This window comes from Cucurbita pepo, chromosome 8, assembly GCF_057944985.1.
Source record: "Cucurbita pepo subsp. pepo isolate OVF chromosome 8, ASM5794498v1, whole genome shotgun sequence".
NCBI classification, from domain to species: domain Eukaryota; kingdom Viridiplantae; phylum Streptophyta; class Magnoliopsida; order Cucurbitales; family Cucurbitaceae; genus Cucurbita; species Cucurbita pepo.
In genome coordinates, this window is record NC_141805.1 from 6,883,579 (window position 1) to 6,955,667 (window position 72,089).

Below are 72,089 nucleotides of genomic sequence, written 5' to 3' on the forward strand. Positions count from 1 at the left end.
TTAAATAAATAAATAAAGATAAGAAAAAGAAAAATGTAGCAATTATCTCTACAATTTGCTTTTTATTGACCAAGAGTATTGACACGGACCATTGTATTTTTTTTTCATTAGTATGTCGATATCTAATATTGTCAACCAAATCCACTTTTTAATCATATCGTATAAAATTGACCTTATATTTTATAAAAATATCAACACATAATATTAATAATAACCCTCTTCCTCGTTTAAAATAGTAAATTCTTATGCGACGGTTTAAATATTTTCATAAATTTTTCAAAAGTTCCCATGGACTATGAGATCTCAACTCGGTTGAAAAAGAGAATGAAACATTTCATAAAATAATGTGGAAACATCTCTCACAGACACATTTTAAAACCGTGAGACTGACGGCGATACGTAACGGGCCAAAGTAGATAATCCCTGCTAACGGTGAGCTTAAGCTATTACAAATGGCATTAGAGCCAGACACTAAGCGGTGTGCCAACAAAGACGCTGGCCCCCAAGGGGGTGGATTGTGAGATCCCACGTTAGTTGGAGAGGAGAACGAACCATTCTTTATAATTCTTTATAGGAATGTGAAAACCTCTCCCTAACAAACATGTTTCAGAACACTTGAAACTAATAGAACACATTGTCGGTCTTACTTTTTTCAAAATATAACGTTGGAATTTAAAATTAAAACAAAACAATTACAAATGGAATAATCTAAATAATGAAATAAAAGCGTCCTATACTCCTATGACTAAGAATTTAAACATGCAACTACCTTATGCACGGGCCACAGTATATATTTCTGATGTCGTCGTCGTCCGTACATGGGCGTCTTGTCTTTACCTGAAAAATGATATTTGGCACATGGCTTGAGTATTTCGAAAAATACTCAGTAAGTGACCCACTATAGAGGTCATGCTGATGCAAACACATGCAACATGCTCTTGGGATCGAGCTCTAGCTCATCTAGGAGTGACCTCCAATCTCGAACAAATTGGATGTGTAGTACTTCTTTACACATGACCCGCACGTGCGAGCGTGAATCCTCCAGGCGCTCGCCTAGACCCTCTAATCAAGCTAATCTGTAACAACGTCTGGAAGTCAGCGGAACCCCATAGTGTCATGAACTATTCAAACTTCATAGTTTGTCTTATTATCATAGGTTTAATGTATGGAGCACAATTGCGAGTATGAACTATTTATTGGGCTGCTTTTCTTGAGGCTTCATGTAGCGCTCGAGTATTTTTTTTTAAAAAAAAAAGGAAAAAAAGAAAAATAAATTAGGTCACAATAGAGGCAAACCAGTCATTTTGCCCTTATTACTTGAGGGGTCTCTTTTGGCTGAGGCATAATTTGGAAAAGAGAAAAAAGAGAAAAAAGAGAAAAAAGAGGGGAGAGGAAGAAGAAAGAAGAGGGAAGAAGATTAAGGTTTTGAGGAAGGAGGAGGAGATCGGATCTGAATGGACGCCGAGATTCGAGTCCCCAATCTAAACCGTCAATAGTCCGAGGCAAGGTGCTCTAACGAATCGCACCTTCCTATTTCGTCAAAACGTCCAAGAACTTCTGGTTAGTCCATGAGTGTCTAGATCGAGAAATCATTAAGATTTTCGTGTGTTAGTGACGTTTTGTGTTGATCCTTGGACTCTTACCCTCAACAGCGCTATCTGGTTAAATTCTGGAGTGAAGGCGGCCAAGATTGACGTTCGAATCGGAGTTTCAAGAAAACGTGATTTTTGGTAAGAACTCGTATTTTTTTCTCCGAATTCGAACTCAAATAATAAGATCTGTGATTATCAGAAAATTTTAAGAAAATTGTTTCGAAGGAGTAGAATATGAGATCTACAAGGTTCGTGAAGAAAATTTGTCCAATCGGACTACAAATTGGAAGATAAAAAAGTCGAAAGAAAATAGATCGAAACGTGAAAAGACCTGGAAAATGAAAAAAAAAAACGTAGGAGAGAGGGTGGAGGCCGGCACGCGTCGGTCGGCAACGGAGGAGAGCGGCGGAACCGGTGATCGACACGTGTCGATCATCGGCTGGTGAGGCACGACCTCACCCGGCAGGACACGCGTCAGGCGTGCAGACTTGGCCAGCCCGACCCGCGCCGCACGTGAAGCGCCCGACCAGGTGCCTCTGACCTGCGCCTACGCGAGGAGGAGCGCGTGGGGCACGCGCGCGTGTCGCGCGTGGGGGCGTGTGAGGCACCGATTTTCTTCCCGTTCGGTCTCTGTTTGCTTGTTTTCCGATCCGATTTGGATGCTGACCCTATTATTATGTGAATTAGGACTTGTGAAGGAAATTTCAGATTTGTTGGAATCCATTCCGTCAAGAAAACTCGAACTCGGGAAGGCACGCGTCAACCAAGTAAGTAGCCATTTGGATTCCCACGAGCAGTACTTGTAGGAACCGCTAGGAACAAGCATGCATGCTACCACCTATGAAATTAGCTAGCCGGACTTAGCATAATAGTATAGAAACTGCGAATATGAGATGATTATGGAAAGCTAGATACGAAATGTGTATGAAATCTGTTTTGATTGAGACTCTGATAATGTATGTATGCATGAGGAGGTTGGGAAACTTGTGAAATCTGCGCTCCGAGTAAAGATGGACGTTATCTTCCCTTGAGCATGTTTGTTAATATTGCATGAACTGCTGCGTGTTAACTCTTATGCATGATGATTGCTTGTGTATCTTTCTTGATGAATAGGAAGAAATTATGAGCTTAGATTAGGGTGCTTGTGACTAAGTAGGCTAGACGAGACCCTTGATTGGGGAATCTAGAATACCGTACAATTAGACCCGCAAAATGATTACAGGCAGATCCAGAGCCCAGAATTCCAAACCAGATAGGTTTGTGAGACCAGGCACGAGAATCCTAGAGATACACGAATCCATGTCTAAGCCACCAGGTTCCACCCTAGAAAGAATAATAGGTCACCACGGTAACTATAGGTAGCCCGCTAGAGTTGAGCAGTGTAGGTAGTGTCATCAGAACCTCACTTCCCTCTCTCCTCCGATATCGTACCATCGAGACAGAGCTCCGGTACGGTGATCGTTGAGCTTAGCAGATCCGGATACGGAAGTGTGACAGGTGCCCAGACCTAGTGGTGATAGCTAAGGGGTCTTCTGAACAGGACTCCTGGGCCGTAGAAACCCGTCCCTAAGCGGGGGACGTGGAGCCACATAGGATGACTCAGTAGCTGACCGGCACACAGGGGGTCGCACCCCGTTTAGTGGATGTATGGTCCCGTGTGAGGGTCGTCAGTTAACCTCCATGGATGATGTTCAGAGAGAGTCACATTTTCAGATCCAGCCATACAATCCCCTCAGATTTACTTATGAGGTCGCACCTCACCTCAGGACACTGATCATTTCACTGCTTAAGATGGGCAAGCCTCCTAAGATACAAAAAAGAGAGTTGCAGCTTAGATCACTCTCCTTAGAAACTCGAGAAAGACCATGGTTACCCACCAAGATAAGGATGCGAAAAGAGCCTACAAGTAGCCTGCTTAATGAGTATTTTTATACTCATTCCTTTCTACTCTTTTTTTTTTTTTTTTCAGGTGAGTGATGCCATGGATCGAGGCGGGAATGCATGCTGAATCTTAATGCCACAAAGGAGTGTCCTTGGGCATCTAGGAGTCTGTGCATAATTTTGTTAGATTTGTCATGCATTGCTTGTAAACCATTTCCATACTTTTCTTACTTGAACACCTTGTTTTGGATTTTAAACCTTTTACGTAATTGCAAAAGTTTTTTTTTTTTTTTTTAAATCTCGTCTTCTCTATTTGTTATTACACGATTTCATTGCATAGTCTGTTGGTCCAGCCCTTGATTTCGAGCATCAAATTTTGGGCTGTGACACTTCAACTCTACCGGAGAAAGGAGAGACTTAAAATATAAATATATCTAAGAATAGCTCAACAATCCTCACATTTGTGCCGATCAAGGTAGGTCTTAAACAAAGATACTCTAATTTTCCATAAAAATAACTTCGCCTACAAAATGGCTTTAATGTTGGCTTGGTTGTATGATGCATGAACCTCCATATATTACACTACATAAACTACGATATCATGTACGTCGTGGTCTTATGCACGCTCCTTTCCCTCCATAGCTTCTGCCAACGTGAGTTTAAGCTAGCCCAACAAGTAGACTTAGAGGATACGTATACGAGTCTGCTAGGTGGATCTATGTGTGCATGTGTAGAGAAATATTACACATTCAACTCTATCAAGACTGAAAAGTAGAGATCGTTGCATGTATTTGCATTTTCCGACCGCAACAGTGTGATTATTTACTCAGTATTTTTTTTTAAATTATCAAACCAAGTGCTATTTTTTTTACATGAAGGTAAGACAACCATGTAGGGTCACTATATAGGCTATGAGAATGAAGGTATGATAGTTGCATTTTCTATTCAAGTTATAGCCCTTAGGTTAGATATCAAAATTAGTTACTTAACAATAATGTTTAAAATGTGGAAGTCTCGATTTTATGGAAATGTCAATATCAATAGATAATTTTGAAAACAAAAATATATACAACAAAAATACTAATAAATTAAATTAATAATAAAAAAAAAAAAACCAATTTTACTATTTTAAATATATTAAAATACTTATCATTGAATCGAGATAAAAGAGGCATATGATGATGTAATTAATATGAAGTATCATGGATAACAATTCAAAAATTATGAAAAGGTTGTAATAAATAATTATTAGAAAAAAAAAATTAATTATCGAGCTTAGTGAACCACGAATTATGCATAGTCTTCTTCGAAATTAAAATTAAAGTTGTTTCTATTAATAATTAAATAAATAAATAAATAAAAGAAAAAGAAAAATGTAGCAATTATCTCTACAATTTGCTTTTCATTGACCGTGACCGAGAGTATTGACACGGACCATTGTATTCTTTTTTCATTAATATGTCGATATCTAATATTGTCCACCAAATCCACTTTTTAATCATATTGTATAAAAATTGACCTTATATTTAATAAAAATATCAACACATAATATTAATAATAACCCTCTTCCTCGTTTAGAATAGTAAATTCTTATACGACGGTTTAAATATTCTCATAAATTTTTCAAAAGTTCCCATGGACTATAAGATCTCACGTCGGTTGAAAAAGAGAACCAAACATTTCTTCAAGTAATGTGGAAACATCTCTCACATACACATTTTAAAACCGTGAGACTAACGACGATACGTAACGGGCCAAAGTAGATAATCCCTGCTAACGGTGAGCTTAGGCTATTACAAATGGCATCAGAGCCAGACACCGAGCGGTGTGCCAACAAAGACGCTGGCCCCCAAGGGGGTGGATTGTGAGATCCCACGTCAGTTGGAGAGGAGAACGAAGCGTTCTTTATAGGAATGTGAAAACCTCTCCCTAACAAACATGTTTTAAAACCGTAAGGCTGACGGCGATACATAACGATTCCAAATGGATAATATCTACTAGCGGCGTACTTGGGCTGTTACACTGACATCCATATTTTCATTAAATTGAGGTCTCTACATTTTTCATCAACATTGTCATTTAAAACTTGAGTGTTAATATTACTCTCTTTAATTTTTCGTCATTAAAATTTTGAAGTTAAGGGTTTATTCTGATTTCATGCAAGTGACACAGGTGAAACAAGATTTGAGGTTTCAAACATATGGATCGTCCAATTTGTAAAAAGACACAAGAATAGACGAACAACGTTGTTCATTTGAAAAAAAAAATACGTACCATTATGTTACATTGCATTGTAATGAAACGATAAAAAGATGGTGGAATTCTGAGAAGATTTCCTAACCCATCATAACACGACGTACGACCAAACTGATTATTTAAACACGACATTGAAATGGAAAATTGAAGAAGAAACAAGAAACGAAAATGAAAGGATTTGGTTTCAAACAGGGCATTGGAAGCCGGACGGAACCTTCTTTCCACAGTAGTTCAAAAGCAAGCTGAGGGAAACTGAGAGGTCAATGTTGAGACCCAAGGCTCTGGCCTTCACCGCAGTGCAAAGGCACACAGCAGCTTCCAGGTCAACAAGGCCTTGGATTAGGGTGCAGCATGGGGATTTTGGTGGTGAGCCGATCACTAAGTGCACTATATCTTCCAGCAAGTCGGCGCAGACGCCAAGCTTAAGGGTGTCCCTGGGGCACTTGGGGAGTGATGGTTTCTGCCTTGACGGGGTGGGCTTGTGGGAATTGGGTGGCGGCGGTGGGCAAGGGACATAGGTGGAGCTGACCATAGTGAAGAAGAGGAGGTTGAGGAGGAGGAGGAGCAATGGGCGAAGAGAGCTTAGAAGCCATTGGTGGAGAGATATTGAAGGGTTTGTAGGTTTGTGAGATGGCTTGTGAAGAACTATGAGAAGAGTTAGGGCTTTTATTAATGAGGTTTGGGAATTTGTTGTATTTTAAAACAAAAATTCCTTATAAACTGGATATACACCTAACTCTTTCAGTTACTTTATTAAGTTTTAAGGAATTGATTTGAGAGATGGGTTTTTAATTAGGTTGTCTTTTTTAAAGTATTATAAAAATGTCAAATGGCCTACAAACTAGACGAAGTGATGTTCGATAATAAGATATCAACTACTTTTTAAAATAAATTATTGTGGTTTGTATGGTTGAAAAATAATATTTGATAGAACCATTCCAGACAAGTGGGTAATAGATGATAATCTAGAGATTATTTTTAGCACAAATAATTTTTACAAATATAATATGGTTTTTTTTTTAAATATAACTATGAGATTCCACGTCATTTTGAAGGAGTAACGAAACATTTTTTTTTATAAGGGTGTGGAAACCTCTCCCTAGTAAATTGTAAAATTGGCGGCGATATATAATGAGTCAAAGCGGATAAATATATGTTAACAATGAGTTTTGATATATATTGATGTTAGTATGACATAATAGTACAACTTCTAAAACATGACAAGACTAAGATTGTTATTACATGCATGCTTTGAAAATCTTTTAAAGTTTACTTAAGATGAAAATGGTTATAAGATAAAAGATCTCTTAAAAAAAAAAAAAAAAAAAAAAAAAAAGCTTTGATATAGACTATAAAGTGTTGTTTGTGAATAAGCAGTGATTGATTAGAGATGTAGTGGCAAAGACTTGTACAATGTCAAAATGAAAGGAAAAAGCTTTGCTCAAAATCCGATGGAGAGAGAGCAGATGACCTTTATATCAAGAGCTAGTGCCACTGAAATTTGGCACAAAAGACTTGGGCACTTTCATCATTGAGGTTTGCTTTAGATGCAGTCAAAGAAGCTGGTAAAAAGATTCGCTGACATTAATGATTACATTCCTCTTTGCCATGCTTGTAATTTTGGGGAGCGACATAGGCAACCATTTCCTAAACATTAATGGAGAGCCTCGAAAAAACTGCAGCTGGTTCGTACTGATCTTTGTGATCGTCAACGAACAACATCATTAAATGGTAATCTTTATTACATTGTTTTTATTTATGATCTAACGAGAATGTGTTGGATCTTCTTGCTGAAGCAAAAGCCAGAAGTAGCAGGCGTATTTTGAAATTCAAAGCCAAAGTTGAGAATGAAAGTGCATGTTTGATTCAGACTATAAGATCAGATAATGGCAAGGAGTACACTTCAGAAACTTTTAACAGGTTTTGTGAAGAGGCTGGAATTGAACATCAATTGACAGCACTATACACTCCTCAACAGAATGACGTCAGTGAAAGGAGGAATAGATTCACAATGGAGATGATATTTCATCTATTGAAGAGTTTAGATGACCATAAAGTATCTTGTGCATCGTTCATGTTGTAGGATGTTGCACAAATATGTTTCTCAATCCTAATGGTGGTTTAATCACACGACATTATGAGAAGAGTATTACTTAAGCATGGTCACATGTATAAAACAATAGGAATATACCAAGAATTCAGGAGGAGAATGAGCTTAGCCTAGCCTCAAAATTGGTCTACATGAAGACAAAGAAGGTAGAGAGATTCATCATAGACTTGGATGAAGGTGTTTGCCTTGACATAGGCTTACTCAGTAAAGCTATTCATCAAGATTTTCTCAACCTGACCAAGGTGGCCTCAACCTAAGTGACTTATTTCTAGCCTCGATGGCTTAGGCCTCGACTTTGACTCTAAGATCATCCCTTTGTCATGGCTTTCTAATACTGCATGGGTAACAAATTTTGATTTGTTAACTTATTTGATTCGGTTTGGCATTCCTCGTATTTTATTTTTTATTCACTCATTCCCATTTAGGTTTAACTTCTTCTTTAGTCTCAAGTTAATGTTTTATGTAACGATCCTAAATTTTTACATACTCAGAGTCGCTACCAAGTCTCATGCTTATCTCTTAAATGCGGAATATAACTCTTAGATACTCATCATAAATAACGAAAAATTTAAAACACATTCAGAACACTTCAAACTACTAGAACACATTGTCGGTCTTACGTGTTTCAAAATATAACGTTGGAATTTAAAATTAACACAAATAATTACAAATGGAATAATCTAAATAATGAAATAAAAGCGTCCTATACTCCTATGACTAAGAATTTAAACATGCAACTACCTTATGCACGTACCACAGTATCTATTTCCGATGTCGTCGTCGTCCGTACATGGGCGTTTTTTCTTTACCTGAAAAATGATATGTGGCATACGGCTTGAGTATTTCAAAGAATACTCAGTAAGTGAACCAACTGTAGGGGTCATGCTGATGCAAACACATGCAACGTGCTCTTGGGATCGAGCTCTAACTCATCTACGAGTGACCTCCAATCTCGAACAAATTGGATGTGTAGTACTTCCTTTACACATGACCAACACATGCGAGCGTGAATCGTCCGGGCGCTCGCCTGGACCCTTTAATCAAGCTAATCTGTAACGACGTTTGGAAGTCAGCGGAACCCCATAGTGTCATGAACTATTCAAACTTGATAGTTTGGCTAATTATCATAGGTTTAATGTATGGAGCACAATTACGAGTATGAACTATTTATTGGGCTGTTTTTCTTGAGGCTTCAACTCTACCGGAGAAAGGAGAGACTTAAAATATAAATATATCTAAGAATAGTTGATCGCTTGTGGATGTATAGAATAAAATGATGTAAAATTCACAAGAATAAGTGCAATTATACACTATCACAAGTACCAAGTAATAAGTAAATTATCGATTCCACAGGGAACCTATCTTTTTTATTAATTTTATCGGTGGAAATTGAGTTTTTGGGTAACATTCAAATGGGTGTTGGAGATTTTAACTATTTAAACAAAACTAAAACAGAGTGCTACTGCTGTCGAAAAACAGAAAATTATGAGACAGTCAACTATAATGAGGAAGGTTCGGCTAAGAGAGATTAAATACATAAGTTGTTGAGTTTTGTGGTTGATTTTAGTTCCTTTTAATAGATTCTCAAGCCCACTTCCAAGGGTCATGAATGGTGATTATTTCCATAATCGTTGTAATTTCTATTAACAAGGCTATAGGAGAAGTAACCCTTCTATTACCCTTCAAGTCTCCTTGATATCAAACTAGAGTATTAAAGAATTATTCCTAACCCTTCTATAACCCTTCTATTACCCGTCAACATTGTCATTTAAAACTTGAGTGTTAATATTACTCTCTTTAATTTTTCGTCATGAAAATTTTGAAGTTAAGGGTTTATTCTGATTTCATGCAAGTGACACAGGTGAAACAAGATTTGAGGTTTCAAACATATGCATCGTCAAATTTGTAATAAGACACAAGAATAGACGAACAACGTTGTTCATTTGAAAAAAAAACTACGTACCATTATGTTACATTGCATTGTAACACGACGTACGACCAAACCGATTATTTAAACACGATATTGAAATGGAAAATTGAAGAAGAAACAAGAAACGGAAATGAAAGGATTTGGTTTCAAGCAGGGCATTGGAAGCCGGACGGAACCTTCTTTCCACAGTAGTTCAAAAGCAAGCTGAGGGAAACTGAGAGGTCAATCTTGAGACCCAAGGCTCTGGCCTTCACCGCAGTGCAAAGGCACACAGCAGCTTCCAGGTCAACAAGGCCTTGGATTAGAGTGCAGCATGGGGATTTTGGTGGTGAGCCGATCACTAAGTGCACTAGATCGTCCAGCAAGTCGGCGCAGTCGCCAAGCTTGAGGGTGTCCCTGGGGCACTTGGGGAGTGATGGTTGCTGCCTTGACGGGGTGGGCTTGTGGGGCTTGGGTGGCGGCGATGGGCAAGGGACATAGGTGGAGCTGACCATAGTGAAGAAGAGGAGGTTGAGGAGGAGGAGGAGGGCAATGGGTGAAGAGAGCTTGGAAGCCATTGGTGGAGAGATATTGAAGGGTTTGTAGGTTTGTGCCATGGCTTGTGAAGAATTATTAGAAGGGTTGGGGTTTTTATAAATGGGGTTTGAGAATTTGTTGTATTTTAAAACAAAAATTCCTTATAAATTGCTGGATATGAAACACCCAACTTTTTCAGTTACTTTATTAACTTTTGAGGAATTGACTTGAGAGATGAGTTTTTAATTAGTTTGTCTTTTTTTAAAATATAATAAAAATGTCAAATGGCCTACAAAATAGACCAAGTGATGTTTGATAATAAGATATCAAATACTTTTTAAAACAAATTATTGTTGGAAAATAATATTTGATAGAATTAAATTTTGTACCAAGCAGGAACTAAAACATGTTATATACCTAATGTCATGTCATGTCATGTAAAGTAAAGGCATGTTATAGATTATATTATACTAATGATTATGCATGATGAAAGCCATGATGAATACTATGCATACATGTCTCGTATGTGTACTATGACATGAATAAAAGGATAAATGAAATGATTCTTACTGATTTTAAGTCATTGGGACCTCACCCATTTATGTATGTTGTGCATCATGATACATCTCCGTTATGTTAGTACATATGTGTACTTTTGATATTTATGTTCGTCATGATATCATGTGGTGTGGTGTTCGGCGCGTCAGCACATTTAACCCAACGAGTCAAGCCTTAGGGGTATGTAAACGAGCCCATCCTTAACGGTCCATGTGCGCATGTGAGCTGTAATGACCCAAAATTTTCTACTTAATTTAAGGTCGCTACTGTATACGTACCATAAACATTGAATGCGGAAGACTTTATTTGAATTCCATAAAACATAACCTTTATTTTAAAACCAAAGTCATGGACTTACATGTTTTGAAAACATCTTTAAAACGACACAACAAAAGACTAAATAAAATGAATAGTTTAAGTTAAAAACATCCTATTCTAGCCCATGTCTAACAAAATAAATACCATTACCCTCTGCATGCGCCTTGGTCTCGAGTTGCGATATCGTCGTCCACCGTACCGGAATGCCTTACCTTAACCTGAAAAATGTAGTAGCATATGGCTTAGTATTTAAAGAAATACTCAGCAAGTGACACCACTATTGGGGTTAAATGCAACAATCACATGCAATGAAATGATGAGACCTATCTTTCGTTTCGTTTTTCCTACGATGCTGTCGTAACGGATAATTTTGGACGTGTACCATATACTCTACACACAACCCATACATGCGAGTATGGGCTCACCAGCTAATTCACACACTACTGGGCCACCTTCCTTATCCGGTGGGCATACTCTGGGAGCCCCTTAGGCCAGACACTCGGTAGAACTAGTAACCATCACGGCAGCGCTATGCAGAGCATAACGATCGTTGTCCTGCCATTGGATGTACGCGTCCGTACCCTCGTGATGGGATAGGGGTATCCCTCCCAAATGCATGAGCACACATAATGCATGAGGTCCCAAAACTTTTCCATTTTCATTATCCTTTAATACAACCCTGCTAGCATTATGTACGTATCATATCATTTTTCATATCGTTTCAGATATCGTTCATCATTCATGTCATATCGTTTCTCATCCTTCAATTCTCAAATCATACATAATTCTAACGGGGTTATACTTCATGTCATTTATCGTAATTTCATGTCATTCATATCGTGCTGTATACACACAATTTAGGAGACCTAACATAACGTTCTATGCTTTTAACATAACATTTCATCATATACACATCATACCATAACATATTGCATCACAATGTCTCATATCATAAACGAGTCATAACATAAACACTTCATAGTCATATCGTTCTCTAACTTATCATAGCCTTAACGTTCTTTACTTATCACAGACATATCATTACGTTAACGTACCTTAGTCATCTCATCACAAGAACTTAACCTAACGCTATCGTTCTATCAATCTATCACAAACATATCCCTTTCTACCCGTAGCCTAACTATATTCTTCCATCAATCTGTCTTATCCATATAACTCCGGTATGTAACCTAACCTTAACGTTTCATGAACGTATTTTACTCCTATCGTTACATTTCGTTTTGTGCATCCTTCTCGTATCCTATCTGAAACATATCATTGAACACATCGTACCGTAATTATTATTAAACAATTCACATATTATAACATATACATAACAAATAAGAAGCATATCGATCCACAAACAATTCACACATATCAATATATATGACACGTGCAGAATCACAGGGCACGTGTCAACAGCAAATATAACCATACCAAAAGTAAGTTCACTTACTTGGCTAGCTTAAATTGTTGCCACGAATATATCTTTAATGAATGTTCGATTCCGTCCTTTGAAATCCGAGTCAACCTATGTGAGCCCAGAAAATCAGTTTCAAGTTTGAAATCTATAAAATTATTTCTCTCATTTACATGGGTCCATTGTTAAAAGTCTTGAAATATAATCAATAATTATTTTTTTAATAAAAATCTTATTTTCCATGGTTACTGGTGTAGAAAGAAAAGTATATACAACTATTTAAGTTATTTTGAGCTTTACTACTCTCTGTATTTACCATCTGTATTTACCATCTGCATTTACCTTTCCCTCTATATTTAGTTTGTGGTTTTTAATTCCCTAATTTTTTTTTTTTTTTTTTTTGTTCCCTATGCCCTTTTCATTCGGTTCTCATGTATTCTAAATTTACAGTGGATCTCTGTTTCCAAATCTTTCCTTTCCTCGATGTTTACTGTTCACAAATCTTCATGGTCATTCTATTTTTAATCTATTCATTTGGCTACTGATATAAATTTAATCTAATATTACTAATGATTTGCTAGAATTCATATGAATGATGGACATTTAGTTTCTAACTCAAAGCTAAACCATTGTAATAATTCAACGAAGATCTAACTATAATTGACCTGTGATTTCTAAAAAACAATAGGATAAAAGAAAATGAAGATTTAATATATATCTTATTGATCAGATCTATCTTCACATAAATCTCACATGAATCACAGTTGAGTAAAAAGGCCATTCTCATTTTTTTTTTCCTCAAGTAAATCTGAAGTTGTTTTTCTGTTTGCAAGGAACTGTTGCTCTGTGGCATGAGGATGAGTTGAGGAGAGATAATTGTGGGGAGGGATGAAAGGTTAGTGGAGAGGGGGAAAGGTTGTTTTTTTTGTTTATTTATTTATTTATTTTTATTATTATTATTTTTTTATAATTATTTTATTTGTTTCTTTCTTTCTTTATTGTTGGGCTATTACATGAGGGGTGTCTGAAAAAGTATCACACATCTAACCTTACCCAGACTAGAAAGAGCTCAATGTCATGTTCTATTGTTTTAAAGCTTAGGTCCTATCATGTATATGTTTGTTTAGATTATCTGACCCCAACAGTACGGTTACTTATTCAGTATTTCTTCAAATACTAGCCACATACTACCCTTATATTTTAGGTAAAGGTAAAGCATCCCTACACATACGACCGTGATTCTAGAATGGTCATAGAAGCTAAGTTATGAGAGTAGTATGCATTGTTTTTCTTCATGGGTAGTTCAGGGTTCTCATCTTCGTACTGGAATCATGTTAATGTTTCTTTTCTAACGTTGATGGTACTTGTTATTTCTTATTTTTAAATTGAATGTGTAAATTCATAGCTTCATAAGAAAGATTCTAATGAGTATTTCGTTGAAGAATCATACGTGTAGTGACACCTCTCATCCAGGGTAGTGAATATAAGGCATTACCCTAATTTAAAAATAGAGACTATTGTCAACTAATCAAAATTTATTTGTTTATCCTAATAGAAGTTAGGATAATTCATCAAAATTAAAATGATTAATTGAGAGTGACGCACAAATAATCTACTAGTATGATTTGATTGTTCAAAAACTATTTATTGTCTCGCCGACATAATATTTTAATAGATCGAAAATAGAAAGTTTATAATTAAAATATATCAAAAAAAGAAAAAAGATGACTTGAAAAATTGGAAGGCATCACTCCAAGACAATTTACTTAAAAGAAAGTCAAAGTAATGAACAAGCAAAGAGAGGTGTGTGACACATCCCAGAACTCCACCAATCAATACATTGCATAATCAAATATAAAAACATTAATTAGTCAATTTAATGACTTTTATTTCTTCCTTTTTTTTTTTACTCTTAATTTAAACTTTATTCTCGACTTGCAAACCATAAAAAGTCAAACCTTCAAGATTTGATCCATTAAAAAACATTATATTTCCTTTGTTGTTCATTCTTAATCAATCCCAAAAAAATCATATCAACTCTACCAATAGTTTCTCTTTAACTATTCAAATATTGTAATTTTGCATGTCAATAACTAAACTTAAATTTCTACTATTCATAATTTAGAAATAATGTTTAGGTTAAATATTTATCTTTGTATAAGTTTTTTTTTAATTATATTTTTCTTTATGATCGAAACAGTAAACGCAAGTTAAATAAATTGTTGAACAATGAATGTATATGTCAACTATCGATGAAAATGTCATAACGGTTCGTATCAGTTATTTACGTGAGGGACCATTACGACTAATAAATTAAAGTAAAAAAAAAAAAAAAAACGGAATGAAATTGACCTACAAGAAATTAATATCCATATATTTATTTATTTATTTTTAAATTCAAATCCAACATTATAGTCAATGATATAATCCAATCCAATGATATATGTTCATTTTGGTTAATATTCTACATTTTATTAAAAAGATAGGTTTCATATTTATAATTTTAATTTCATGTGAAATAAATTTAATTCTTTTAATTAAAGTAGATTTTAAAAATTAAGAGGTGGAATTTATAATTATTTTAAATTAAGTCATTACTACATATAAGGATCTTGAAACAAATACAAATTTAATGTTTACCCTACTTCATGTGTTCCACGTGTTTATGCTCGGTAAGTACATGATCGACAAAACTCTAGTGATATATTATGAGCATTTGCAGTTAGACAAAAGCTTGAGTAAAGAAAAAAAATATCTCTATAGATTTTAGCTCGATAAGTGATGAAATTGCACATTAGAGAGATAACATTTATCACATGAAAATGATGATGGAGAAGTTCCTAGAGTTATTCCAAGCTTAAGATGTGTGTGTTATTTCTCAATATTCATACTATCATTTCTTTTATTTCTAGCCAACGCCAATTTGGAGAACATGATGAAGAAAAAAGAAAATGGAGGAAGTCGATTTGGAGTTAGTTTTGGAACTATTCCTCGACGAGTAGGATAAAACGAACATCAACTCAAGAAATTTAGTGAACCCTGCACATGTCATTATTATGACTGTTTGCATGTATTATGTGATGTTATGCTATGTTATAAATTACGCTATGTCGTATTATGTATTGTTATAAGCTATGCTATAATACGACTATACCATGTTACCATCTTGTGGAATTATATTTATGATATTGATGATATGATGCATAAAACTTCATACACCAAGCTATGTAAATTATGTTAATTAGGGAAGATATGACAATTATTACGGATGCATGACTCACAAACTTTGTATGTCATGAATGAATGAAGGTATGACTTGAATCATAAACTTATTTCATGGTTTTAAGCTATGGGGACCTCATGCATTTATGTGCGTCATTTTCACCAGGATACTTTCCCATTGTGATTAATACGAATGCGTACATTACGATATCTATTTTTGTCGTGATATTACGTGGGTCCTTTCTCCATGTGGTTTCTGGTAGCATGAGCGTGCATTAACCCGATGAATGAGGCCTAGGGAATATATACATGAGTCTATCTGGTGAGACTATGTGCACGTGCGTGGGCCGTGGGTATAAAAGTACTACACATTCAACCCTGCTCGGACTGAGTTTAAAGTCATGGCATGATGGTTTTATGAAATGATAGGTCCCACCATATTGCATTTGATTGCATTTTTCTTACTTCAACAGTGGGGTTACTTATGGATTATTTCTTAAAATACTAAGTCGCATGTCACTCTTCTTTCTTAGGTACAGGTAAGGTACTCTCGTATGGATGTGATGGCATCGCGGTGAAGGCCATGAGATCAAAGCTAGGGTATTGTGTTCATGTTTGTTTTAGTAGTCCTTAGGTTATATCACGCCATCGTGTCACGCACTGCCTCTTCAAAGGTGATATTTTCAGCATCTGCCATAAGACATACAAGGTGTACCTCATTAGTTGAGTCATACAAAACTCGCAAACTCCGCATTTTGGGTTGTCGTGGTTCATCTTCATCATTGAAAATTTCTGAGTCTGTTGGTGTAGCAACTGATGACTCTCCTACTTCGATGTTGACATCCGTCAAATTGTTCCAATCCCATTCGCTTGCTTCATTTACTCGCACATTGTGACTCACTATCATCATCTTACTAATCGGGTCAAGTAGCTTGTATCCTTTTGTCTTCCCATCATATCAAATAAAGATATACCTTTTGCTTTTGTCTTCGAGCTTCGTTCTTCGTTGGTCCGGTACGTGAGCATAAGCCACACTACCGAACACTTTAAGGGTGAGAAATTGTAGGCTTTTGTTCGTTCCAAGCCTCTTGTGGTCTTTGATCATCTAACTTTGCATGTGGACATCGATTTTGTACGTAGATGGTGCATTGCACGGCTTCTGCCCAAAATTCCTTCGACATCCTTTTTCTCTTAAGCATTGAGTATCCATGTCGAGAATGGCCCGGTTCTTTCTCTCGACCACACCATTTTATTGAGGGGTGTACGGTGCGATTAAAAATCACCTTATGCCTTGCTCCTCGCAGTACTCCATGAAAGCCGTCGAAGTATACTAGCCACATCTATCGGATCGTACAGCTTTGATGTGTCTACCAGTTTCCTTCTCCACCATTACTTTGAAATTTTTTAACACCTCGAATGCCTTGGATTTTCCTTTCAGATAGTAAGCCTAAGTTTTCCGTGAGTGATCATCGATAAAGGAAATGAAATACCTATTTTCGCTGAAGGACTCGGGGTTAATTGGTCCACATATATCTGTATTGATCAACTAGAGACGTTAGTTGGAAGGAGGAACGAAACATTTTTTTTCGATGTTAAGCACTTTCTTACTGCTTTATACACTCCGTTTCTTTGACATTCTATTCTTAATCATCATGCCTAATCATTCCCCAAAAAAGTTTCTTAAAACATGGATAGTTACTCGGATTTTTTTAGCACGTGTTTCAAACGACTCGATTTAGGGTTTCGGTTTTAAGCACTTTTTACTGCTTTATACACTCCGTTTCTTCGACATTCTATTCTTGATCATCATGCCTAATCATTCCCCACAAAAGTTTCAAAAAACATGGACAGTTACTCGGTTATTTTAGCACGTGTTTCAAACGTCTAGGTTTGGGGTTTCCAAATTAGGGGTTCGATTTTAAGCACTTTTTTTACTGCTTTATACACTCTGTTTCTTCGACAATCTATTCTAAATCATCATGCCTAATCATTCCTCACAAAAGTTCTTAAAACATGAAAAGTTACTCAGTTTCTTTAGCACGTGTTTCAAACGTCTTGGTTTGAGGTTTCCGAATTAGGGTTTCGATTTTAAACACTTTTTTATTGCTTTATACACTCCGTTTCTTCAAAATTCTATTCTAAATCATCATGCCTCATCATTCCCTACAAAAGTTTTGAAAAACATGAACAGTTATTTGGTTTTTTAGCACGTGTTTCAAACGTCCCGATTTGGGGTTTCTGAATTAGGGTTTCAATTTTAAGCCCTTTTTTATTGCTTTATACACTTTGTTTCTTCGACATTCTATTCTTCATCATCATGGCTAATCATTCCCCACAAAAGTTTCGAAAAACATGGAAAGTTTATCGGTTATTTAGAACGTGTTTGAAACGTCCCAGTTTGTAGTTTCCGAAATAGGGTTCGATTTTAAGCACTTTTTTACTGCTTTATACACTCTTTTTATTCAACATTCTATTCTAAATCATCATGCCTAATCCTTCCCCAAAAAAGTTTCTTAAAACATGGAAAGTTACTCGGTTTCTTTAGCACGTGTTTCAACGTCCCGATTTGGGTTTTCCGAATTAGGGTTTCGATTTGAAGCACTTTTTTGCTGCTTTATACACTCCATTTCATCAACATTCTATTCTAAATCATCATGCCTAATAATTCCCCACAAAAGTTTTGAAAAACATGTACGGTTGCTCGGTTTTTTTAGCACGAGTTTCAAACGTCTCGGTTTGGGGTTTCTGAATTAGGGTTTCGATTTTAAGCACTTTTTTACTGCTTTATACACTCCGTTTCTTCGAAATTCTATTATAAATCATCATGCCTCGTCATTCCCTAAAAAAGTTTCGAAAAACATGGACAGTTACTTGTTTGAGAATAAGGAGTGATTGATTAGAGATGTAGTGCAAAGACTTGTTCAATGTCAAAATGAAAGGAAAAAGCTTTGCTCTAAATCCGATGGAGAAAGAGCAGATGACCTTTATATCCATAGCTAGTGCCACTAAGATTTGGCACAAAAGACTTGGGCTCTTTCATCATCGAGGTTTGCTTTAGATGCAGTCAAAGCAGGTGGTAGAAAGACTCGCTGACATTAATGATTACATTCCTCTTTGCCGTGCTTGTAATTTTGGGGAACAACATAGGCAACCCTTTCCTAAACATTCATGGAGAGCCTCGAAAAAACTGCAGCTGGTTCATACTGATCTTTGTGGTCGTCAACGAACACCATCATTAAATGGTAATCTTTATTACATTGTTTTTATTGATGATCTAATGAGAATGTGTTGGATCTTCTTGCTCAAGCAAAAGCCAGAAGTTGCGGATGTATTTTGAAATTCAAAGCCAGAATTGAGAATGAAAGTGCATGCTTGATTCAGACTATAAGATCAGATAATTGCAAGGAGTACATTTAACAGTTTTTGTAAAGAGGCTGGAATTGAACATAAATTGACAGCAGTATACACTCCTCAACAGAATGACGTCAGTGAAAGGAGGAATAGGTTCATAATGGAGATGATATTTCATCTATTGAAGAGTTTAGATGACCATAAAGTATCTTGTGCATCGTTCATGTTGTAGGATGATGCACAAATATGTTTCTCAGTCCTAATGGTGGTTTAATCACACGACATTATGAGAAGAGTATTACTTGAGCATGGTCACATGTATAAAACAATAGGAATATACCAAGAATTCATGAGGCGTATGAGCTTAGCCTAGCCTCGAAATTGGTCTACATGAAGACAAAGAAGGTAGAGAGATTCTTCATAGACTTGGATGAAGGTGTTTGCCTCGACCTAGGCTTACTCAGTAAAGCTATTCATCAAGATTTTCTCAACTCGACCAAGGTGGCCTCAACCTAAGTGATTTATTTCTAGCCTCGATGGCTTAGGCCTCGACCTTGACTCTAAGATCATCCCTTTGTCATGGCTTTCTAATACTGCATGGGTAACAAATTTTGATTTGTTAACTTATTTGATTCGGTTTGGCGTTTTTATTCACTCATTCCCATTTAGGTTTTAACTTCTTCTTTAGTCTCAAGTTAATGTTTTATGTAACGATCCTAAATTTTTACATACTCAGAGTCGCTACCAAGTCTCATGCTTATCTCTTAAATGCGGAATATAACTCTTAGATACTCATCATAAATAACGAAAAATTTAAAACACATTCAGAACACTTCAAACTACTAGAACACATTGTCGGTCTTACGTGTTTCAAAATATAACGTTGGAATTTAAAATTAACACAAAACAATTACAAATGGAATAATCTAAATAATGAAATAAAAGCGTCCTATACTCCTATGACTAAGAATTTAAACATGCAACTACCTTATGCACGTACCACAGTATCTATTTTCGATGTCGTCGTCGTCCGTACATGGGCATTTTGTCTTTACCTGAAAAATGATATGTGGCATACGGCTTGAGTATTTCAAAGAATACTCAGTAAGTGACCCACTGTAGGGGTCATGCTGATGCAAACACATGCAACATGCTCTTGGGATCGAGCTCTAACTCATCTACGAGTGACCTCCAATCTCGAACAAATTGGATGTGTAGTACTTCCTTTACACATGACCAACACATACGAGCGTGAATCGTCCGGGCGCTCGCCTGGACCCTTTAATCAAGCTAATCTGTAACGACGTCTGGAAGTCAGCGGAACCCCATAGTGTCATGAACTATTCAAACTTGATAGTTTGGCTAATTATCATAGGTTTAATGTATGGAGCACAATTACGAGTATGAACTATTTATGTGGCTGTTTTTCTTGAGGCTTCAACTCTACCGGAGAAAGGAGAGACTTAAAATATAAATATATCTAAGAATAGCTGATCGCTTGTGGATGTATAGAATAAAATGATGTAAAATTCACAAGAATAAGTGCAAGTATACACTATCACAAGTACCAAGTAATAAGTAAATTATCGATTCTACAGGGAACCTATCTTTTTTTATTAATTTTTTCGCTGGAAATTGAGTTTTTGGGTAACATTCAAATGGGTGTTGGAGATTTTAACTATTTAAACAAAACTAAAACAGAGTGCTATTGCTGTCGAAAACAGAAAATTATGAGACAATCAACTATAATTAGTGACGTTTTGTGTTGATCCTTGGACTCTTACCCTCAACAGCGCTATCTGGTTAAGTTCTGGAGTGAAGGCGGCCAAGATTGGCGTTCGAATCGGAGTTTCAAGAAAACGTGATTTTTGGTAAGAACTCTTATTTTTTTCTCCGAATTCGAACTCAAATAATAAGATATGTGATTATCAGAAAATTTTAAGAAAATTGTTTCGAAGGAGTAGAATATGAGATCTACAAGGTTCGTGAAGAAAATTTGTCGAATCGGATTACAAATTGGAAGATAAAAAAGTCGAAAGAAAATAGATCGAAACGTGAAGAGACCTGGAAAATGAAAAAAAAACGTAGGAGAGAGGGTGGAGGCCGCCACGCGTCGGTCGGCAATGGAGGAGAGCGGCGGAACTGGTGAAGCACGACCTCACCCGGCATGACATGCATCAGGCGCGCAGACTTGGCCGGCCCGACCCGCGCCGCACGTGAAGCGCCTGACCAGGTGCCTCTGACCTGCGCCTACGCGGGGAGCAGCGCGTGGGGCACGCGCGCGTAGTGACCCTCCACGGCGCGCGTGTCGCGAGTGGGGGCGCGTGAGGCACAAATTTCTTCCCGTTCGGTCTCTGTTTGCTTGTTTTCTGATCCGATTTTGATGCTGACCCTATTATTATGTGAATTAGGACTTGTGAAGGAAATTTCAGATTTGTTGGAATCCATTCCGTCAAGAAAACTCGAACTCGGGAAGGCACGCGTCAACCAAGTAAGTAGCCATTTGGATTCCCACGAGCAGTACTTGTAGGAACCACTAGGAACAAGCATGCATGCTACCACCTATGAAATTAGCTAGCCGGACTTAGCATAATAGTATAAAAACTGCGAATATGAGATGATTATGGAAAGCTAGATACGAAATGTATATTAAATCTGTTTTGATTGAGACTCTGATAATGTATGTATGCATGAAGAGGTTGGGAAACTTGTGAAATCTGCGCTCCGGGAAAAGATGGACGTTATCTTCCCGTTGAGCATGTTTGTTAACATTGCATGAACTGCGGCGTGTTAACTCTTATGCATGATGATTGCTTGTGTATCTTTCTTGATGAATAGGAATAAATTATGAGCTTAGATTAGGCTGCTTGTGACTAAGTAGGCTAGACGAGACCCTTGATTGGGGGACCTCTAGAATACCGTGCAATTAGACCCGCAAAATGATTACTGGCAGATCTAGAGCCTAGAATTCCAAACCCAATAGGTTTGTGAGACCAGGCACGAGAATCCTAGAGATACACGAATCCATGTCTAAGCCACCAGGTGCCACCCTAGAAAGAATAATAGGTCACCATGGTAACTATTGGTAGCCCGCTAGAGTTGAGCAGTGTAGGTAGTGTCATCAGAACCTCACTTTCCTCTCTCCTCCGATATCGTACCGTCGAGACAGAGCTCTGGTACGGTGATCGTTGAGCTTAGCAGATCTGGATACAGAAGTGTGATAGGTGCCCAGGACTCCTGGGCCATAGAAACCCGTCCCTGAGCGGGGGACGTGGAGCCACATAGGATGACTCAGTAGCTGACCGGCACACAGGGGGTCGCACCCCGTTTAGTGGATGTATGGTCCCGTGTGAGGGTCGTCAGTTAACCTCCATGGATGATGTTCAGAGAGAGTCACATTTTCAGATCCAGCCATACAATCCCCTCAGATTTACTTATGAGGTCGCACCTCACCTCAGGACACTGATCATTTCACTGCTTAAGATGGGCAAGCCTCCTAAGATACAAAAAAGAGAGTTGCAGCTTAGATCACTCTCCTTAGAAACTCGAGAAAGACCATGGTTACCCACCAAGATAAGGATGCGAAAAGAGCCTACAAGTAGCCTGCTTAATGAGTATTTTTATACTCATTCCTTTCTACTCTTTTTTTTTTTTTTTTTCAGGTGAGTGATGCCATGGATCGAGGCGGGAATGCATGCTGAATCTTAATGCCACAAAGGAGTGTCCTTGGGCATCTAGGAGTCTGTGCATAATTTTGTTAGATTTGTCATGCATTGCTTGTAAACCATTTCCATACTTTTCTTACTTGAACACCTTGTTTTGGATTTTAAACCTTTTACGTAATTGCAAAAGTTTTTTTTTTTTTTTTAAATCTCGTCTTCTCTATTTGTTATTACACGATTTCATTGCATAGTCTGTTGGTCCAGCCCTTGATTTCGAGCATCAAATTTTGGGCTGTGACACTTCAACTCTACCGGAGAAAGGAGAGACTTAAAATATAAATATATCTAAGAATAGCTCAACAATCCTCACATTTGTGCCGATCAAGGTAGGTCTTAAACAAAGATACTCTAATTTTCCATAAAAATAACTTCGCCTACAAAATGGCTTTAATGTTGGCTTGGTTGTATGATGCATGAACCTCCATATATTACACTACATAAACTACGATATCATGTACGTCGTGGTCTTATGCACGCTCCTTTCCCTCCATAGCTTCTGCCAACGTGAGTTTAAGCTAGCCCAACAAGTAGACTTAGAGGATACGTATACGAGTCTGCTAGGTGGATCTATGTGTGCATGTGTAGAGAAATATTACACATTCAACTCTATCAAGACTGAAAAGTAGAGATCGTTGCATGTATTTGCATTTTCCGACCGCAACAGTGTGATTATTTACTCAGTATTTTTTTTAAATTATCAAACCAAGTGCTATTTTTTTTACATGAAGGTAAGACAACCATGTAGGGTCACTATATAGGCTATGAGAATGAAGGTATGATAGCTGCATTTTCTATTCAAGTTATAGCCCTTAGGTTAGATATCAAAATTAGTTACTTAACAATAATGTTTAAAATGTGGAAGTCTCGATTTTATGGAAATGTCAATATCAATAGATAATTTTGAAAAAAAAAAATATATACAACAAAAATACTAATAAATTAAATTAATAATAAAAAAAAACCCATTTTACTATTTTAAATATATTAAAATACTTATCATTGAATCGAGATAAAAGAGGCATATGATGATGTAATTAATATGAAGTATCATGGATAACAATTCAAAAATTATGAAAAGGTTGTAATAAATAATTATTAGAAAAAAAAAATTAATTATCGAGCTTAGTGAACCACGAATTATGCATAGTCTTCTTCGAAATTAAAATTAAAGTTGTTTCTATTAATAATTAAATAAATAAATAAATAAAAGAAAAAGAAAAATGTAGCAATTATCTCTACAATTTGCTTTTCATTGACCGTGACCGAGAGTATTGACACGGACCATTGTATTCTTTTTTCATTAATATGTCGATATCTAATATTGTCCACCAAATCCACTTTTTAATCATATTGTATAAAAATTGACCTTATATTTAATAAAAATATCAACACATAATATTAATAATAACCCTCTTCCTCGTTTAGAATAGTAAATTCTTATACGACGGTTTAAATATTCTCATAAATTTTTCAAAAGTTCCCATGGACTATAAGATCTCACGTCGGTTGAAAAAGAGAACCAAACATTTCTTCAAGTAATGTGGAAACATCTCTCACATACACATTTTAAAACCGTGAGACTAACGACGATACGTAACGGGCCAAAGTAGATAATCCCTGCTAACGGTGAGCTTAGGCTATTACAAATGGCATCAGAGCCAGACACCGAGTGGTGTGCCAACAAAGACGTTGGCCCCCAAGGGGGTGGATTGTGAGATCCCACGTCAGTTGGAGAGGAGAACGAAGCGTTCTTTATAGGAATGTGAAAACCTCTCCCTAACAAACATGTTTTAAAACCGTAAGGCTGACGGCGATACATAACGATTCCAAACGGATAATATCTACTAGCGGCGTACTTGGGCTGTTATAGTGACATCCATATTTTCATTAAATTGAGGTCTCTACATTTTTCATCAACATTGTCATTTAAAACTTGAGTGTTAATATTACTCTCTTTAATTTTTCGTCATTAAAATTTTGAAGTTAAGGGTTTATTATGATTTCATGCAAGTGACACAGGTGAAACAAGATTTGAGGTTTCAAACATATGGATCGTCCAATTTGTAAAAAGACACAAGAATAGACGAACAACGTTGTTCATTTGAAAAAAAAAAATACGTACCATTATGTTACATTGCATTGTAATGAAACGATAAAAAGATGGTGGAATTCTGAGAAGATTTCCTAACCCATCATAACACGACGTACGACCAAACTGATTATTTAAACACGACATTGAAATGGAAAATTGAAGAAGAAACAAGAAACGAAAATGAAAGGATTTGGTTTCAAACAGGGCATTGGAAGCCGGACGGAACCTTCTTTCCACAGTAGTTCAAAAGCAAGCTGAGGGAAACTGAGAGGTCAATGTTGAGACCCAAGGCTCTGGCCTTCACCGCAGTGCAAAGGCACACAGCAGCTTCCAGGTCAACAAGGCCTTGGATTAGGGTGCAGCATGGGGATTTTGGTGGTGAGCCGATCACTAAGTGCACTATATCTTCCAGCAAGTCAGCGCAGACGCCAAGCTTAAGGGTGTCCCTGGGGCACTTGGGGAGTGATGGTTTCTGCCTTGACGGGGTGGGCTTGTGGGAATTGGGTGGCGGCGGTGGGCAAGGGACATAGGTGGAGCTGACCATAGTGAAGAAGAGGAGGTTGAGGAGGAGGAGGAGGGCAATGGGCGAAGAGAGCTTAGAAGCCATTGGTGGAGAGATATTGAAGGGTTTGTAGGTTTGTGAGATGGCTTGTGAAGAACTATGAGAAGAGTTAGGGCTTTTATTAATGGGGTTTGGGAATTTGTTGTATTTTAAAACAAAAATTCCTTATAAATTGCTGGATATGAAACACCTAACTCTTTCAGTTACTTTATTAAGTTTTAAGGAATTGATTTGAGAGATGGGTTTTTAATTAGTTTGTCTTTTTTAAAGTATTATAAAAATGTCAAATGGCCTACAAACTAGACGAAGTGATGTTCGATAATAAGATATCAAATACTTTTTAAAATAAATTATTGTGGTTTGTATGGTTGAAAAATAATATTTGATAGAACCATTCCAGACAAGTGGGTAATAGATGATAATCTAGAGATTATTTTTAGCACAAATAATTTTTACAAATATAATATGGTTTTTTTTTTTAAATATAACTATGAGATTCCACGTCATTTTGAAGGAGTAACGAAACATTTTTTTTTATAAGGGTGTGGAAACCTCTCCCTAGTAAATTGTAAAATTGGCGGCGATATATAATGAGTCAAAGCAGATAAATATATGTTAACAATGAGTTTTGATATATATTGATGTTAGTATGACATAACAGTACAACTTCTAAAACATGACAAGACTAAGATTGTTATTACATGCATGCTTTGAAAATCTTTTAAAGTTTACTTAAGATGAAAATGGCTATAAGATAAAAGATCTCTAAGAAAAAAAAAAAAAAAATAGACTTTTATTTAGGATCCCAAGAGTGAATTTTAAAACATAAATTGGACCGTTAAACTTGCTATAAAGTGTTGTTTGCGAATAAGCAATGATTGATTAGAGATGTAGTGGCAAAGATGATAAGCACCTACAATGTTGATTTTTGCAAAGCTAGAGGTCCTTCTAGAATCCTTGCAAAACGCTCACAAAGAAAGCTAACTTAACGAATTGATTCCAACCAAGAGCTGGTTAGAAGATGAATGACTCTTAGATCGAACTTGGAATCTATGATGGTCACTCTTAGATACCAAGACAATTCACTCCAGAATTAGCTTGATCAAAACTAATTCAATGAATCGGTTTAAACATCAAACCTAAAGCAAGGTATGAAAAAGAATAACACCAAGAGGGTATCAAGAAAACACAAAGGTTTTTTCTGTATTCAACAAAATCCTCCAAACATAAATATTACATGCCTTTAAATAGGCCTAGAAGATAACCCTAACAAAATAAATTTCAGCCACAACCACTAATAAATGCTAATAAATGCTATTAAATACAAATTGAAGAATATAAGGCAATTCATACAGACTATTAATAAATGCTTTTAAATATAAAATGAAGTAAATAAGGCATTAATAATTTCCTTAATTGGTAATTCAACTACGAAAGGCAAGTCTTCTAATTACTTTCCAATATCAGCCACTCCATTATCTTCTTGATTTGATATGTTAATGCTATAAAGATTTTTGGGCTCAAAATTCTTTGTTTCAACCGGTACACTAGCTAGCTTTTGAAGATGCAATGTGTAGGCCTCTTGAATCTTCTTAACCTTGCTTCTTGTAATCGGTCCTTCGGGTAGATGCACGTGATCAGTTGTTAGATTCATATCATCCCCCCTTTCTTTAAAAGGATTTGTCCTCAAATCAAATTCTTCGTTCTTTCCGGACAAGAACTGAATATTGTTTTTTTTTTCCACTTTTTTTTTTTTTTCTCACCTTTACCTTAGTTTCTTCTCTCCACTGTTGTTCTTCAAATTCTTTTCTTTTCTTCTCTAATTTCAGTTGGTCACAATGTACTTCATATGGAGACAATGGAAGTAAAGTAAATTTCTTCCCACACAAAGTAAAAGTATACTTGTTCATCAAACCATCAAATGTTACCTTTCTATCATATTGCCAAGGTCGGCCGAATAAGATGTCCCCCGCATGTATTGGTACGACATCACAAAGAACTTCATCTTTATATCTTCCAAGAGTAAAAGAAATAAGAGCTTGGGAGTTCACCTTAATTTCTTATTTGTTTGTTAACCAATGAAGTTTGTATGGTTTTGGATGGGGATGGACAGAAAGTTGAAGTCTTTTTACAAGGAAGCTGCTTACCACATTTGTGCAACTTCCACTATCAATCACTAAGCTGCATGGGTTTCCTTTGATCAAACATCTTGTGTGGAACAAGTTTTCCCTTTGATCTTCAAATTTCTCTTCCTTGATTTAAAAATTGAGTACCCTTCTTGTGATCAAAGATATGGAATTACCTTCTTCAACATACTCATCATCATATGCTGCGATTTCTTCAACAAGCTGTGAATCATGATCCTCACATTCATCATCTGAATTAAGTATACCATTCCTTATCACCATAACATTTTTATTAACACACTCTTTGCTCATGTGTCCAAACCCTTTACACTTCCAACATTGAATAGAACTAGACTTCTCCTTTACCGTCTTTGAAGCTTCATTCTTTTTACCATTGGAACTCTCAGCTTCCACTCTTTTAGCAGCTACAAACTTTTCTTTTGGTGACATTGATTCATTTCTATTCACAAAACTATCCTTGTTCCAAGTGTTAGAATTTGAAAAGGTGTTAGTTCGTGATGTGTACCTTTTTTAATGCTCTTTTTCTTCCTTCAATTGGCCTTCAATTTTGAGAGCATAATGATACATGTCTTCCAGATATGGTGGTGGATTTCTGTCAACAAGATGAGCAATTTCTCGATTCAAACCTCCAAGGAATCTAGACATGGTATCTTCTTCTTCTTCTCTAACATTTGCTCTTTCCATCATAGTTTCCCTCTCTTGATAATATTCCGCCACACTTTTTGTTCCTTGCCTCAAACCTTGCAATTTAGTTTTCAAATTTCTTTCATAATGTTTTGGAACATACCTTTTTCTCATGGCTTCTTTAAGTTCTTCCCATGTCTCTATTGGATCCTCCTCTTTTCTTCTTCTCTCGGATTTGAGATGTTGGTACTAATCACCAGCATGATTGGTAAATTCGGCAATAGCAAGTCTCATCTTCTTATTTTCACTATAGGTGTTGCAATCAAACACATGCTCTATCTTTCTTTCCCATTGCAAGTATGCCTCAGAATCTGCTGTTCCACAAAATGGTGGGATTTTGAGTTTAACTCCTCCATCTCTATCTTCATGTACTCTTTCCATCCTTCTAGGTTGCATAATAGTTGCATGGTTATTTCTTCCTCTCCATCTTCCTTCAACAACTTGTCTTTCTTGTACTACTATATCTTCATCTTCTTCTCATGTTCGTTCTTGTCTTTGTTGTTGCGCCCTTCTTTCTTGTCTATCTTCCATCATCATTTGCATCATAACTTGAATTGCTTGAAGAATAGTTGTATTAAGATCTGGTATTGGTGGTACTCCTTCTCCATTATGTGACATTTTGTTATTAAGGGGCCTCTCCACACTTCTCACAAAAATTTCACTCAGGGACACTCGTGTTTAATACTCAAAGGTAGGCTTTTGGTTATAGGTCAAGAATGTAAAGGCTGGTTTTTTTTTTTTTTTTTTTTTTCGATCATCTAAGAGAGACAAAAAAATTGATTCAAAAAAATAACAATAAAAATATTTCACCTCTAGAGCGGCCAAAGAACGTCGACAAAATGCTCTGATACCAAATGATAAGCGCCTACAATGCTGATTTTTGCAAAGCTAGAGGTCCTTCCAGAATCCTTGCAAAACGCTCACAGACAAAGCTAACTTAACGGATTGATTCCAACCAAGAGCTGGTTAGAAGCTGAATGACTCTTAGATCGAACTTGGAATCTATGATGGACACTCTTAGATATCAAGACAATTCACTCCAGAATTAGCTTGATCAAAACTAATTCAATGAATCGGTTTAAACATCAAACCTAAAGCAAGGTATGAAAAAGAATAACACCAAAAGGGTATCAACAAAACACAAAGGTTTTTTCTGTATTCAACAAAATCCCCCAAACATGAATATTACGTGCCTTTAAATAGGCCTAGAAGATAACCCTAACAAAATAAAGTTCAGCCACCAACCACTAATAAATGCTAATAAATGCTATTAAATAAAAATCGAAGAATATAAGGCAATTCATACAAACTATTAATAAATGCTATTAAATATAAAAGGAAGAAAATAAGACATTAATAATTTCCTTAATTGGTAATTCAACTACGAAAGGCAAGTCTTCTAATTACTTTCCAATATCAGTCACTCAATTATCTTCTTGATTTGATATACTAATGCTATAAAGATTTTTGGGCTCAAAAGTTTTTGTTTCAACCGGTACACTAGCTAGCTTTTGAAGATGCAATGTATAGGCCTCTTGAATCTTCTTAACCTTGCTTCTTGTAATCGGTCTTTCGGGTACATGCACGTGATCAGTTGTTGGATTCATATCAAAAGACTTGTTCAATGTCAAAATGAAAGGAAAAAGCTTTGCTCTAAATCCGATGGAGAGAGAGCAGATGACCTTTATATCAAGAGCTAGTGCCACTGAGTTTTGGCACAAAAGACTTGGGCACTTTCATCATTGAGGTTTGCTTTAGATGCAGTCAAAGAAGCTGGTAAAAAGACTCGCTGACATTAATGATTACATTCCTCTTTGCCGTGCTTGTAATTTTGGGGAGCAACATAGGCAACCCTTTCCTAAACATTCATGGAGAGCCTCGAAAAAACTGCAGCTGGTTCATACTGATCTTTGTGGTCGTCAACGAACAACATCATTAAATGGTAATCTTTATTACATTGTTTTTATTTATGATCTAACGAGAATGTGTTGGATCTTCTTGCTGAAGCAACAGCCAGAACTTGCGGGCGTATTTTGAAATTCAAAGCCAGAGTTGAGAATGAAAGTGCATGCTTGATTCAGACTATAAGATCAGAGAATGGCAAGGAGTACACTTCAGAAACTTTTAACAGGTTTTGTGAAGAGGCTGGAATTGAACATCAATTGACAGCACTATACACACCTCAACAGAATGACGTCAGTGAAAGGAGGAATAGATTCATAATGGAGATGATATTTCATCTATTGAAGAGTTTAGATGACCATAAAGTATCTTGTGCATCGTTCATGTTCAAGGATGATGCACAAATGTGTTTCTCAGTCCTAATGGTGGTGTAATCACACGACATTATGAGAAGAGTATTACTTGAGCATGACCACATGTATAAAACAATAGGAATTCACCAAGAATTCATGAGGCGAATGAGCTTAGCCTAGCCTCGAAATTGGTCTACATTAAGACAAAGAAGGCAGAGAGATTCATCGTAGACTTGGATGAAGGTGTTTGCCTCGGCCTAGGCTTACTCAGTAAAGCTATTCATTAAGATTTTCTCAACTCGACCAAGGTGGCCTCAACCTAAGTGACTTATTTCTAGCCTCGATGGCTTAGGCCTCGACCTTGACTCTAAGATCATCCCTTTGTCCTGAATTTCTAATACTGCATGGGTAACAAATTTTGATTTGTTAACTTATTTGATTCGGCTTGGCGTTTTTATTCACTCATTCCCATTAAGGTTTAGCTTCTCCTTTAGTCTCAAGTTAATGTTTTATGTAACGATCCTAAATTTTTACATACTCAGAGTCGCTACCAAGTCTCATGCTTATCTCTTAAATGCGGAATATAGCTCTTAGATACTCGTCATAAATAACGGAAAATTTAAAACACATTCAGAACACTTCAAACTACTAGAACACATTGTCGGTCTTACGTGTTTCAAATATAACGTCGGAATTTAAAATTAAAACAAGACAATTACAAATGGAATAATCTAAATAATGAAATAAAAGCGTCCTATACTCCTATGACTAAGAATTTAAACATGCAACTACCTTATGCACGTGCTACAGTATCTATTTCCGATGTCGTCGTCGTCCGTACATGGGCGTCTTCTCTTTACCTGAAAAATGATATTTGGCACACGACTTGAGTATTTCGAAGAATACTCAGTAAGTGACCCACTGTAGGGGTCATGCTGATGCAAACACGTGCAACATGATCTTGGGATCGAGCTCTAACTCATCTAGGACTGACCTCCAAAATCGAACAAATTGGATGTGTAGTACTTCTTTACACATGACCCACACGTGCGAGCGTGAATCCTACGGGCGCTCGCCTGGACCATCTAATCAAGCTTATCTGTAAGGACGTCTGGAAGTTAGCGGAACCCCATAGTGTCATGAACTATTCAAACTTGATAGTATGGGTAATTATCATAGGTTTAATGTATGGAGCACAATTGCGAGTATGAACTATTTATTGGGCTGTTTTTCTTGAGGCTTCAACTCTACCATAGAAAGGAGAGACTTAAAATATAAATACATAATATTAATAATAACCCTCTTCCTCGTTTAGAATTGTAAATTCTTATACGACGGTTTAAATATTCTCATAAATTTTTCAAAAGTTCCCATGGACTATGATATCTCACGTCGGTTGAAAAAGAGAACGAAACATTTCTTAAAGTAATGTGGAAACATCTCTCACAGACACATTTTAAAACCGTGAGACTAACGGCGATACGTAACGGGACAAAGTAGATAATCCCTGCTAACGGTGAGCTTAGGCTATTACAAATGGCATCAGAGCGAACGAAACATTTCTTAAAGTAATGTGGAAACATCTCTCACAGACACATTTTAAAACCGTGAGACTAACGGCGATACGTAACGGGACAAAGTAGATAATCCCTGCTAACGGTGAGCTTAGGCTATTACAAATGGCATCAGAGCGAACGAAACATTTCTTAAAGTAATGTGGAAACATCTCTCACATACACATTTTAAAACCGTGAGACTAACGGCGATACGTAACGGGCCAAAGTAGATAATCCCTGCTAACGGTGAGCTTAATTTATTACAAATGGCATCAGAGCCAGACACCGAGCGGTGTGCCAACAAAGACGCTGGCCCCCAAGGGGGTGGATTGTGAGATCCCACGTCAGTTGGAGAGGAGAACGAAGCGTTCTTTATAGGAATGTGAAAACCTCTCCCTAACAAACATGTTTTAAAACCGTAAGGCTGACGGCGATACATAACGATTCCAAACGGATAATATCTACTAGCGGCGTACTTGGGCTGTTACACTGACATCCATATTTTCAATAAATTTAGGTCTCGACATTTTTCAACAACATTGTCCTTTCAAACTTGAGTGTTAATATTACTCTCTTTAATTTTTCGTCATGAAAATTTTGAAGTTGGTTTATTATGATTTCATGCAAGTGAAACAAGTGAAACAAGATTTGAGGTTTCAAACATATGCATCGTCAAATTTATAATAAGACACAAGAATAGACGAATAACGTTGTTCATTTGAAAAAAAAAAAAACTACGTACCATTATGTTACATTGCATTGTAATGAAACTCTAAAAAGATGGTGAAATTCTGAGAAGATTTTCAAACCCATCATAACACGAAGTACGACCAAACTGATTATTTAAACACGACATTGAAATGGAAAATTGAAGAAGAAACAAGAAACGAAAATGAAAGGATTTGGTTTCAAGCGGGGCATTGGAAGCCGGACGGAACCTTCTTTCCACAGTAGTTCAAAAGCAAGCTGAGGGAAACTGAGAGGTCAATCTTGAGACCCAAGGCTCTGGCCTTCACCGCAGTGCAAAGGCACACAGCAGCTTCCAGGTCAACAAGGCCTTGGATTAGGGTGCAGCATGAGGATTTTGGTGGTGAGCCGATCACTAAGTGCACTAGATCGTCCAGCAAGTCGGCGCAGACGCCAAGCTTGAGTGTGTCCCTGGGGCACTTGGGGTGTGATGGTTGCTGTCTTGACGGGGTGGGCTTGTGGGGCTTGGGTGGCGGCGGTGGGCAAGGGACATAGGTGGAGCTGACCATAGTGAAGAAGAGGAGGTTGAGGAGGAGGAGGGCAATGGGTGAAGAGAGCTTGGAAGCCATTGGTGGAGAGATATTGAAGGGTTTGTAGGTTTGTGGGATGGCTTGTGAAGAATTATGAGAAGGGTTAGGGTTTTTATAAATGGGGTTTGGGAATTTGTTGTATTTTAGAACAAAAATTCCTTCAATTACTTTATTAAGTTTTGAGTAATTGATTTGAGAGATGGGATTTTAATTAGTTTGTCTTTTTTTAGAGTATTATAAAAATGTCAAATGGCCTACAAACTAGACAAACTATGTTCGATAATAAGATATCAAATACTTTTGAAAATAAATTATTGTGGTTAGTATGGTTGGAAAATAATATTTGATAGAACCCTTCCAGAAAAGTGAGATTATTTTTAGAACAAATAATTTTTACTAATATAATATGGTTTTTTTATAAATATAACTACGAGATTCCACGTCATTTTGAAGGAGTAACGAAACATCTTTTTTTTTATAAGGGTGTGGAAACCTCTCCCTAGTAAATTATAAATTGGCGGCGATATATAATGAGTCAAAGCGGATAAATATATGTTAACAATGAGTTTTAATATATATTGATGTTAGTATGACATAACAGTACAACTTCTAAAACATGACAAAACATGACAAGACTAAGATTGTTATTACATGCATGCTTTGAAAATCTTTTAAAGTTTACTTAAGATTAAAATGGTTATAAGATAAAAGATCTCTAAAAAAAGAAAAAAAAAAGGCTTTTATTTAGATCCCAAAAATGAATTTTAAAACATAAATTGGACCGTTAAACTTCGATATATTCTATTTAAAGTGTTGTTTGCGAACAAGCAGTGATTGATTTGAGATGTAGTGGCAAAGATTTGTTTAATGTCACAATGAAAGGAAAAAGCTTTGCTCTAAATCCGATGGAGAGAGAGCAGATGACCTTTATATCAAGAGCTAGTGCCACTGAGATTTGGCACAAAACATTTTGGCACTTTCATCATTGAGGTTTGCTTTAGATGTAGTCAAAGAAGCTGTAAAAAGACTTGCTGACATTAATGATTACATTCCTCTTTGCCGTGCTTGTAATTTTGGGGAGCAACATAGGCAACCCTTTCCTAAACATTCATGGAGAGCCTCGAAAAAACTGCAGCTGGTTCATACTGATCTTTGTGATCGTCAACGAACAACCTCATTAAATGGTAATCTTTATTACATTGTTTTTATTTATGATCTAACGAGAATGTGTTGGATCTTCTTGCTGAAGCAAAAGCCAGAAGTAGCGGGCGTATTTTGAAATTCAAAGCCAAATTTGAGAATGAAAGTGCATGCTTGATTCAGACTATAAGATCAGATAATGGCAAGGAGTACACTTCAGAAACTTTTAACAGGTTTTGTGAAGAGGCTGGAATTGAACATCAATTGATAGCACTATACACTCCTCAACAGAATGACGTCAGTGAAAGGAGAAAAAGATTCATAATGGAGATGATATTTTATCAATTGAAGAGTTTAGATGACCATAAACTATCTTGTGCATCGTTCATGTTCTAGGATGATGCACAAATGTGTTTCTCAGTCATAATGGTGGTGTAATCACACGACATTATGAGAGGAGTATTACTTGAGCATGGCTACATGTATAAAACAATAGGAATTCACCAAGAATTCATGAGGCGAATGAGCTTAGCCTAGCCTCGAAATTGGTCTACATTAAGACAGAGAAGGTAGAGAGATTCATCGTAGACTTGGATGAAGGTGTTTGCCTCGACCTAGGCTTACTCAGTAAAGCTATTCATTAAGATTTTCTCAACTCGACCAAGGTGGCCTCAACCTACGTGACTTATTTCTAGCCTCGATGGCTTAGGCCTTGACCTTGACTCTAAGGTCATCCCTTTGTCATGGCTTTCTAATACTGCATGGGTAATAAATTTTTATTTGTTAACTTATTTGATTCGGTTTGAAGTTTTTATCCACTCATTCCCAGTAAGGTTTAGCTTCTCCTTTAGTCTCAAGTTAATGTTTTATGTAACGATCCTAAATTTTTACATACTCAGAGTCGCTACCAAGTCTCATGCTTATCTCTTAAATGCGGAATATAGCTCTTAGATACTCATCGTAAATAACGGAAAATTGAAAACACATTCAGAACACTTCAAACTACTAGAACACATTGTCGGTCTTACGTGTTTCAAAATATAACGTAGGAATTTAAAATTAAAACAAAACAATTACAAATGGAATAATCTAAATAATGAAATAAAAGCGTCCTATACTCCTATTACTAAGAATTTAAACATGCAACTACCTTATGCACGTGCCACTGTATCTATTTTCGATGTCGTCGTCGTCCGTACATGGGCGTCTTCTCTTTACCTGAAAAATGATATTTGTCACACAGCTTGAGTATTTCGAAGAATACTCAGTAAGTGACCCACTGTAGGGGTCATGCTGATGCAAACACGTGCAACATACTCTTGGGATCGAGCTCTAACTCATCTAGGAGTGACCTCCAATCTCGAACAAATTGGATGTGTAGTACTTCTTTACACATGACCCACACGTGCGAGCGTAAATCCTCCGGGCGCTCGCCTGGACCATCTAATCAAGCTTATCTGTAACGACGTCTGGAAGTTAGCGGAACCCCATAGTGTCATGAACTATTCAAACTTGATAGTATGGGTAATTATCATAGGTTTAATGTATGGAGCACAATTGCGAGTATGAACTATTTATTGGGCTGTTTTTCTTGAGGCTTCAACTCTACCGTAGAAAGGAGAGACTTAAAATATAAATATATCTAAGAATAGCTTAACAATCCTCACATTTGTGCCGATCAAGGTAGGTCTTAAACAAAGATACTCTAATTTTCCATACGTTAATAACTTCGCCTACGAAATGGCTTTAATGTTGGCTTGGTTGAATCACTACAACAAATATTGGATTAGATAGCTTCCGAAAAATGCTATCATAGACCTTTTATAGGTTTTTTCGTACGTCGTGACAGCCCATGTTATTAAAAGTCTGGAACTTTTTATAGCGTTTTTGTATAGCTATAATAAATGTTATTATATAGTACCTAAATATAGCTTATATGCAATGCTATGAAAACATTTTATAGCATTTTTGTTAAAGTTATAAATATGTAAACATAACTAAAATATTATGCTATCATTCATTTTTAATAAGCTATATTTATACTATATTTTATGCTATCATTCATTTTTAATAAGCTATATTTATACATTTAATCTTATGCTATAACAAAAATATAATTGAAATTTAATAATCTACTAACACATTACAAAATAATGTATTCAACTCGATCTATATAAGAATATCAGACTCGTTACACTAGCACAATTTTCAAATAAGTTCTTCCCCACCCAATACACAATAAATAGAACAAAAACTCACTATCCACAGTATGTGACATCTTTGATTTTGATGAAATCAAGTACACCAATCCTAAAGGTATTCGAACCGACATCAATGTCTTCTATGTTCCACCCTTTTAGCAATGTCAATTGATAAATTGTTCGTTGTTGCTTGCCAATTAGTGCTTCCTTGCTCCAACAAAAACTTGATCGTTGGGTTGAGGATTATGGTTGCCTTATCAATTTGGTATCAGAGCCTAAGTTGCATCTTTGTGGCCGACTCTAGGCAATGTCAATTGATAAATTGGTCATTGTTTCTTGCCAATTAGTGCTTTCAAGGAATCCTGCAACATTATCAAAGCATATATATCAGTGATTCGAAGAGAAGTGCAAAATAGTACCAAAAGGTTTGACATAAGGTGATTCGAAGAGAAGTGCAAAATAGTACCAAAAGGTTTGACATAAGGTGATTCGAAGAGAAGTGCAAAATAGCAACAAAATCTAAATATCATATAAAAGTAAAAAAGAGAATAGAACATTATTGTTCATCTTATATATGTAAGCACGTTTCATTTCTTAAAAACAGAGCATAGAAACATTAGTTCAAATACTTGCATTACAGCTTCCAATTAGAATTGAAAGGGGAGGGCATTGTCCACTCAAAGTTTACGAGGAAAGAAAGAGCATTACGCTTTTTGATTCCCTTGGATGAAAACCATAACTTTGTAATAAAACCCAATCCTTTCAAATAGCCCTTTTTGATGAAGTGTTGTCCTCATATGATAAACCAAACAGAACCATTAAAAAAAAAAATTAATATCATGACGAGTAAGGCCAACCAAAAAAAACTTATTAACCAAAGAAAATGACCATACAAACTAATGAATTCTCTTGAGAAAAAAGAAAAGTAGTCTTTAAAGGATCTACAAATATTCTTTCTCCTAGTCACTCCAAGTTAGCAAACAAAAGTCAAAGACCGAAATCAGTCTAACTGGTCTTCTAATTAGGAACAACTTCTTCTAATTGATCTTCTAATTTATCTAAGATCTCAGTTGAAGAAATCCTCAACATCAAATAAGAAGAAGAATGTGTTGTTGAAAGCCCTAAATGCAAAATAACAGTAACAGTAACAACAGGGCCACACAAGTTCTTGTTGTTGTTGTGTGAAAGTGAGTGATCTTGCCCATCATGTATTTAATAAGTTATACACAAGGAAGGAGAAAAGGAGACCTAATATATCAAAGGAAAAAAAAAATCAAGGAAGGAGAAAAGGCCACAAAAATTTAGTCATACATAATACAATTGGTATTTTGCTCAAGGAATTTATATGCAGTCCATAATACGTGTATAAACTTCTTCCTACTACTTGATACTTGCAGAATATGTAACCCTTTAACATAAATCATTCCTACCGGTAGAATGTGCTTGAAATAACCTATGAATTAACAAATTCCTCTAAACTTAATTACTTTGTACTCTTAGCCTTATTTTTTTGTTTGTAATCTTCATGTGGTTCCTCAATTTGGGCATGTATTGATTGAACCAACACAATGAAAAATAAAGATAGTTTCTTGTATTATGTTTTTATTCCGTTGATCTAACTCACAAAACTATATTCAACCTTTTAACACAAGACAACAACTACATCTACATCACAGAACTCACCAATCTACATTCAAAGAAAAATTCTACAGCTAGGAAAATACACACTTAAAAGTAAAGTACATTACTTAATGAAAGACCAAAGGACTGAACTCACAAAAGTTTATTAGTGTGTACTAAATGTAAATGAAAAACTACATTATTTAGTAGTAGTTCGATCCTTCAAAAAGAAATTAAAAAGGAAGATACAGAGACAAATCACTTAGAATAATTTATCAATGAAATTCTTTACAAAGTGAGCCAACAAAGAAGATAATAGGGGAAAAAAAAAACAACTAACCTCCATCTTGGATTGTTCAATTTGCAGTGAGGTAGGAGAATAGGGTTTTTCATAGACAAAGCATCAACAATAAACTGTATGCCTCCTCTCAATGCCACCATCTTGAAATTTGATGCAAATAAGAGAAAAATTTTGACGAAAGAAAGAAGGATGGATCTTGAGGGAAAAATTTTGAAGCACGAAAGAAAGAAGGATGGATTGTTGCGTGAGAGAAAGAAGGCGAGATTTGGTATTGCCCTAGGGTCTGAGGGAATATGGGTGTCTAGAGGGAAAATGACAGAAAAAGAAAGGAAGGCTTTGGCACCCGTGATAAGGTTTTTAGGGATAACATTAAAAAAATAATAATAAAAAAAAAAAAAAAAAAAAAAAACCTTTATTTTCTTTCTGATTTATAGCATATTTTAGAAAATATTATACAAAAAAGCTATAAAAGATGGTATTTGTTGCAGTGAATGACTTGTATGATGTACGAATGACGAATTTTTCATGATTGTTTGATGCGTTTTGTGTTATGTTATGTTTATGCAATGATACAAGATGTACTATAATATGATTATGTCATGTTATGGAACTATGTTGTGATATTAATGTTGTATGATGCATGAACCTCCATATATTACACTACATAAACTACGATATCATGTACGTCGTGGTATTATGCACGCTCCTTTCCCTCCATAGCTTCTGCCAACGTGAGTTTAAGCTAGCCCAACAAGTAGACTTAGAGGATACGTATACGAGTCTGCTAGGTGGATCTATGTGTGCATGTGTAGAGAAATATTACACATTCAACTCTATCCAGATTGAAAAGTAGAGATCGTTGCATGTATTTGCATTTTTCGACCGCAATAGTGTGATTATTTACTGAGTATTTTTTTAAATTATCAAACCAAGTTCTATTTTTTTTAGATGAAGGTAAGACAACCATGTAGGGTCACTATATAGGCTATGAGAATGAAGGTATGATAGTTGCATTTTCTATTCAAGTTATAGCCCTTATGTTAGATATCAAAATTAGTTACTTAACATTAATGTTTAAAATATGGAAGTCTCGATTTTATGGAAATGTAAATATCAATAGATAATTTTGAAAAAAAAAAATATATACAACAAAAATACTAATAAATTAAATTAATAATAATAAAAAAAACCTATTTTACAATTTTAAATATATTAAAATACTTATCATCGACTCGAGATAAAAGAGGCATATGATGATCTAATTAATATGAAGTATAATGGGTAACAATTCAAAAATTATGAAAAGGTTGTAATAAATAATTATTAGAAAAAAAAAATTAATTGCCCAGCTTAGTGAACCACGAATTATTCATCGTCTTCTTCAAAATTAAAATTAAAGTTGTTTCTATAAATAATTAAGTAAATAAATAAAGAAAAGAAAAAGAAAAATGTAGCAATTATCTCTACAATTTGCTTTTCATTGACCGTGACCGAGAGTATTGACACGGACCATTGTATTCTTTTTCATTAATATGTCGATATCTAATATTGTCCACCAAATCCACTTTTTAATCATATTGTATAAAATTGACCTTATATTTAATAAAAATATGAACACATAATATTAATAATAACCCTCTTCCTCGTTTAGAATAGTAAATTCTTATACGACGGTTTAAATATTCTCATAAATTTTTCAAAAGTTCCCATGGACTATGAGATCTCACATCGGTTGAAAAAGAGAACGAAACATTTCTTAAAGTAATGTGGAAACATCTCTCACATTCACATTTTAAAACTGTGAGACTAATGGCGATATGTAACGGTCTAAAGTAGATAATCCCTGCTAACGGTGAGCTTAGGCTATTACAAATGGCATCAGAGCCAGACACCGAGCGGTGTGCCAACAAAGACGCTGGCCCCCAAGGGGGTGGATTGTGAGATCCCACGTTAGTTGGAGAGGAGAACGAGGCGTTCTTTATAGGAATGTGAAAACCTCTCCCTAACAAACATGTTTTAAAACCGTAAGGCTGACGGCTAAAGTAGATAATCCCTGCAAACGGATAATATCTACTAGCGGCGTACTTTGGCTGTTACACTGATATCCATATTTTCATTAAATTGAGGTCTCTACATTTTTTATCAACATTGTCATTTAAATCTTGAGTGTTAATATTACTCTCTTTAATTTTTCGTCATTAAAATTTTGAAGTTAAGGGTTTATTATGATTTCATGCAAGTGACATAGGTGAAACAAGATTTGAGGTTTCAAACATATGCATCGTCCAATTTGTAAAAAGACACAAGAATAGACGAACAACGTTGTTCATTTGAAAAAAAAAAAATAGGTACCATTATGTTACATTGCATTGTAATGAAACGATAAAAAGATAGTGGAATTCTGAGAAGATTTCCTAACCCATCATAACACGACGTACGACCAAACTGATTATTTAAACACGACATTGAAATGGAAAATTGAAGAAGAAACAAGAAACGGAAATGAAAGGATTTGGTTTCAAACAGGGCATTGGAAGCCGGACGGAACCTTCTTTCCACAGTAGTTCAAAAGCAAGCTGAGGGAAACTGAGAGGTCAATCTTGAGACCCAAGGCTCTGGCCTTCACCGCAGTGCAAAGGCACACAGCAGCTTCCAGGTCAACAAGGCCTTGGATTAGGGTGCAGCATGGGGATTTTGGTGGTGAGCCGATCACTAAGTGCACTAGATCGTCCAGCAAGTCGGCGCAGACGCCAAGCTTAAGGGTGTCCCTGGGGCACTTGGGGAGTGATGGTTGCTGCCTTGACGGGGTGGGTTTGTGGGGCTTGGGTGGCGGCGGTGGGCAAGGGACATAGGTGGAGCTGACCATAGTGAAGAAGAGGAGGTTGAGGAGGAGGAGGAGGGCAATGGGCGAAGAGAGCTTAGAAGCCATTGGTGGAGAGATATTGAAGGGTTTGTAGGTTTGTGAGATGGCTTGTGAAGAACTATGAGAAGAGTTAGGGCTTTTATTAATGGGGTTTGGGAATTTGTTGTATTTTAAAACAAAAATTCCTTATAAATTGCTGGATATGAAACACCCAACTCTTTCGGTTACTTTATTAAGTTTTGAGGAATTGATTTGAGAGATGGGTTTTTAATTAGTTTGTCTTTTTTAAAGTATTATAAAAATGTCAAATGGCCTACAAACTAGACGAAGTGATGTTCGATAATAAGATATCAACTACTTTTTAAAATAAATTATTGTGGTTTGTATGGTTGGAAAATAATATTTGATAGAACCATTCCAGACAAGTGGGTAATAGATGATAATCTAGAGATTATTTTTAGCACAAACAATTTTTACAAATATAATATGGTTTTTTTTTTTAAATATAACTATGAGATTCCACGTCATTTTGAAGGAGTAACGAAACATTTTTTTTTTATAAGTGTGTGGAAACCTCTCCCTAGTAAATTGTAAAATTCGCGGCGATATATAATGAGCCAAAGCGGATAAATATATGTTAACAATGAATTTTGATATATATTGATGTTAGTATGACATAATAGTACAACTTCTAAAACATGACAAGACTAAGATTGTTATTACATGCATGCTTTGAAAATCTTTTAAAGTTTACTTAAGATGAAAATGGTTATAAGATAAAAGATCTCTAAAAAAAAAAAAAAAAACTTTTATTTAAGATCCCAAAAATAAATTTTAAAACATAAATTGGACCATTAAACTTCGATATAGGCTATAAAGTGTTGTTTGCGAATAAGCAGTGATTGATTAGAGATGTAGTGGCAAAGACTTGTACAATGTCAAAATGAAAGGAAAAAGCTTTGCTCTAAATCCGATGGAGAGAGAGAAGATGACCTTTATATCAAGAGCTAGTGCCACTGAAATTTGGCACAAAAGACTTGGGCACTTTCATCATTGAGGTTTGCTTTAGATGCAGTCAAAGAAGCTGGTAAAAAGACTCGCTGACATTAATGATTACATTCCTCTTTGCCGTGCTTGTAATTTTGGGGAGCAACATAGGCAACCATTTCCTAAACATTAATGGAGAGCCTCGAAAAAACTGCAGCTGGTTCATACTGATCTTTGTGATCGTCAACGAACAACCTCATTAAATGGTAATCTTTATTACATTGTTTTTATTTATGATCTAACGAGAATGTGTTGGATCTTCTTGCTGAAGCAAAAGCCAGAAGTAGCGGGCGTATTTTGAAATTCAAAGCCAAAGTTGAGAATGAAAGTGCATGCTTGATTCAGACTATAAGATCAGATAATGGCAAGGAGTACACTTCAGAAACTTTTAACAGGTTTTGTGAAGAGGCTGGAATTGAACATCAATTGACAGCACTATACACTCCTCAACAGAATGACGTCAGTGAAAGGAGGAATAGATTCATAATGGAGATGATATTTCATCTATTGAAGAGTTTAGATGACCATAAAGTATCTTGTGCATCGTTCATGTTGTAGGATGTTGCACAAATATGTTTCTCAGTCCTAATGGTGGTTTAATCACACGACATTATGAGAAGAGTATTACTTAAGCATGGTCACATGTATAAAACAATAGGAATATACCAAGAATTCAGGAGGCGAATGAGCTTAGCCTAGCCTCGAAATTGGTCTACATGAAGACAAAGAAGGTAGAGAGATTCATCATAGACTTGGATGAAGGTGTTTGCCTTGACATAGGCTTACTCAGTAAAGCTATTCATCAAGATTTTCTCAACCTGACCAAGGTGGCCTCAACCTAAGTGACTTATTTCTAGCCTCGATGGCTTAGGCCTCGACCTTGACTCTAAGATCATCCCTTTGTCATGGCTTTCTAATACTGCATGGGTAACAAATTTTGATTTGTTAACTTATTTGATTCGGTTTGGCATTCCTCGTATTTTATTTTTTATTCACTCATTCCCATTTAGGTTTAGCTTCTTCTTTAGTCTCAAGTTAATGTTTTATGTAACGATCCTAAATTTTTACATACTCAGAGTCGCTACCAAGTCTCATGCTTATCTCTTAAATGCGGAATATAACTCTTAGATACTCATCATAAATAACGAAAAATTTAAAACACATTCAGAACACTTCAAACTACTAGAACACATTGTCGGTCTTACGTGTTTCAAAATATAACGTTGGAATTTAAAATTAACACAAATAATTACAAATGGAATAATCTAAATAATGAAATAAAAGCGTCCTATACTCCTATGACTAAGAATTTAAACATGCAACTACCTTATGCACGTACCACAGTATCTATTTCCGATGTCGTCGTCGTCCATACATGGGCGTTTTTTCTTTACCTGAAAAATGATATGTGGCATACGGCTTGAGTATTTCAAAGAATACTCAGTAAGTGACCCACTGTAGGGGTCATGCTGATGCAAACACATGCAACGTGCTCTTGGGATCGAGCTCTAACTCATCTACGAGTGACCTCAAATCTCGAACAAATTGGATGTGTAGTACTTCCTTTACACATGACCAACACATGCGAGCGTGAATCGTCCGGGCGCTCGCCTGGACCCTTTAATCAAGCAATCTGTAACGACGTTTGGAAGTCAGCGGAACCCCATAGTGTCATGAACTATTCAAACTTGATAGTTTGGCTAATTATCATAGGTTTAATGTATGGAGCACAATTACGAGTATGAACTATTTATTGGGCTGTTTTTCTTGAGGCTTCAACTCTACCGGAGAAAGGTGAGACTTAAAATATAAATATATCTAAGAATAGCTGATCGCTTGTGGATGTATAGAATAAAATGATGTAAAATTCACAAGAATAAGTGCAATTATACACTATCACAAGTACCAAGTAATAAGTAAATTATCGATTCCACAGGGAACCTATCTTTTTTATTAATTTTATCGCTGGAAATTGAGTTTTTGGGTAACATTCAAATGGGTGTTGGAGATTTTAACTATTTAAACAAAACTAAAACAGAGTGCTACTGCTGTCGAAAAACAGAAAATTATGAGATAATCAACTATAATGAGGAAGGTTCGGCTAAGAGAGATTAAATACATAAGTTGTTGAATTTTGTGGTTGATTTTAGTTCCTTTTAATAGATTCTCAAGCCCACTTCCGAGGGTCATGAATGGTGATTATTTCCATAATCGTTGTAATTTCTATTAACAAGGCTATAGTAGAAGAATTATTCCTAACCCTTCTATTACCCTTCAAGTCTCCTTGTTATCAAACTAGAGTATTAAAGAGGATTTCATTGCTCCCTCTCTTCTCCCGAACAAGAGAACAACTATGTATGTAAAGTAGCTAATTAAACATACATGTAAATCATTAACAACTCTTTAATAAACTAAATCATACCATCAACATACTTAAACTATATAAAACTCTCTCGCCTCCCCTATTAAGTTTAGCTCTCCATACAAACTGAATTAAACAGAGGAATTTGCATCTTGATCAAGTAAAATTGATGGAATAAGAAAAGAGAATAAGGAAATAGAGAGTTATCCCAGTTTGTTGTCGTTCGTCAATGGAAGTTCCCTTCTCTTGAGCTCTCACGTCCACCTCTTTGCCCTAATCAATCCTTGTTGGTTTCTTTTCCTTCTGCTGTCAACAGCTGCTGGATTAGGGTTTTCTTCTTCTTCTCTAGTTTCATAGCAGTTCACTGCAGCAGAGGCTGCTGCTGTGTAATTCGATTTTTCTCCCCAAAGTGTGGCTCTCCTCCTCTTAATCTTCCTTTTCCTTTTATATTGAGCATGGGTTCCCCTTTAGGGCTGAAAATGAATAAGTTGTCCACATAAGATGTTTCTCATTGGGTAATCAATGACCCACTTGGACTGCTGATGTGGATTTAAAATTTCCATGTCATCCCCCATTTGTTTCCAAATTTGCTACTCCCACGTGGTTTAGCATAAATGTCTCAAATTTTACCACGTAACTCAATTGAACATACAATTAAGATCGATTTATGCAAAATCATATTTTTTTTTCATGTTAGACCGCAATAAACGATTTCCTGCTCACTAAGTAGAATAAATGGGATAATAAATGAGTACATTGTGAATAAGAGTGCAATATTAACTACAAAAAGACTTAATATGACTCTACTATCAGAGAGTTATCAATAGCTCAACAATCCTCACATTTGTGCCGATCAAGGTAGGTCTTAAACAAAGATAATCTAATTTTCCATACGTTAATAACTTCGCCTACGAAATGGCTTTAATGTTGGCTTGGTTGAATGATTTGTATGATGTACGAATGACGAATTTTTCATGATTGTTTGATGCGTTTTGTGGTATGTTATGTTTATGCAATGATACAAGATGTACTATAATATGATTATGTCATGTTATGGAACTATGTTTTGATGTTAATGTTGTATGATGCATGAACCTCCATATATTACACTACATAAACTACGATATCATGTACGTCGTGATATTATGCACACTCCTTTCCCTCCATAGCTTCTGCCAACGTGAGTGTAAGCTAGCCCAACAAGTAGACTTAGAGGATACGTATACGAGTCTGCTAGGTGGATCTATGTGTGCATGTGTAGAGAAATATTACACATTCAGCTTTATCCAGACTGAAAAGTAGAGATCGTTGCACGTATTTCCATTTTCCGACCACAACAGTGTGATTATTTACTGAGTATTTTTTAAAATTATCAAACCAAGTGCTATTTTTGTTTAGATGAAGGCAAGACAACCATGTAGGGTCACTATATATGCTATGAGAATGAAAGTATGATAGTTGCATTTTCTATTCAAGTTATAGCCCTTAGGTTAGATATCAAAATTAGTTACTTGACATTAATGTTTCAAATGTTAATGTTGACAAAAAAATATCGAAGTCTCGATTTTATGGAAATGTCAATATCAATAGATAATTTTGAAAAAATATATATATATAAAACAAAAATACTAATAAATTAAATTAATAAAAAAAAAACCTATTTTACAATTTTAAATATATTAAAGTACTTATCATTGACTCGAGATAAAAGAGGCATATGATGTTGTAATTAATATGAAGTATAATGGATAACAATTCAAAAATTATGAAAAGGTTGTAATAAATAATTATTAGAAAAAAAAAATTAATTGTCCAGCTTAGTCAACCACGAATTATTCATCGTGTTCTTCAAAATTAAAATTAAAGTTGTTTCTATAAATAATTAAATAAATAAAGAAAAGAAAAGAAAAGGAAAAATGTAGCAATTATTTCTACAATTTGCTTTTCATTGACGGAGAGTATTGACACGGACCATTGTATTTTTTTTCATTAGTATGTCGATATCTAATATTGTCAACCAAATCCACTTTTTAATCATATCGTATAAAATTGACCTTATATTTTATAAAAATATCAACACATAATATTAATAATAACCCTCTTCCTCGTTTAAAATAGTAAATTCTTATGCGACGGTTTAAATATTTTCATAAATTTTTCAAAAGTTCCCATGGACTATGATATCTCACGTCGGTTGAAAAAGAGAACGAAACATTTCTTAAAATAATGTGGAGACATCTCTCACAGACACATTTTAAAACCGTGAGACTAACGGCGATACGTAACGGGCCAAAGTAGATAATCCCTGCTAACGGTGAGCTTAGGCTATTACAAATGGCATTAGAGCCAGACACCGAGCGGTGTGCCAACAAAGACGCTGGCCCCCAAGGGGGTGGATTGTGAGATCCCACGTTAGTTGGAGAGGAGAACGAGGCGTTCTTTATAGGAATGTGAAAACCTCTCCCTAACAAACATGTTTTAAAACCGTAAGGCTGACGGCTAAAGTAGATAATCCCTGCAAACGGATAATATCTACTAGCGGCGTACTTTGGCTGTTACACTGATATCCATATTTTCATTAAATTGAGGTCTCTACATTTTTTATCAACATTGTCATTTAAATCTTGAGTGTTAATATTACTCTCTTTAATTTTTCGTCATTAAAATTTTGAAGTTAAGGGTTTATTATGATTTCATGCAAGTGACATAGGTGAAACAAGATTTGAGGTTTCAAACATATGCATCGTCCAATTTGTAAAAAGACACAAGAATAGACGAACAACGTTGTTCATTTGAAAAAAAAAAAATAGGTACCATTATGTTACATTGCATTGTAATGAAACGATAAAAAGATAGTGGAATTCTGAGAAGATTTCCTAACCCATCATAACACGACGTACGACCAAACTGATTATTTAAACACGACATTGAAATGGAAAATTGAAGAAGAAACAAGAAACGGAAATGAAAGGATTTGGTTTCAAACAGGGCATTGGAAGCCGGACGGAACCTTCTTTCCACAGTAGTTCAAAAGCAAGCTGAGGGAAACTGAGAGGTCAATCTTGAGACCCAAGGCTCTGGCCTTCACCGCAGTGCAAAGGCACACAGCAGCTTCCAGGTCAACAAGGCCTTGGATTAGGGTGCAGCATGGAGATTTTGGTGGTGAGCCGATCACTAAGTGCACTAGATCGTCCAGCAAGTCGGCGCAGACGCCAAGCTTAAGGGTGTCCCTGGGGCACTTGGGGAGTGATGGTTGCTGCCTTGACGGGGTGGGTTTGTGGGGCTTGGGTGGCGGCGGTGGGCAAGGGACATAGGTGGAGCTGACCATAGTGAAGAAGAGGAGGTTGAGGAGGAGGAGGAGGGCAATGGGCGAAGAGAGCTTAGAAGCCATTGGTGGAGAGATATTGAAGGGTTTGTAGGTTTGTGAGATGGCTTGTGAAGAACTATGAGAAGAGTTAGGGCTTTTATTAATGGGGTTTGGGAATTTGTTGTATTTTAAAACAAAAATTCCTTATAAATTGCTGGATATGAAACACCCAACTCTTTCGGTTACTTTATTAAGTTTTGAGGAATTGATTTGAGAGATGGGTTTTTAATTAGTTTGTCTTTTTTAAAGTATTATAAAAATGTCAAATGGCCTACAAACTAGACGAAGTGATGTTCGATAATAAGATATCAACTACTTTTTAAAATAAATTATTGTGGTTTGTATGGTTGGAAAATAATATTTGATAGAACCATTCCAGACAAGTGGGTAATAGACGATAATCTAGAGATTATTTTTAGCACAAACAATTTTTACAAATATAATATGGTTTTTTTTTTTAAATATAACTATGAGATTCCACGTCATTTTGAAGGAGTAACGAAACATTTTTTTTTATAAGTGTGTGGAAACCTCTCCCTAGTAAATTGTAAAATTCGCGGCGATATATAATGAGCCAAAGCGGATAAATATATGTTAACAATGAATTTTGATATATATTGATGTTAGTATGACATAATAGTACAACTTCTAAAACATGACAAGACTAAGATTGTTATTACATGCATGCTTTGAAAATCTTTTAAAGTTTACTTAAGATGAAAATGGTTATAAGATAAAAGATCTCTAAAAAAAAAAAAAAAAACTTTTATTTAAGATCCCAAAAATAAATTTTAAAACATAAATTGGACCATTAAACTTCGATATAGGCTATAAAATGTTGTTTGCGAATAAGCAGTGATTGATTAGAGATGTAGTGGCAAAGACTTGTACAATGTCAAAATGAAAGGAAAAAGCTTTGCTCTAAATCCGATGGAGAGAGAGAAGATGACCTTTATATCAAGAGCTAGTGCCACTGAAATTTGGCACAAAAGACTTGGGCACTTTCATCATTGAGGTTTGCTTTAGATGCAGTCAAAGAAGCTGGTAAAAAGACTCGCTGACATTAATGATTACATTCCTCTTTGCCGTGCTTGTAATTTTGGGGAGCAACATAGGCAACCATTTCCTAAACATTAATGGAGAGCCTCGAAAAAACTGCAGCTGGTTCATACTGATCTTTGTGATCGTCAACGAACAACCTCATTAAATGGTAATCTTTATTACATTGTTTTTATTTATGATCTAACGAGAATGTGTTGGATCTTCTTGCTGAAGCAAAAGCCAGAAGTAGCGGGCGTATTTTGAAATTCAAAGCCAAAGTTGAGAATGAAAGTGCATGCTTGATTCAGACTATAAGATCAGATAATGGCAAGGAGTACACTTCAGAAACTTTTAACAGGTTTTGTGAAGAGGCTGGAATTGAACATCAATTGACAGCACTATACACTCCTCAACAGAATGACGTCAGTGAAAGGAGGAATAGATTCATAATGGAGATGATATTTCATCTATTGAAGAGTTTAGATGACCATAAAGTATCTTGTGCATCGTTCATGTTGTAGGATGTTGCACAAATATGTTTCTCAGTCCTAATGGTGGTTTAATCACACGACATTATGAGAAGAGTATTACTTAAGCATGGTCACATGTATAAAACAATAGGAATATACCAAGAATTCAGGAGGCGAATGAGCTTAGCCTAGCCTCGAAATTGGTCTACATGAAGACAAAGAAGGTAGAGAGATTCATCATAGACTTGGATGAAGGTGTTTGCCTTGACATAGGCTTACTCAGTAAAGCTATTCATCAAGATTTTCTCAACCTGACCAAGGTGGCCTCAACCTAAGTGACTTATTTCTAGCCTCGATGGCTTAGGCCTCGACCTTGACTCTAAGATCATCCCTTTGTCATGGCTTTCTAATACTGCATGGGTAACAAATTTTGATTTGTTAACTTATTTGATTCGGTTTGGCATTCCTCGTATTTTATTTTTTATTCACTCATTCCCATTTAGGTTTAGCTTCTTCTTTAGTCTCAAGTTAATGTTTTATGTAACGATCCTAAATTTTTACATACTCAGAGTCGCTACCAAGTCTCATGCTTATCTCTTAAATGCGGAATATAACTCTTAGATACTCATCATAAATAACGAAAAATTTAAAACACATTCAGAACACTTCAAACTACTAGAACACATTGTCGGTCTTACGTGTTTCAAAATATAACGTTGGAATTTAAAATTAACACAAATAATTACAAATGGAATAATCTAAATAATGAAATAAAAGCGTCCTATACTCCTATGACTAAGAATTTAAACATGCAACTACCTTATGCACGTACCACAGTATCTATTTCCGATGTCGTCGTCGTCCATACATGGGCGTTTTTTCTTTACCTGAAAAATGATATGTGGCATACGGCTTGAGTATTTCAAAGAATACTCAGTAAGTGACCCACTGTAGGGGTCATGCTGATGCAAACACATGCAACGTGCTCTTGGGATCGAGCTCTAACTCATCTACGAGTGACCTCAAATCTCGAACAAATTGGATGTGTAGTACTTCCTTTACACATGACCAACACATGCGAGCGTGAATCGTCCGGGCGCTCGCCTGGACCCTTTAATCAAGCAATCTGTAACGACGTTTGGAAGTCAGCGGAACCCCATAGTGTCATGAACTATTCAAACTTGATAGTTTGGCTAATTATCATAGGTTTAATGTATGGAGCACAATTACGAGTATGAACTATTTATTGGGCTGTTTTTCTTGAGGCTTCAACTCTACCGGAGAAAGGTGAGACTTAAAATATAAATATATCTAAGAATAGCTGATCGCTTGTGGATGTATAGAATAAAATGATGTAAAATTCACAAGAATAAGTGCAATTATACACTATCACAAGTACCAAGTAATAAGTAAATTATCGATTCCACAGGGAACCTATCTTTTTTATTAATTTTATCGCTGGAAATTGAGTTTTTGGGTAACATTCAAATGGGTGTTGGAGATTTTAACTATTTAAACAAAACTAAAACAGAGTGCTACTGCTGTCGAAAAACAGAAAATTATGAGATAATCAACTATAATGAGGAAGGTTCGGCTAAGAGAGATTAAATACATAAGTTGTTGAATTTTGTGGTTGATTTTAGTTCCTTTTAATAGATTCTCAAGCCCACTTCCGAGGGTCATGAATGGTGATTATTTCCATAATCGTTGTAATTTCTATTAACAAGGCTATAGTAGAAGAATTATTCCTAACCCTTCTATTACCCTTCAAGTCTCCTTGTTATCAAACTAGAGTATTAAAGAGGATTTCATTGCTCCCTCTCTTCTCCCGAACAAGAGAACAACTATGTATGTAAAGTAGCTAATTAAACATACATGTAAATCATTAACAACTCTTTAATAAACTAAATCATACCATCAACATACTTAAACTATATAAAACTCTCTCGCCTCCCCTATTAAGTTTAGCTCTCCATACAAACTGAATTAAACAGAGGAATTTGCATCTTGATCAAGTAAAATTGATGGAATAAGAAAAGAGAATAAGGAAATAGAGAGTTATCCCAGTTTGTTGTCGTTCGTCAATGGAAGTTCCCTTCTCTTGAGCTCTCACGTCCACCTCTTTGCCCTAATCAATCCTTGTTGGTTTCTTTTCCTTCTGCTGTCAACAGCTGCTGGATTAGGGTTTTCTTCTTCTTCTCTAGTTTCATAGCAGTTCACTGCAGCAGAGGCTGCTGCTGTGTAATTCGATTTTTCTCCCCAAAGTGTGGCTCTCCTCCTCTTAATCTTCCTTTTCCTTTTATATTGAGCATGGGTTCCCCTTTAGGGCTGAAAATGAATAAGTTGTCCACATAAGATGTTTCTCATTGGGTAATCAATGACCCACTTGGACTGCTGACGTGGATTTAAAATTTCCATGTCATCCCCCATTTGTTTCCAAATTTGCTACTCCCACGTGGTTTAGCATAAATGTCTCAAATTTTACCACGTAACTCAATTGAACATACAATTAAGATCGATTTATGCAAAATCATATTTTTTTTTCATGTTAGACCGCAATAAACGATTTCCTGCTCACTAAGTAGAATAAATGGGATAATAAATGAGTACATTGTGAATAAGAGTGCAATATTAACTACAAAAAGACTTAATATGACTCTACTATCAGAGAGTTATCAATAGCTCAACAATCCTCACATTTGTGCCGATCAAGGTAGGTCTTAAACAAAGATAATCTAATTTTCCATACGTTAATAACTTCGCCTACGAAATGGCTTTAATGTTGGCTTGGTTGAATGATTTGTATGATGTACGAATGACGAATTTTTCATGATTGTTTGATGCGTTTTGTGGTATGTTATGTTTATGCAATGATACAAGATGTACTATAATATGATTATGTCATGTTATGGAACTATGTTTTGATGTTAATGTTGTATGATGCATGAACCTCCATATATTACACTACATAAACTACGATATCATGTACGTCGTGATATTATGCACACTCCTTTCCCTCCATAGCTTCTGCCAACGTGAGTGTAAGCTAGCCCAACAAGTAGACTTAGAGGATACGTATACGAGTCTGCTAGGTGGATCTATGTGTGCATGTGTAGAGAAATATTACACATTCAGCTTTATCCAGACTGAAAAGTAGAGATCGTTGCACGTATTTCCATTTTCCGACCACAACAGTGTGATTATTTACTGAGTATTTTTTAAAATTATCAAACCAAGTGCTATTTTTTTTTAGATGAAGGCAAGACAACCATGTAGGGTCACTATATAGGCTATGAGAATGAAAGTATGATAGTTGCATTTTCTATTCAAGTTATAGCCCTTAGGTTAGATATCAAAATTAGTTACTTGACATTAATGTTTCAAATGTTAATGTTGACAAAAAAATATCGAAGTCTCGATTTTATGGAAATGTCAATATCAATAGATAATTTTGAAAAAATATATATATATAAAACAAAAATACTAATAAATTAAATTAATAAAAAAAAAACCTATTTTACAATTTTAAATATATTAAAGTACTTATCATTGACTCGAGATAAAAGAGGCATATGATGTTGTAATTAATATGAAGTATAATGGATAACAATTCAAAAATTATGAAAAGGTTGTAATAAATAATTATTAGAAAAAAAAAATTAATTGTCCAGCTTAGTCAACCACGAATTATTCATCGTGTTCTTCAAAATTAAAATTAAAGTTGTTTCTATAAATAATTAAATAAATAAAGAAAAGAAAAGAAAAGGAAAAATGTAGCAATTATTTCTACAATTTGCTTTTCATTGACGGAGAGTATTGACACGGACCATTGTATTTTTTTTCATTAGTATGTCGATATCTAATATTGTCAACCAAATCCACTTTTTAATCATATCGTATAAAATTGACCTTATATTTTATAAAAATATCAACACATAATATTAATAATAACCCTCTTCCTCGTTTAAAATAGTAAATTCTTATGCGACGGTTTAAATATTTTCATAAATTTTTCAAAAGTTCCCATGGACTATGATATCTCACGTCGGTTGAAAAAGAGAACGAAACATTTCTTAAAATAATGTGGAGACATCTCTCACAGACACATTTTAAAACCGTGAGACTAACGGCGATACGTAACGGGCCAAAGTAGATAATCCCTGCTAACGGTGAGCTTAGGCTATTACAAATGGCATTAGAGCCAGACACCGAGCGGTGTGCCAACAAAGACGCTGGCCCCCAAGGGGGTGGATTGTGAGATCCCACGTTAGTTGGAGAGGAGAACGAAGCATTCTTTATAGGAATGTGAAAACCTCTCCCTAAGAAATATGTTTCAGAACACTTCAAACTAATAGAACACATTGTCGGTCTTACTTGTTTCAAAATATAACGTTGGAATTTAAAATTAAAACAAAACAATTACAAATGGAATAATCTAAATAATGAAATAAAAGCGTCCTATACTCCTATGACTAAAAATTTAAACATGCAACTACCTTATGCACGGGCCACAGTATCTATTTCCGATGTCGTCGTCGTCCGTACATGGGCGTTTTGTCTTTACCTAAAAAATAATATTTGGCACACGGCTTGAGTATTTCGAAAAATATTCAGTAAGTGACCCACTGTAGGGGTCATGCTGATGCAAACACATGCAACATGCTCTTGGGATCGAGCTCTAGTTCATCTAGGAGTGACCTCCAATCTCGAACAAATTGGATGTGTAGTACTTCTTTACACATGACCCGCACGTGCGAGCGTGAATCCTCCAGGCGCTCGCCTGGACCCTCTAATCAAGCTAATCTGTAACGACGTCTGGAAGTCAGCGGAACCCCATAGTGTCATGAACTATTCAAACTTCATAGTTTGTCTTATTATCATAGGTTTAATGTATGGAGCACAATTGCGAGTATGAACTATTTATTGGGCTGCTTTTCTTGAGGCTTCATGTAGCGCTCGAGTATTTAAAAAAAAAAGGGAAAAGAAGAAAAAATAAATTAGGTCACAATAGAGGCAAACCAGTCATTTTGCCCTTATTACTTGAGGGGTCTCTTTTGGCTGAGGCATAATTTGGAAAAGAGAAAAAAGAGGGGAGAGGAAGAAGAAAGAAGAGGGAAGAAGATTAAGGTTTTGATGGAGGAGGAGGAGATCGGATCTGAATGGACGCTGGAGATTCGAGTCCCCAATCTAAACCGTCATTAGTTCGAGGCAAGGTGCTCTAACGAATCGCACCTTCCTATTTTGTCAAAATGTCCAAGAACTTCAGGTTAGTCCATGAGTGTCTAGATCGAGAAATCATTAAGATTTTCGTGTGTTAGTGACGTTTTGTGTTGATCCTTGGACTCTTACCCTCAACAGCGCTATCTGGTTAAGTTCTGGAGTGAAGGCGGCCAAGATTGGCATTCGAATCGGAGTTTCAAGAAAACGTGATTTTTGGTAAGAACTCGTATTTTTTTCTCCGAATTCGAACTCAAATAATAAGATCTGTGATTATCAGAAAATTTTAAGAAAATTGTTTCGAAGGAGTAGAATATGAGATCTACAAGGTTCGTGAAGAAAATTTGTCGAATCGGATTACAAATTGGAAGATAAAAAAGTCGAAAGAAAATAGATCGAAACGTGAAGAGACCTGGAAAATGAAAAAAAAACGCAGGAGAGAGGGTAGAGGCCGCCACGCGTTGGTCGGCAACGGAGGAGAGCGGCGAAATCGGTGATCGAAACGTGAAGAGACCTGGAAAATGAAAAAAAAACGCAGGAGAGAGGGTAGAGGCCGCCACGCGTTGGTCGGCAACGGAGGAGAGCAGCGAAATCGGTGATCAACACGTGTCAATCACCGGCTGGTGAGGCACGACCTCACCCGGCAGGACACGCGTCAGGCGCGCAGACCTGGCCGGCCCGACCCGCGCCGCACGTGAAGCGCCTGACCCGGTGCCTCTGACCTGCGCCTACGCGGGGAGCAGCGCGTGGGGCACGCGCGCGTAGTGACCCTCCACGGCGTGCGTGTCGCGCGTGGGGGGGCGTGAGGCACCGATTTTCTTCCCGTTCGGTCTCTGTTTGCTTGTTTTCCGATCCGATTTTGATGCTGACCCTATTATTATGTGAATTAGGACTTGTGAAGGAAATTTCAGATTTGTTGGAATCCATTCCGTCAAGAAAACTCGAACTCGGGAAGGCACGCGTCAACCAAGTAAGTAGCCATTTGGATTCCCACGAGCAGTACTTGTAGGAACCGCTAGGAACAAGCATGCATGCTACCACCTATGAAATTAGCTAGCCGGACATAGCATAATAGTATAGAAACTGCGAATATGAGATGATTATGGAAAGCTAGATACGAAATGTGTATTAAATCTGTTTTGATTGAGACTCTGATAATGTATGTATGCATGAGGAGGTTGGGAAACTTGTGAAATCTGCGCTCCGGGTAAAGATGGACGTTATCTTCCCGTTGAGCATGTTTGTTAATATTGCATGAACTGCTGCGTGTTAACTCTTATGCATGATGATTCCGTGTGTATCTTTCTTGATGAATAGGAAGAAATTATGAGCTTAGATTAGGGTGCTTGTGACTAAGTAGGCTAGACGAGACCCTTGATTGGGGGACCTCTAGAATACCGTGCAATTAGACCCGCAAAATGATTACCGGCAGATCCAGAGCCCAGAATTTCAAACTTGATAGGTTTGTGAGACCAGGCACGAGAATCCTAGAGATACATGAATCTATGTCTAAGCCACCAGGTTCTACCCTAGAAAGAATAATAGGTCACCACGATAACTATAGGTAGCCCGCTAGAGTTGAGCAGTGTAGGTAGTGTCATCAGAACCTCCACTTCCCTCTCTCCTTCGATATCGTACCGTCGAGACAGAGCTCCGGTACGGTGATCGTTGAGTTTAGCAGATCCGGATACGGAAGTGTGACAGGTGCCCAGACCTAGTGGTGATAGCTAAGGGGTCTTCTGAATAGGACTCCTAGGCCGTAGAAACACGTCCCTGAGTGGGGGACGTGGAGCCACATAGGATGACTCAGTAGCTGACCGGCACACAGGGGGTCACACCCCGTTTAGTGGATGTATGCTCTCGTGTGAGGGTCGCCAGTTAACCTCCATGGATGATGTTCAGAGAGAGTCACATTTTCAGATCCAGCCATACAATCCCCTCAGATTTACTTATGAGGTCGCACCTCACCTCAGGACACTGATCATTTTAGTGCTTAAGATGGGCAAGCCTCCTAAGATACAGAAAAGAGAGTTGCAGCTTAGATCACTCTCCTTAGAAACCTGAGAAAGACCGTGGTTACCCACCAAGATAAGGATGCGAAAAGAGCCTACAAGTAGCCTGCTTACTGAGTATTTTTATACTCATTCCTTTCTACTCTTTTTTTTTCGGTGAGTGATGCCATGGATCGAGGCGGGAATGCATGCTGAATCTTAATGCTACAGAGGAGTGTCCTTGGGCGTCTAGGAGTCTGTGCATAATTTTGTTAGATTTGTAATGCATTGCTTGTAAACCGTTTCCATACTTTTCTTACTTGAAAACCTTGTTTTGGATTTTAAACCTTTTACGTAATTGCAAAAGTTTTTTTTTTTTTTTGAAATCTCGTCTTCTCTATTTGTTATTACACGATTTCATTGCATAGTCTGTTGGTCCAGCCCTTGATTTCGAGATTCAAATTTTGGGCTGTGACACTTCAACTCTACCGGAGAAAGGAGAGACTTAAAATATAAATATATCTAAGAATAGCTCAACAATCCTCACATTTGTGCCGATCAAGGTAGGTCTTAAACAAAGATACTCTAATTTTCCATACGTTAATAACTTCGCCTACGAAATGGCTTTAATGTTGGCTTGGTTGTATGATGCATGAACCTGCATATATTACACTACATAAACTACGATAGCATGTATGTCGTGGTGTTATGCACGCTCCTTTCCCTCCGTAGCTTTTGCCAACGTGAGTTTAAGCTAGCCCAACAAGTAGACTTACAGGATACGTATACGAGTCTGCTAGGTGGATCTATGTGTGCATGTGTAGAGAAATATTACACATTCAACTCTATCCAGACTGAAAAGTAGAGATCGTTGCATGTATTTGCATTTTCCGATCGCAACAGTGTGATTATTTATTGAGTATTTTTTTAAATGATCAAACCAAGTGTTATTTTCTTTTAGATGAAGGTAAGACAACCATGTAGGGTCACTATATAGGCTATGAGAATGAAGGTATGATAGTTGCATTTTCTATTCAAGTTATAGCCCTTAGGTTAGATATCAAAATTAGTTACTTAACATTAATGTTTAAAATATGGATGTCTCGATTTTATGGAAATGTCAATATGAATAGATAATTTTGAAAAAAAAAATATATACAACAAAAATACTAATAAATTAAATTAATAAAAAAAAACTATTTTACAATTTTAAATATATTAAAATACTTATCATTGACTCGAGATAAAAGAGGCATATGATGATGTAATTAATATGAAGTATAATGGATAACAATTCAAAAATTATGAAAAGGTTGTAATAAATAAATATTAGAAAAAAAAATTAATTGCCCAGCTTAGTGAACCACGAATTATTCATCGTCTTCTTCAAAATTAAAATTAAAGTTGTTTCTATAAATAATTAAATAAATAAATAAAGAAAAGAAAAAGAAAAATGTAGCAATTATCTCTACAATTTGCTTTTCATTGACCGTGATCGAGAGTATTGACACGGACCATTGTATTCTTTTTTCATTAATATGTCGATATCTAATATTGTCCACCAAATCCACTTTTTAATCATATTGTATAAAATTGACCTTATATTTAATAAAAATATCAACACATAATATTAATAATAACCCTCTTCGTCATTTAGAATAGCAAATTCTTATACGATGGTTTAGATATTCTCATAAATTTTTCAAAAGTTCCCATGGACTATGAGATCTCAGGTCGGTTAAAAAAGAGAACGAAACATTTCTTAAAATAATGTGGAAACATCTCTCACAGACACATTTTAAAACCGTGAGACTAACGGCGATACGTAACGAGCCAAAGTATATAATCCCTGCTAACGGTGAGCTTAAACTATTACAAATGGCATCAGAGCCAGACACCGAGCGGTGTGCCAACAAAGACGCTAGCCCCCAAGGGGGTGGATTGTGAGATCCCACGTCAGTTGGAGAGGAGAACGAAGCGTTCTTTATAGGAATGTGAAAACCTCTCCCTAACAAACATGTTTTAAAACCGTAAGGCTGACGGCGATACATAACGATTCCAAACGGATAATATCTACTAGCAGCGTACTTGGGCTGTTACACTGACATCCATATTTTCATTAAATTGAGGTCTCTACATTTTTCATCAACATTGTCATTTAAAACTTCGGTGTTAATATTACTCTCTTTAATTTTTCGTCATTAAAATTTTGAAGTTAAGGGTTTATTATGATTTCATGCAAGTGACAGAGGTGAAACAAGATTTGAGGTTTCAAACATATGCATCGTCAAATTTGTAATAAGACACAAGAATAGACGAACAACGTTGTTCATTTGAAAAAAAAACTACGTACCATTATGTTACATTGCATTGTAATGAAACTATAAAAAATAGTGGAATTCTGAGAAGATTTTCAAACCCATCATAACACGACGTACGACCAAATCGATTATTTAAACACGACATTGAAATGGAAAATTTAAGAAGAAACAAGAAACGGAAATGAAAGGATTTGGTTTCAAGCAGGGCATTGGAAGCCGGACGGAACCTTCTTTCCACAGTAGTTCAAAAGCAAGCTGAGGGAAACTGAGAGGTCAATCTTGAGACCCAAGGCTCTGGCCTTCACCGCAGTGCAAAGGTACACAGCAGCTTCCAGGTCAACAAGGCCTTGGATTAGGGTGCAGCATGGGGATTTTGGTGGTGAGCCGATCACTAAGTGCACTAGATCGTCCAGCAAGTCGGCGCAGACGCCAAGCTTGAGGTTGTCCCTGGGGCACTTGGAGAGTCATGGTTGCTGCCTTGACGGGGTGGGGTTGTGGGACTTGGGTGGCAGCGGTGGTTAAGGGACGTAGGTGGAGCTGACCATAGTGAAGAAGAGGAGGTTGAGGAGGAGGAGGAGGGCAATGGGTGAAGAGAGCTTGGAAGCCATTGGTGGAGAGATATTGAAGGGTTTGTAGGTTTGTGCGATGGCTTGTGAAGAATTATGAGAAGGGGTGGGGTTTTTATAAATGGGGTTTTAGAATTTGTTGTATTTTAAAACAAAAATTCCTTATAAATTGCTCGATATGAAACACCCATTTTTTTCAGTTACTTTATTAACTTTTGAGGAATTGATTTGAGAGATGGGTTTTTAATTAGTTTGTCTTTTTTTAAAATATTATAAAAATGTCAAATGGCCTACAAAATAGACCAAGTGATGTTTGAGAATAAGATATCAAATATTTTTTAAAACAAATTATTGTTGGAAAATAATATTTGATAGATTGTACCAAGCAGGAACTAAAACATGTTATAGATTATATTATACTAATGATTATGCATGATGAAAGCCATGATGAATACTATGTATACATGTCTCGTATGTGTACTATGACATGAATAAAAGGATAAATGAAATGATTCTTACTGATTTTAAGTCATTGGGACCTCACCCATTTATGTATGTTGTGCATCATGATACATCTCCGTTATGTTAGTACATATGTGTACTTTTGATATTTATGTTCGTCATGATATCATGTGGGTCTTTCCCTCTGTGGTGTACGGCGCGTCAGCATATTTAACCCAACGAGTCAAGCCTTAGGAGTATGTAAACGAGCCCATCCTTAACGGTCCATGTGCGCATGTGAGCTGTAATGACCCAAAATTTTCTACTTAATTTAAGGTCGCTACTGTATACGTACCATAAACATTGAATGCGGAAGACTTTATTTGAATTCCATAAAACATAACCTTTATTTTAAAACCAAAGTCATGGACTTACATGTTTTGAAAACATCTTTAAAACGACACAACAAAAGACTAAATAAAATGAATAGTTTAAGTTAAAAACATCCTATTCTAGCCCATGTCTAACAAAATAAATACCATTACCCTCTGCATGCGCCTTGGTCTCGAGTTGCGATATCGTCGTCAACCGTACCGGAATGCCTTACCTTAACCTGAAAAATGTAGTATCATATGGCTTAGTATTTAAAGAAATACTCAGCAAGTGACACCACTATTGGGGTTAAATGCAACAATCACATGCAATGAAATGATGAGACCTATCTTTCGTTTCGTTTTTCCTACGATGCTGTCGTAACGGATAATTTTGGACGTGTACCATATACTCTACACACAGCCCATACGTGCGAGTATGGGCTCACCAGCTAAATCACACACTGCTGGGCCACCTTCCTTATCCGGTGGGCATACTCTGGGAGCCCCTTAGGCCAGACATTCGGTAGAACTAGTAACCATCACGGCAGCGCTATGCAGAGCATAACGATCGTTGTCCTGCCATTGGATGTACGCTTCCGTAACCTCGTGATGGGATAGGGGTATCCCTCCCAAATGCATGAGCACACATAATGCATGAGGTCCCAAAACTTTTCCATTTTCATTATCCTTTAATACAACCCCGCTAGCATTATGTACATATCATATCATTTCAGATATCGTTCATCATTCATGTCATATCGTTTCTCATCCTTCAATTCTCAAATCATACATAATTCTAACGGGGTTATACTTCATGTCATTTATCGTAATTTCATGTCATTCATATCGTGCTGTATACACACAATTTAGGAGACCTAACATAACGTTCTATGCTTTTAACATAACATTTCATCATATACACATCATACCATAACATATTGCATCACAATGTCTCATATCATAAACGAGTCATAACATAAACACTTCATAGTCATATCGTTCTCTAACTTATCATAGCCTTAACGTTCTTTACTTATCACAGACATATCATTACGTTAACGTACCTTAGTCATCTCATCACAAGAACTTAACCTAACGCTATCGTTCTATCAATCTATCACAAACATATCCCTTTCTACCCGTAGCCTAACTGTATTCTTCCATCAATCTGTCTTATCCATATAACTCCGGTATGTAACCTAACCTTAACGTTTCATGAACGTATTTTACTCCTATCGTTACATTTCGTTTTATGCATCCTTCTCGTATCCTATCTCAAACATATCATTGAACACATCGTACCGTAATTATTATTAAACAATTCACATATTATAACATATACATAACAAATAAGAAGCATATCGATCCACAAACAATTCACACATATCAATATATATGACACGTGCAGAATCACAGGGCACGTGTCAACAGCAAATATAACCATGCCGATAGTAAGTTCACTTACTTGGCTAGCTTAAATTGTTGCCACGAATATATCTTTAATGAATGTTCGATTCCGTCCTTTGAAATCCGAGTCAACCTATGTGAGCCAAGAAAATCAGTTTCAAGTTTGAAATCTATAAAATTATTTCTCTCATTTACATGGGTCCATTGTTAAAAGTCTTGAAATATAATCAATAATTATTTTTTTATTAAAAATCTTATTTTCCATGGTTACTGTGTAGAAAGAAAAGTATATACAACTATTTAAGTTATTCTTAGCTTTACTACTCTTTGTATTTACCATCTGCATTTACCTTTCCCTCTATATTTAGTTTTAGGTTTTTAATTCCCTAATTTTTTTTTTTTTTTTTGTTCCTTATGCCCTTTTCATTCTATTCTCATGTATTCTAAATTTACAGTGGATCTCTGTTTCCAAATCTTTCCTTACCTCAATGCTTACTGTTCACAAATTTTCATGGTCATTCTATTTTTAATCTATTCATTTGGCTACGGATATAAATTTAATCTAATATTACTAATGATTTGCTAGAATTCATATGAATGATGGACATTTAGTTTCTAACTCAAAGCTAAACCATTGTAATAATTCAACGAAGATCTAACTATAATTGACTGTGATTTCTGAAAAACAATAGGATAAAAGAAAATGAAGATTTAATATATATCTTATTGATCACATCTATCTTCACATAAATCTCACATGAATCACAGTGGAGTAAAAAGGCCATTCTCATTTTTTTTTTCCTCAAGTAAATCTGAAGTTGTTTTTCTGTTTATTTTTTTTGCAAGGAACTGTTGCTCTGTGGCATGAGTATGAGTGGAGGAGAGATAATTGTGGGGGAGGGATGAAAGGTTAGTGGAGAGGGGGAAAGGTTGTTTTTTTTGTTTATTTATTTATTTATTATTATTATTATTTTTTTTTATAATTATTTTATTTGTTTCTTTCTTTATTTATTGTTGGGCTATTACATGAGGGGTGTCTGAAAAAGTATCACACATCTAACCTTACCCAGACTAGAAAGAGCTCAATGTCATGTTATATTGTTTTAAAGCTTAGGTCCTATCATGTATATGTTTGTTTGGATTATCTGACCCCAACAGTACGATTAATTGAGTATTTCTTCAAATACTAGCCACATACTACCCTTATATTTTAGGTAAAGGTAAAGCACCCCTACACATACGACCGTGATTCTAGAATGGTCATAGAAGCTAAGTTATGAGAGTAGTATGCATTGTTTTTCTTCATGGGTAGTTCAGAGTTCTCATCTTCGTACTGGAATCATGTTAATGTTTCTTTTCTAACGTTGATGGTACTTGTTATTTCTTATTTTTAAATTGAATGTGTAAATTCATAGCTTCATAAGAAAGATTCTAATGAGTATTTCGTTGAAGAATCGTACGTGTAGTGACACCTCTCATCCAGGTTAGTGAATATAAGGCATTACCGTAAAATAGAGACTATTGTCAACTAATCAAAATTTATTTGTTTATCCTAATAGAAGTTAGGATAATTCATCAAAATTAAAATGATTAATTGAGAGTGACGCACAAATAATCTACTAGTATGATTTGATTGTTCAAAAACTATTTATTGTCTCGCCGACATAATATTTTAATAGATCGAAAATAGAAAGTTTATAATTAAAATATATCAAAAAAAGAAAAAAGATAGAACTTGAAAAATTGGAAGGCATCACTCCAAGACAATTTACTTAAAAGAAAGTCAAAGTAATGAACAAGCAAAGAGAGGTGTGTGACACTTCCCAGAACTCCACCAATCAAATATAAAAACATTAATTAGTCAATTTAATGACTTTTATTTCTTTTTTTTTTTTTTTTTTTACTCTTAATTTAAACTTTATTCTCCACTTGCAAACCATTCATGAAATGTTAAGGTTAGGTTACATACCAGAGTGATATGGATAAGAGAGATTGATGGAAGAATACAGTTAGGCTACGGGTAGAAAGGGATATGTTTGTGATAGATTGATAGAACGATAGCGTTAGGTTAAGTTCTTGGGATGAGATGACTAAGGTACGTTAACGTAATAATATGTCTGTGATAAGTAAAGAATGTTAAGGCTATGATAAGTTAGAGAACGATATGACTATGAAGTGTTTATGTTATGACTCGTTTATGATATGAGACATTGTGATGCAATATGTTATGGTATGATGTGTATATGATGAAATGTTATGCTAAAAGCATAGAACGTTATGTTAAGTCTCCTAAATTGTGTGTATACAGCACGATATGAATGACATGAAATTACGATAAATGACACGAAGTATAACCCCGTTAGAATTATGTATGATTTGAGAATTGAAGGATGAGAAACGATATGACATGAATGATGAACGATATGAAAAATGATATGATACGTACATAATGCTAGCAGGGTTGTATTAAAGGATAATGAAAATGGAAAAGTTTTGGGACCTCATGCATTATGTGTGCTCATGCATTTGGGAGGGATACCCTTATCCCATCACGAGGGTACGGACGCGTACATCCAATGGCAGGACAACGATCGTTATGCTCTACATAGCGCTGCCGTGACGGTTACTAGTTCTACCGAGTGTCTGGCCTAAGGGGCTCCCAGAGTATTCCCACCGGATAAGGAAGGTGGCCCAGCAGTGTGTGAATTAGCTGGTGAGCCCATACTCGCACGTATGGGCTGTGTGTAGAGTATATGGGTACACGTCCAAAATTATCCGTTACGACAACATCGTAGGGAAAACGAAACGAAAGATAGGTCTCATCATTTCATTGCATGTGATTGTTGCATTTAACCCCAATAGTGGTGTCACTTGCTGAGTATTTCTTTAAATACTAAGCCATATGCTACTACATTTTTCAGGTTAAGGTAAGGCATTCCAGTACGGTTGACGACGATATCGCAACTCGAGACCAAGGCACATGCAGAGGGTAATGGTATTTATTTTCTTATACTTGGGCTAGAATAGGATGTTTTTAACTTAAACTATTCATTTTATTTAGTCTTTTGTTGTGTCGTTTTAATGATGTTTTCAAAACACGTAAGTCCATGACTTTGTTTTAAAATAAAGGTTATGTTTTATGGAATTCAAATAAAGTCTTCCGCATTCAATGTTTATGGTACGTATACAGTAGCGACCTTAAATTAAGTAGAAAATTTCGGGTCATTACAGCTCACATGCGCACATGGACCGTTAATGATGGACTCATTTACATACCCCTAAGGCTTGACTCGTTGGGTTAAATGTGCTGACGCGCCGAACACCACAGAAGGAAAGACCCACATGATATCATGACGAACATAAATATCGAAAGTACACATATGTACTAACATAACGGAGATGTATCATGATGCACAACATACATAAATGCGTGAGGTCCCAATTGCTTAAAATCAGTAAGAATCATTCACTTATCCTTTTATTCATGTCATAGTACACATACGAGACATGTATGCATAGTATTCATCATGGCTTTCATCATGCATCATCATTAGTATAATATAATCTATAACATGCCTTTACTTTACATGACATGACATGACATTAGGTATATAACATGTTTTAGTTCCTGCTTGGTACAAAATTTAATTCTAAAACTAAAACGTGATCCCCTAGTTCAAATTTGAACTATTGCTACAAAATTAACACAATGAACAAAAAGAGGGTTCAAGAATAGAACTTACTCAGATGACCTCCTTAAACGGCGATTCTTCCTTCAAAAAATTGATGTTGATATCCAACGCAAATTAGGCGTTTGATCCAATAACTCACTTCTATTTACGGTATATTTTTTTTCAAAACTTTGTTTTACTCCTTTAATTACATTCTACCCCTTAAGTAACATTAATCCTCTAATTAAGACTTTGTTTATGATTAATCTACTAATCCTAGAACTAAGATTATTTACTAAATATTTTTTATAATCAATATTTTCTATTTTTTAGGTAAAGGCAAAGACATCTTAAGCAGCACAATGATTGCTATAGAAGTTGGGAGAGACTTTCGATAGAGTTTTGTTTATATTTCAATTTTTCATTCTTTTAATATCTTATTCAAACACGTTTTTATTTGAAACAAGGATGGGTTTCATGCTATCGAAGTTTAACCGTCCAATATATGTTTTAAAATTCATTTTTGGGATCCTAAATAAAAGTCTAATTTTATTTTTTATTTTTTTTAGATCTTTTATCTTATAACCATTTTCATCTCAATTAAATTTTAAAATTTTAAAAGATTTTCAAAGCAGGCATGTAATAACAATCTTAGTCTTGTCATGTTTTAGAAGTTGTATTGTTATGTCATACTAACGTCAATATATATCAAAACTCATTGTTAACATATATTTATCCGCTTTGACTCATTATATATCGCCGCCAATTTTACAATTTACTAGGGAGAGGTTTCCACACCCTTATAAAAAAAAAATGTTTCGTTACTCCTTCAAAATGACGTGGAATCTCATAATTATATTTTAAAAAAAATATATATTATATTTGTAAAAATGATTGGTGCTAAAAATAATATCTAGATTATCATCTATTACCCACTTGTCTGGAAGGGTCTTATCAAATATTATTTTCCAACCATACAAACCACAATAATTTATTTTAAAAAGTATTTTATATCTTATTATCTAACATCACTTCGTCTAGTTTGTAGGCCATTTGAAATTTTTATAATACTTTAAAAAAAGACAAACTAATTAAAAACACATCTCTCAAATCAATTCCTCAAAGAGTTAGATGTTTCATATCCATCAATTTATAAGGAATTTTTGTTTTAAAATACAACAAATTCCCAAACCCCATTTATAAAAACCCTAACCCTTCTCATAATTCTTCACAAGCCATCGCACAAACCTACCAACCCTTCAATATCTCTCCACCAATGGCTTCCAAGCTCTCTTCACCCATTGCCCTCCTCCTCCTCCTCAACCTCCTCTTCTTCACTATGGTCAGCTCCACCTATGTCCCTTGCCCACCGCCGCCACCCAAGCCCCACAAGCCCACCCCGTCAAGGCAGCAATCATCACTCCCCAAGTGTCCCAGGGACACCCTCATGTTTGGCGTCTGCGCCGACTTGCTGGACGATCTAGTGCACTTAGTGATCGGCTCACCACCAAAATCCCCATGCTGCACCCTAATCCAAGGCCTTGTTGACCTGGAAGCTGCTGTGTGCCTTTGCACTGCGGTGAAGGCCAGAGCCTTGGGTCTCAAGATTGACCTCTCAGTTTCCCTTAGCTTGCTTTTGAACTATTGTGGAAAGAAGGTTCCATCCGGCTTCCAATGCCCTGCTTGAATCCAAATTCTTTCATTTCTGTTTCTTGTTTCTTCTTCAATTTTCCATTTCAATGTCGTGTTTAAATAATCAGTTTGGTCGTACGTCGTGTTATGATGGGTTTGGAAATCTTCTCAGAATTCCACCATCTTTTTATAGTTTCATTACAATGCAATGTAACATAATGGTACGTAGTTTTTTTTCAAATGAACAACGTTGTTCGTCTATTCTTGTGTCTTATTACAAATTTGACGATGCATATGTTTGAAACATCAAATCTTGTTTCACCTGTGTCACTTGCATGAAATCATAATAAACTCTTAACTTCAAAATTTTCATGACGAAAAATTAAAGAGAGTAATATTAACACTAAGTTTTAAATGACAATGTTGATGAAAAATGTAGAGACCTCAATTTAATGAAAATATGGATGTCAGTGTAACAGCCCAAGTACGCCGCTAGTAGATATTATCCGTTTGGAATCGTTATGTATCGCCGTCAGCCTTACGGTTTTAAAACTTGTTTGTTAGGGAGAGGTTTTCACTATCCTATAAAGAACGCTTCGTTCTCCTCTCCAACTGACGTGGGATCTCACAATCCACCCCCTTGGGGGCCAGCGTCTTTGTTGGCACACCGCTCGGTGTCTGGCTCTGATGCCATTTGTAATAGCCTAACCTCACCGTTAGCAGGGATTATCTACTTTGGCCCGTTACGTATCGCCGTTAGTCTCACGGTTTTAAAATGTGTCTGTGAGAGATGTTTCCACATTACTTTAAGAAATGTTTCATTCTCTTTTTCAACCGACGTGAGATCTCATAGTCCATGGGAACTTTTGAAAAATTTATGAGAATATTTCAACCGTCGTATAAGAATTTACTATTCTAAACGAGGAAGAGGGTTATTATTAATATTATGTGTTGATATTTTTATTAAATATAAGGTCAATTTTATACGATATGATTAAAAAGTGGATTTGGTGGACAATATTAGATATCGACATATTAATGAAAAAAGAATACAATGGTCCGTGTCAATACTCTCGGTCACCGTCAATGAAAAGCAAATTGTAGAGATAATTGCTACATTTTTCTTTTTCTTTTCTTTATTTATTTATTTAATTATTTATAGAAACAACTTTAATTTTAATTTTGAAGAAGACAATGAATAATTCGTGGTTCACTAAGCCGGGCAATTAATTTTTTTTTCTAATAATTATTTATTACAACCTTTTTCATAATTTTTGAATTGTTATCCATTATAATTCATATTAATTACATCATCATATGCCTCTTTTATCTCGAGTCAATGATAAGTATTTTAATATATTTAAAATTGTAAAATAGGTTTTTTTTTTTATTTTTATTAATTTAATTTATTAGTATTTTTGTTGTATATATATTTTTTTTCAAAATTATCTATTGATATTGACATTTCCATAAAATCGAGACTTCCATATTTTAAACAACTTGAATAGAAAATGCAACTCTCATACCTCATTCTCATAGCCTATATAGTGACCCTACATGGTTGTCTTACCTTCATCTAAAAAAAAATAGCACTTGGTTTGATAATTTAAAAAAATACTCAGTAAATAATCACACTGTTGCGGTCGGAAAATGCAAATACATGCAACGATCTCTACTTTTCAGTCTGGATAGAGTTGAATGTGTAATATTTATCTACACATGCACACATAGATCCACCTAGCAGACTCGTATACGTATCCTCTAAGTCTACTTGTTGGGCTAGCTTAAACTCACGTTGGCAGAAGCTATGGAGGGAAAGGAGCGTGCATAATACCACGACGTACATGATATCGTAGTTTATGTAGTGTAATATATGGAGGTTCATGCATCATACAACCAAGCCAACACTAAAGCCATTTCGTAGGCGAAGTTATTAACGTATGGAAAATTAGAGTATCTTTGTTTAAGACCTACCTTGATCAGCACAAATGTGAGGATTGTTGAGCTATTCTTAGATATATTTATATTTTAAGTCTCTCCTTTCTCCGGTAGAGTTGAAGTGTCACAGCCCAAAATTTGAATATCGAAATCAAGGGCTGGACCAACAGACTATGCAATGAAATCGTGTAATAACAAATAGAGAAGACGAGATTTCAAAAAAAAAAAAAACTTTTGCAATTACGTAAAAGGTTTAAAATCCAAAACAAGGTGTTCAAGTAAGAAAAGTATGGAAATGGTTTACAAGCAATGCATGACAAATCTAACAAAATTATGCACAGACTCCTAGATGCCCAAGGACACTCCTCTGTGGCATTAAGATTCAGCATGCATTCCCGCCCCGATCCATGGCATCACTCACCTAAAAAAAAAAAGTAGAAAGGAATGAGTATAAAAATACTCAGTAAGCAGGCTACTTGTAGGCTCTTTTCGCATCCTTATCTTGGTGGTAACCACGGTCTTTCTCGGGTTTCTAAGGAGAGTGATCTAAGCTGCAACTCTCTTTTCTGTATCTTAGGAGGCTTGCCCATCTTAAGCAGTGAAATGATCAGTGTCCTGAGGTGAGGTGCGACCTCATAAGTAAATCTGAGGGGATTGTATGGCTGGATCTGAAAATGTGACTCTCTCTGAACATCATCCATGGAGGTTAACTAACGACCCTCACACGGGACCATACATCCACTAAACGGGGTGCGACCCCCTGATTGCCGGTCAGCTACTGAGTCATCCTATGTGGCTCCACGTCCCCCGCTCAGGGACGGGTTTCTACGGCCCAAGAGTCCTGTTCAGAAAACCCCTTAGCTATCACCACTAGGTCTAGGCACCTGTCACACTTCCGTATCCGGATCTGCTAAGCTCAACGATCACCGTACCGGAGCTCTGTCTCGACGGTACGATATCGGAGGAGAGAGGGAAGTGAGGTTCTGATGACACTACCTACACTACTCAACTCTAGCGGGCTACCTATAGTTACCGTGGTGACCTATTATTCTTTCTAGGGTGGAACCTAGTGGCTTAGACATGGATTCGTGTATCTCTAGGATTCTCGTGCCTGGTCTCACAAACCTATCTGGTTTGGAATTCTGGGCTCTGGATCTGCCGGTAATCATTTTGCGGGTCTAATTGCACGGTATTCTAGAGGTCCCCCAATCAAGGGTCTCGTCTAGCCTACTTAGTCACAAGCACCCTAATCTAAGCTCATAATTTCTTCCTATTCATCAAGAAAGATACACAAGCAATCATCATGCATAAGAGTTAACACGCAGCAGTTCATGCAATATTAACAAACATGCTCAACGGGAAGATAACGTCCATCGTTACCCGGAGCGCAGATTTCACAAGTTTCCCAACCTCCTCATGCATACATACATTATCAGAGTTTAAATCAAAACAGATTTAATACACATTTTGTATCTAGCTTTCCATAATCATCTCATATTTGCAGTTTCTATACTATTATGCTAAGTCCGGCTAGCTAATTTCATAGGTGGTAGCATGCATGCTTGTTCCTAGCAGTTCCTACAAGTACTGCTTGTGGGAATCCAAATGGCTACTTACTTGGTTGACGCATGCCTTCCCGAGTTCGAGTTTTCTTGACGGAATGGATTCCAACAAATCTGAAATTTCCTTCACAAGTCCTAATTCACATAATAATAGGGTCAGCATCAAAATCGGATCGGAAAACAAGCAAACAGAGACCGAACGGGAAGAAAATTGGTGCCTCACGCGCCCCCACGCGCGTCACGCGCGCCGTGGAGGGTCACTACGCGCGTGCCCCACGCGCTGCTCCCAGCGTAGGCGCAGGTCAGAGGCACCGGGTCTGGCGCTTCACGTTCGGCGCGGGTCGGGCCGGCCAAGTCTGCGCGCCTGACGCGTGGCCTGCTGGGTGAGGTCGTGCCTCACCAGCCGGTGATCGACACGTGTTGATCACCGGTTCCGCCGCTCTCCTCCGTTGCCGACCGACGCGTGGCGGCCTCCACCCTCTCTCCTAAGTTTTTTTTTTTTCATTTTCCAGGTCTCTTCACGTTTCGATCTATTTTCTTTCGACTTTTTTATCTTCCAATTTGTAATCCGATTCGACAAATTTTCTTCACGAACCTTGTAGATCTCATATTCTACTCCTTCGAAACAATTTTCTTAAAATTTTCTGATAATCACAGATCTTATTATTTGAGTTTGAATTCGGAGAAAAAAATACAAGTTCTTACCAAAAATCACGTTTTCTTGAAACTCCGATTCGAACGCCAATCTTGGCCGCCTTCACTCCAGAACTTAACCAGATAGCGATGTTGAGGGTAAGAGTCCAAGGATCAACACAAAACATCACTAACACATGAAAATCTTAATGATTTCTCGATCTAGACACTCATGGACTAACCTGAAGTTCTTCGACGTTTTGACGAAATAGGAAGGTGAGATTCGTTAGAGCACCTTGCCTCAGACTATTGACGGTTTAGATTAGGGACTCGAATCTCCGGCGTCCATTCAGATCCGATCTCCTCCTCCTTCCTTAAAACCTTAATCTTCTTCCCTCTTCTTTCTTCTTCCTCTCCCCTCTTTTTTCTCTTTTCCAAATTATGCCTCAGCCAAAAGAGACCCCTCAAGTAATAA

General features: G+C 36.2%; 1 protein-coding gene and 5 pseudogenes across 1 annotated transcript; 1 reads left to right on the forward strand and 5 right to left on the reverse strand.

The window, feature by feature from the left end:
- Positions 1-5,913: 5,913 nt before the first annotated feature.
- Positions 5,914-10,263, reverse strand: LOC147791461 (uncharacterized). The gene is made up of 2 exons (XM_087126117.1): positions 9,946-10,263; positions 5,914-6,363 (listed from the first exon to the last, which is right to left on the reverse strand). Exons 1-2 carry the CDS (start codon positions 10,261-10,263, stop codon positions 5,914-5,916), a joined length of 768 nt encoding a protein of 255 aa, XP_086982243.1.
- Positions 10,264-25,164: 14,901 nt separating this feature from the next.
- LOC147791462 (14 kDa proline-rich protein DC2.15 pseudogene) lies at positions 25,165-25,575 on the reverse strand (annotated as a pseudogene).
- A 7,505-nt stretch (positions 25,576-33,080) lies between these two features.
- Positions 33,081-33,428, reverse strand: LOC147791463 (14 kDa proline-rich protein DC2.15 pseudogene; annotated as a pseudogene).
- Positions 33,429-41,135: 7,707 nt separating this feature from the next.
- On the reverse strand, positions 41,136-41,640 carry LOC147791464 (14 kDa proline-rich protein DC2.15 pseudogene; annotated as a pseudogene).
- Positions 41,641-47,869: 6,229 nt separating this feature from the next.
- On the reverse strand, positions 47,870-48,374 carry LOC147791465 (14 kDa proline-rich protein DC2.15 pseudogene; annotated as a pseudogene).
- Positions 48,375-67,125: 18,751 nt separating this feature from the next.
- On the forward strand, positions 67,126-67,536 carry LOC147791466 (14 kDa proline-rich protein DC2.15 pseudogene; annotated as a pseudogene).
- The last annotated feature ends 4,553 nt before the right edge of the window (positions 67,537-72,089 follow it).

Coding starts and splice junctions, on each gene's coding strand:
- LOC147791461 (XM_087126117.1), bottom strand. CDS start 10,263: ATGGTCAGCTCCACCTATGTCCCTTGCCCATCGCCGCCACCCAAGCCC. Junction 6,364..9,945: donor TGAACTACTGTGGAAAGAAG/GTTCCGTCCGGC, acceptor GTTCTTCACAAG/CCATCTCACAAACCTACAAA.